This window comes from Salvelinus alpinus, chromosome 4, assembly GCF_045679555.1.
Source record: "Salvelinus alpinus chromosome 4, SLU_Salpinus.1, whole genome shotgun sequence".
In the NCBI taxonomy this organism is placed as follows: Eukaryota; Metazoa; Chordata; class Actinopteri; order Salmoniformes; family Salmonidae; genus Salvelinus; species Salvelinus alpinus.
Window position 1 is genome coordinate 19050833 of NC_092089.1, and position 52996 is coordinate 19103828.

General features: G+C 45.3%; 4 protein-coding genes across 7 annotated transcripts in view; 3 read left to right on the top strand and 1 right to left on the bottom strand.

Annotated features, from left to right (window-relative positions):
* The first annotated feature begins 5224 nt into the window (after window positions 1–5224).
* LOC139572456 (thyroglobulin-like) lies at window positions 5225–8678 on the top strand. The gene is made up of 4 exons (XM_071395204.1): window positions 5225–5329; window positions 5887–6027; window positions 6298–6494; window positions 8370–8678. Exons 1-4 carry the CDS (start codon window positions 5253–5255, stop codon window positions 8504–8506), a joined length of 552 nt encoding a protein of 183 aa, XP_071251305.1. The 5' UTR covers window positions 5225–5252; the 3' UTR covers window positions 8507–8678.
* A 5127-nt stretch (window positions 8679–13805) lies between these two features.
* ccn4b (cellular communication network factor 4b) lies at window positions 13806–24062 on the top strand. The gene is made up of 5 exons (XM_071395812.1): window positions 13806–14006; window positions 16582–16858; window positions 21057–21311; window positions 21572–21765; window positions 22111–24062. The coding sequence occupies exons 1-5, from the start codon at window positions 13959–13961 to the stop codon at window positions 22414–22416; spliced, it is 1080 nt and encodes a 359-aa protein (XP_071251913.1). The 5' UTR covers window positions 13806–13958; the 3' UTR covers window positions 22417–24062.
* On the bottom strand, window positions 23868–38149 carry LOC139572928 (protein NDRG1-like). Of its 3 annotated transcripts, none has more exons than XM_071395809.1 (13): window positions 37952–38148; window positions 36672–36779; window positions 36227–36268; window positions 35610–35715; window positions 35143–35263; window positions 33402–33464; window positions 31858–31918; window positions 31164–31250; window positions 30499–30555; window positions 29940–30106; window positions 28923–29022; window positions 28640–28727; window positions 23868–26460 (listed from the first exon to the last, which is right to left on the bottom strand). In XM_071395809.1, exons 1-13 carry the CDS (start codon window positions 37961–37963, stop codon window positions 26252–26254), a joined length of 1221 nt encoding a protein of 406 aa, XP_071251910.1. In that variant the 5' UTR covers window positions 37964–38148; the 3' UTR covers window positions 23868–26251. The 3 variants fall into 3 exon arrangements, with proteins under 3 accessions (XP_071251910.1, XP_071251911.1, XP_071251912.1); XM_071395810.1 differs by lacking the exon at window positions 37952–38148 and adding an exon at window positions 37634–37877; XM_071395811.1 differs by lacking the exon at window positions 31164–31250 and having other exon boundaries at window positions 37952–38149.
* Window positions 38150–49855: 11706 nt separating this feature from the next.
* Window positions 49856–52996, top strand: part of LOC139572937 (protein tyrosine phosphatase type IVA 3-like) — a 61196-nt gene continuing 58055 nt past the window's right edge. Inside the window, exon 1 of one of the 2 annotated variants that reach the window (XM_071395831.1) lies at window positions 49856–50048. The gene's annotated coding sequence lies outside the window, so the exon portion shown is untranslated. The remainder of the gene's footprint in view (window positions 50049–52996) is intronic. The other variant, XM_071395829.1, reaches the window with a different exon arrangement.

Here is a 52996-nt window from a genome sequence, read left to right on the forward strand (position 1 = left end):
TATACAGTGAGTTCTATACAGTGAGTTCTCTACAGTGAGTTCTATACAGTGAGTTTTATACAGTGAGTTTTATACAGTGAGTTCTATACAGTGAGTTCTATACAGTGAGTTCTATACAGTGAGTTCTATACAGTGAGTTCTCTACAGTGAGTTCTATACAGTGAGTTTTATACAGTGAGTTCTATACAGTGAGTTCTATACAGTGAGTTCTCTACAGTGAGTTCTATACAGTGAGTTCTATACAGTGAGTTCTATACAGTGAGTTCTATACAGTGAGTTCTATACAGTGAGTTCTCTACAGTGAGTTCTATATACAGTGAGTTCTATACAGTGAGTTCTATACAGTGAGTTCTCTACAGTGAGTTCTATACAGTGAGTTTTATACAGTGAGTTCTATACAGTGAGTTCTATACAGTGAGTTCTATACAGTGAGTTCTCTACAGTGAGTTCTATACAGTGAGTTTTATACAGTGAGTTCTATACAGTGAGTTCTCTACAGTGAGTTCTCTACAGTGAGTTCTATACAGTGAGTTCTATACAGTGAGTTCTCTACAGTGAGTTCTCTACAGTGAGTTCTCTACAGTGAGTTCTATACAGTGAGTTAAAGTATCTTCAGAAAGTATTCATATCCCTTGACTTATTCCACATGTTGTGTTACAGCCTGAATTCAAAATGGATTAAATGTATATTTTTCCTCACCCATCTACACACAATACCCCATAATGAAAAATGTATTGAAAATGAAACACAGAAATATCTCATTTACATAAGTATTCACACCTGATACACCTTTGGCGGAGATTAAAGCTTTGAGTCATCTTGTGTATGTCTGTATCGGCTTTGCACGTCTTGATTTAGAGATTTTCTCTCATTCTTCCTTGCTGATTTTCTCAATCTGTTAATTAAATTAGATGGTTGAGAGGCATTCTTCAAGTCTTTCCACAGATGTTCAATGGGATTCAAGTTTGGGCTTTGGCTGGGCCACTCAAATACTTTCACATTCTTCTTCTGAAGCCATTCCAGCATTGCGTTGGCTCTATGCTTGCAGTCATTGTCCTATTGGAATGTAAATGTTCACCCCCAGCCTAAGGTCGTTTGCACTCTGAAACAGGTTCTCATATAGGATCTTCCTATATTTTCCTGTATCCTTACCAGTCTTCCAGTCCCTGCCGCTGAAAAGCATCCCCATAGCATGATGCTGCCACCACCATGCTTCACAGTCGGGATGGTGTTAGACGGGTGATGAGCTGTGCCTGGTTTTCTCCAAACATAGCGCTTTGCATTCAGGCCATAGAGTTACATTTTTGTCTCATCAGAGCACAGAATATTTTGCCTTTTGCTCAGTCTTTCATGTGCCTTTTTGCAAACTCCAGGCGTGCTGTCATGTGCCATTTTCTCAGGAGTGGCTTCCGTCTGACCACTCTTCCATAAAGCCCAGATTGGTGAAGTGCTGTAGAGACTGTTGTCCTTCTGGTAGGTTCTCCCATCTCAGCCAAGGAACTCTGCCGTTCTGCCATAGTGGTCATTGGGTTCTTGGTCTCCTCCCTGACCAAGGTCCTTCTTGCCTGGTTGCTCAGTTCGGTCGGACGGGCAGCTCTAGACAGACTCTGGGTTGTTCCATATTTTTTCAACTTCCCGATGATGAAGACCATTGTGCTCTTGGAAACTTTCAACAGTCTTGAAATTGTTTTATACCCTTCCCCAGATATATGCCTCATCACAATTGAGATCAGAGATCTACGGACAGTTCCTTGGACTTCATGGTATAGTTTCTGCTCTGACATCCACTGTCAACTGTGGGACCTTATATAGTCAGGTGTGTTACTTTCTAAATCATGTCCAAACAATTCAATTGGCCACAGGTGGACTCCAATCAAGTTGTAGTGACATCTCAAAGATGATCAAAGGATATTGGATGCACCTTGAGCTCAATTTGGAATGTCATAGGAAAGGGGTATGAATACATATGTAAATGAGATATTATTATTTATTTTGTTGTTGATAAGTTAGTAACAAATTCTAAAAACATGTTTTTACTTTGTCATTATGGGATATTGTGTGCAGATAAGTTAGAGTATGTTTTACTTAATCCATTTTTAATTCTGGCTCTAATACAACAACATGTGGAATACGTCAAGGGGTATGAATACTTTCTGAAGGCCATACAGTGAGTTCTATACAGTGAGTTCTATGCAGTGAGTTCTATGCAGTGAGTTCTATGCAGTGAGTTCTATGCAGTGAGTTCTATGCAGTGAGTTCTATGCAGTGAGTTCTATACAGTGAGTTCTATGCAGTGAGTTCTATGCAGGGAGTTCTATGCAGGGAGTTTTATGTAGGGAGTTTTATGCAGGGAGTTTTATGCAGGGAGTTTTATGCAGGGAGTTTTATGCAGGGAGTTTTATGCAGGGAGTTTTATGCAGGGAGTTCTACGCAGGGAGTTCTACGCAGGGAGTTCTACGCAGGGAGTTCTACGCAGGGAGTTCTACGCAGGGAGTTCTACGCAGTGAGTTCTACGCAGTGAGTTCTACGCAGTGAGTTCTACGCAGGGAGTTCTACGCAGGGAGTTCTACGCAGGGAGTTCTACGCAGTGAGTTCTACGCAGTGAGTTCTACGCAGTGAGTTCTAAGCAGGGAGTTCTAAGCAGAGGGAGTTCTAAGCAGTGCAGAGTGAGTGGAAACTCATAGCTAGACTATTGACCTCTTTACACTGTTATATGTTGCTTTACTGTGATTGACAAACTGGAACAGAGTGTACATTCCAAATGACACCCTATTCCCTATATAGTGGACTACTTAAGACCAGAGCCCTGTGGGCCCTGTTCAAAGGTAGTGCACTATAAAGGGAATAGGGTGCCATTTGGGACGCAACTATGAAAAACTGGAACAGAGTGTGTTTCATTTGTGGTCTTGAGGAAGGAAACAGCCAGCCGAGTGAAGACTGAAATAACCTGAGGATTTAGAAGGACTGCGTGAACTGTTTAACTGATGGTGTTAGAAGCAGCGTGTTTAGAAAAGAAAGGAATGTAACAATTCAGAAATAGAACTACTAGTGCCGTGGCTCGGCCATTTAACTTGGCCCTGACATGTGGTGCAGACCAAGCTTTTCACCAGGAATGTGCCATAAGGAAACAGTATATGTCAGGGCCCATATTCATAAAGCGTCTTAGAGAAGGAGTCCTGATCTAGGATCAGTTTTGCCTTTTTGGATTATAAAATGAATGGATTGATGGAATCTGATTCTATACTGAACAAAAATATTAGTGCAACATGCAACAATTTCAAAGATTTTACTGAGTTACAGTTCCTATAAGGAAATCAGTCAATTGAAATAAATTCATTAGGCCTTAATCTATGGATTTCACATGACTGGGCAGGGGTGCAGCAATGGGTGGGCCTTGGAGGGCATAGGCCCACCCACTTGGCAGCCAGGCCAAGCCAATCAGAATGAGTTTTTCCCCACAAAAGGGCTTCATTACAGACAGAAATACTCCTCAGCACCCCCCACCCCCTCTCACACGATCCTGCAGATGAAGAAGCTGGATGTGGAGGTACTGGGCTGGTATGGTTACACGTGGTCTGCAGTTGTGAGGCCGGTTGGACGTACTGCCAAATTCTCTAAAACTACGTTGGAGGCGGCTTATGGTAGAGAAATGAACATTCAGTTCTCTGGCAACAGCTCTGGTGGACATTCCTGCAGTCTGCATGCCAATTGTACTCACCCTGACAACTTGAGACTTCTGCGACATTGTGTTGTGTGTCAAAACTGCACATTTTAAAGTGGCCTTTTATTGTCCACGGCACAAGGTGCACCTGTGCAATGATCATGCTGTTTAATCAGCTTCTTGATATGCCACACCTGTCACAGGTGGATGGATTATCTTGGCAACGGAGAAATGCTCACTAACAGGGATGTGAACAATTTATGCGCAAAATTTGAGAGAAATACGCTTTTTGTGCGTTTGGAAAATTTACTAGGATTTTGAATTTCAACTCATGAAACATGGGACCAACACTTTAAATGTTGCCTTTATATTTCTGTTCAGTGTAGATCAGCTCATGAATACGGTCCCAGATTCACTCAAGATCAATCATTTTTTTCTGTAATCTTATATGCAATGAATTCTGTACATGTCTCTGTAGTTCTGCAGTATTGACAGAGATATTCTGCATACAGTATATCTGCAGTATTGACAGAGATATTCTGCATACAGTATATCTGCAGTATTGACAGAGATATTCTGCATACAGTATATCTGCAGTATTGACAGAGATATTCTGCATACAGTATATCTGCGGTATTGACAGAGATATTCTGCATACAGTATATCTGCGGTATTGACAGAGATATTCTGCATACAGTATATCTGCGGAATTGACAGAGATATTCTTGTAATGCCCTTGATCCAGGCTTCGGTAGTGATATGTATGGTTGCTGCTGCCTCTGCTCTTCAGCGTCTACGGCACTGGACTTCACCCACATAATAACTAGTGTCAAATATAGCAGGGAGCAGGGCTGAGGCTGACCCACACAACACACCCATGGACCTGAGGTTAGCTCAGGATAGCAACCGACCGATGCCTTGAAGACAAACAACAGCACATCTCACATTCACAATAACACCATGTCTACATGTATTTTAGTAAAAGACTCCTGACCTGAAACTATCACTATGCTAGGAGTTCTACTAGACATTCTCCAGAGTTCAAAACACCTGTAATTTGAAGGCAGATATGTCCACTGCTTGTTTATCCAGATCCATCAGTGTATTTTGGCTGCAGCAGGAATGGTCCTCACTCAGTAAATACCTGCCCTGCTGTAACACACTGGATATGTCCCAAATGGCACCCTATTCCCTGCATAGTGCACTACACCTATAGGCACTGGTCAAAAGTAGTGCACTATATAGGGAATAGGGTGCCATTTGGAACCTAGTCTTATTTAACTAGCATGGCACTGTGGCAGCCAGACAGACCATCTTTTCTCAAGACACAAACATACACACTCACGGCCCTCAGTCACACATGCAAATGTTTAGTTTGTTAGACAACACTGTGTTTGTGATTGTCAGTGAGCTGCTGTCCTGTCATGTACAGAATAGGTACACCTTGCTTTATCCTTTCTCTGTCTTTGTCCCCAAAGAAAAGGGAAACAATGATGTGAAGTGTGTTAAATTTCTCAACAATCTCTCTCTCTGTCTCTCTATCTCTGTCTCTCTGTGCAGAGATCTCTTCATTGTGTGCCCCACCATAAAGATGGCCAACTTCTGGGCAGCTAACACCAGATCCAATGTGTTCATGTACCACCTGCCTGAGGACACCGCCCAGACCAGGTAATCACTGGGTGTGAGGAGGACTAGGCAGCCAGGAAGCCAGGTCAGGTCAGGGCTCCAGACCATTGACTACTAGTCATGTAGTACTTGCGTTAACTCAGACTACCTTGTTGTGTCCAGCAATACTATTACATTTGTTTTGCTGTGTTGCTATGGAAGTGGCATGATAATCTATTATTTGCTTTGTTTTGTTTTGCTGTGTTGCTAGGGAAGTGGCATGATAATCTATTATTTCTTTGTTTTGTTTCGCTGTGTTGCTAGGGAAGTGGCATGATAATCTATTATTTGTTTTGTTTTGCCGTGTTGCTAGGGAAGTGGCATGATGATGTGTTATTTATTTGTTTTGCTGTGTTGCTAGGGAAGTGGCATGATGATGTATTATTTATTTGTTTTGCTGTGTTGCTAGGGAAGTGGCATGATAATCTATTATTTGTTTTGTTTTGCCGTGTTGCTAGGGAAGTGGCATGATGATGTATTATGTATTTGTTTTGCTGTGTTGCTAGGGAAGTGGCATGATAATGTAGTGTTTATTTGTGTGTGATTTGTTTTCATTTCAGTGCTGACCTGTCAGTACCCCTGGATGTCCACTATGCTTTTGGCCTCCCCCACAGCCCCCTGACCTACGACCTGTTCACCAACACAGAGAGACGCCTCTCCCTACAGATGATGACCTACATGGCCAACTTCATCAAGTCCGGGTAAAAATTGTATTTAAAAAAAATGAAACAGAAATTACTTTAAATAAACGCCAACCATACTTTATAGTATTGCCTTTTCCATCTAAATCAATTGGTTTATTTTGTATTGTTTGTTACATCTAAACCAATCTGCATGACTGGAGAATACTGCCTTATCCATGTGGTGTCAGAATATATAATATCTGTCATTTAGCAGACCCTTTCTTCCGAAGTGACTTACAGTCGTGCGTACATCACGTCTCTTACTGTACGTTTTCTCCTTCTGAACAGAAATCCCAACCAGGCTCACAGTGTGTCCCGCGTGGCCTTCAGCGAGGCGGCGCTGCCCACCTGGCATGCCTTCCAGCCTCACCCTGAGGGGGACAGCTATATGGAGTTGGAGCCAGGCCTCAGCAACCACAGGGGCCTCCGCAGGGCGCAGTGCTCCTTCTGGGCCGACTATGTCCCCGCTCTGACCGCCTCCACTGGTGGGTACAAGTCCAAACTGAAAATAAGATTATGTAAAACATCAGTTTGCCAAACAAACCACATCTTTTCCGAAAAAAAAACAATGACAGTAACACAAAGGCTAAATATAAAACACAGAAAACAAGTATTAATTATTCACTTCCTGTTCTTTCAGTGTCAGAAGGACATACATAGAAACATACAGTGTATTCGGAAAGTATTCAGACACCTTCCTTTTTCCTCATTTTGTTACGTTACAGCATTATTCTAGAATGTATTAAATTATTTCCCCGCCTCATAAATCTATACACAATACCCAATAATGACAAAGAAAACGTTTTTTTTTTTTTTTAGTTTTGCAATTGTATAAAACATTATTTAAAAAAAAATATGTATTTACTAAGTATTCAGACCCTTTGCTATGAGACTCAAAATTGAGCTCAGGTGCATCCTGTTTTCATTGATCATCCTTGATGTTTCTACAACTTGATTGGCATCCACCTGTGGTAAATTCAATTGATTGGACATGATTTGGAAAGGCACACACCTGTCTATGTAAGGTCGAACAGAGCAAAAACCAAGCCATGAGGTCGAAGGAATTGTCCGTAGAGCTCCGAGACAGGATTGTGTCGAGGCACAGATCTGGGGAAGGGTACCAAAACATTTCTGCAGCATTGAAGGTCCCCAAGAACTCAGTGGCCTCCATTCAGTGGCCTCATTCTTAAATGGAAGAAGTTTGGAACCTCCAAGTCTCTTCCTAGAGCTGGCCACCCGGCCAAACTGAGCAATCCGGGCAGAAGGGCCTTGGTCAGGGAAGTGACCATGAACCCGATGGTCACTCTGAGAGAGCGCCAGAGTTCCTCTGTGGAGATGGGAGAACCTTCCAGAAAGACAACCATCTCTGCAGCACTCCATCAATCAGGCCTTTATGGTCGAGTGGCCAGACGGAAGCCACTCCTCAGTAAAAGGCACATGACAGCCAGCTTGGAGTTTGCCAAAAGGCACCTAAAGGACTCTCAAACCATGAGAAACAAGATTCTCTGGTCTGATGAAACCAAGATTGAACTCTTTGGCCTGAATGCCAAGCGTCACGTCTGGAGGAAACCTGGTACCATCCCTATAGTGAAGCATGGTGCTGGCAGCATAATGCTGTGGGGATGGTTTTCAGCGGCAGGGACTGGGAGACTAGTCAGGATCGAGGAAAAGATGAACGGAGCAAAGTACAGAGAGATCCTTGATGAAAACCTGTTCCAGAGCGCTCAGGACCTCAGACTGGGGCGAAGGTTCACCTTCCAACAGGACAAGACCCTAAGCACACAGCTAAGACAACGCAGGAGTGGCTTCGGGACAAGTCTATGAATGTCCTTGAGTGGCCCAGCCAGAGCCCGGACTTGAACCCGATCGAACATCTATGGAGAGACCTGAAAATAGCGACGCTCCCCATCCAACCTGACAGAGCTTGAGAGGATCTGCAGAAAAGAATGGGAGAAACTCCCCAAATACAGGTGTGCCAAGCTTGTAGCGTCGTACCCAAGAAGACTCGAGGCTGTTAATCGCTGCTAAAGGTCCTTCAACAAAGTACTGAGTCCTTATGTAATATTTATAAAAACCTGTTTTTGCTTTGTCTTTATGGGTTTTTGTGTGTAGATTGATGAGAAAATAAACAATGTAATCCATTTTAGAATAAGGCTGTAACGTAACATATTTTGCACTGTATGTAGCCAGTAATTAGAGGTTTGCTACTGTATGTACTTAGATGGTGCCAAACGTCCAGTCTCCGTCTGCAGAGCTTTTCATCTTTAGGAAAAACATCCATATATCACCACTTTAGAGAAGCTACTCTTACTTCACAGGATGACTTGGTGTCACAAGAAATATGTTTCTCTGTTTTTCAGGCAAACTTTCATCTGCTGTGTTGGAAGGGGAATCTGCTGGTTTGGGGGCTCCAACACCAGAAGCCAAGTTATTTGTTGATTTCTTGACAGCTGTCACCCAGAGCAAACCCAAGTCAGAGAAGGATGCTTATAATTAGAAAGAACATCCACACTACGTACCGTCTAATTTGTATTTAGGGTTTATCACTCACACATAGTGAGAAATTACATGTTGTTTCAACTGCCAAAGTAGTCGGTAAATTAAGTCATGTCATTTAACTGCCTGTTAGTTTCCATACAAATTAAATAAAACAATTGCATTACAAAATACTCCTGAAGTCTGTGGTGTTGTTTATACTCCCTTCCCGTCTAGAGTAGTAATCAGGTAATCTCTCGCGATAGCCTGAACATTAAAGTCAACTAGCTCATTTGGGTGTGTGTGCCTTACAGGGATTACTACTGTAGAGACTGACTGAGCTGGCCCTAACCTTACAGGGTTTACTACTGTAGAGACTGACTGAGCTGGCCCTAACCTTACAGGGTTTACTACTGTAGAGACTGACTGAGCTGGCCCTAATCTTACAGGGTTTACTACTGTAGAGACTGACTGAGCTGGCCCTAACCTTACAGGGTTTACTACTGTAGAGACTGACTGAGCTGGCCCTAACCTTACAGGGCTTACTACTGTAGAGACTGACTGAGCTGGCCCTAACCTTACAGGGTTTACTACTGTAGAGACTGACTGAGCTGGCCCTAACCTTACAGGGTTTACTACTGTAGAGACTGACTGAGCTGGCCCTAACCTTACAGGGTTTACTACTGTAGAGACTGACTGAGCTGGCTGTAACCATACAGGGTTTACTACTGTAGAGACTGACTGAGCTGGCCCTAACCTTACAGGGTTTACTACTGTAGAGACTGACTGAGCTGGCCCTAACTTTACAGGGTTTACTACTGTAGAGACTGACTGAGCTGGCCCTAACCTTACAGGGTTTACTACTGTAGAGACTGACTGAGCTGGCCATAACCATACATGACCTTAGCTAAGCTTTGTTCCTGGCGCTCACACACACTACACTGTTCTGTGTATGTTGTACACATTCCACCTCATGGATGCTAAATAGATGAACAGAGAAATAAAAAGGAGTTATGTGATCGAGACAGTTTAATGCTAGGCCTATCACACCACAGCTCTCCATGTCCTCTAGACAGATTAATGCTAGTCCTATCACACCACAGCTCTCCATGTCCTCTAGACAGATTAATGCTAGTCCTATCACACCACAGCTCTCCATGTCCTCTAGACAGATTAATGCTAGGCCTATCACACCACACCTATCCTTGTCCTCTAGACAGATTAATGCTAGGCCTATCACACCACAGCTCTCCATGTCCTCTAGACAGATTAATGCTAGGCCTATCACACCACACCTATCCTTGTCCTCTAGACAGATTAATGCTAGTCCTATCACACCACAGCTCTCCATGTCCTCTAGACAGATTAATGCTAGGCCTATCACACCACAGCTCTCCATGTCCTCTAGACAGATTAATGCTAGTCCTACCACACCTATCCTTGTCCTCTAGACAGATTAATGCTAGTCCTATCACACCTATCCTTGTCCTCTAGACAGATTAATGCTATCTCCTTGTCCTCTAGACAGATTAATGCTAGTCCTACCACACCTCTCCATGTCCTCTAGACAGATTAATGCTAGTCCTACCACACCTCTCCATGTCCTCTAGACAGATTAATGCTAGTCCTACCACACCTCTCCTTGTCCTCTAGACAGATTAATGCTAGTCCTACCACACCTCTCCATGTCCTCTAGACAGATTAATGCTAGGCCTACCACACCTATCATTGTCCTCTAGACAGATTAATGCTAGGCCTACCACACCTATCCTTGTCCTCTAGACAGATTAATGCTAGGCCTACCACATCTCTCCTTGTCCTCCAGACAGTTTAATGCTAGATATATCACACCTCTCCATGTCCTCTAGACAGATTAATGCTAGGCCTATCACACCACAGCTCTCCATGTCCTCTAGACAGATTAATGCTAGGCCTATCACACCTCTCCTTGTCCTCTAGTTCAACTACCAGTTCAAGAGGCCATGCCATGATGCAACTGGTGTTGCAGGCTGGTCTACATACTAAATGGCACCCTATTCCCTATGTAGTGCACTACTTTTGACCAGAGCCATATGGGCCCTGGTCAAAAGTAGTGCACTTAATCAAGTTTTTTTTATTTTTATATAGCCCTTCGTACATCAGCTAATATCTCGAAGTGCTGTACAGAAACCCAGCCTAAAACCCCAAACAGCAAGCAATGCAGGTGTAGAAGCACGGTGGCTAGGAAAAACTCCCTAGAAAGGCCAAAACCTAGGAAGAAACCTAGAGAGGAACCAGGCTATGAGGGGTGGCCAGTCCTCTTCTGGCTGTGCCGGGTGGAGATTATAACAGAACATGGCCAAGATGTTCAAAATGTTCATAAATGACAAGCATGGTCAAATAATAATCAGGAATAAATGTCAGTTGGCTTTTCATAGCCGCAATCCCATTTGGGATGCATCCACGATCTCGTAATCAACAAATATCAGCGCTTGTGATAGTGTTCCTCATCAGAGAGGTCAACAGGTCAGTGTTCCGAAGGTTCACGGTCCTCATCAGAGAGGTCAATAGGGCAATGTTCTGAAGGTTCACGGTCCTCATCAGAGAGGTCAACAGGTCAGTGTTCCGAGGGTTCACGGTCCTCATCAGAGAGGTCAACAGGTCAGTGTTCCGAGGGTTCACGGTCCTCATCAGAGAGGTCAACAGGTCAGTGTTCCGAGGGTTCACGGTCCTCATCAGAGAGGTCAACAGGTCAGTGTTCCGAGGGTTCACGGTCCCATCAGAGGGATCAACAGGTCAGTGTTCCGAGGGTTCACGGTCCTCATCAGAGAGGTCAACAGGTCAGTGTTCTGAGGGTTCACGGTCCTCATCAGAGTGGTCAGCAGGTCAGTGTTCCGAGGGTTCACAGTCCTCATCAGAGAGGTCAACAGGTCAGCTACAGTTAAATGAGGGATTTCCCATCCTCTCTGTCTACGTCCCCAAATGGCAACCTATTCCCTACATACAGTAGTGCACTGCAGGTCAAAAGAGGTGCACTATGTAGGGAATAGAGTACCATTTTGGACACAGTATCTTCTAAACCTGCCAGGATACCAGCCACTCTCTAAACCTTTATTCTCCAAAAAGCAGCGACCCTTTCAGCGTCAATTAGCAACAGCCTACATCCAAGGATAAAGCAATGAGTTAGGATACCAAAACCCACCTGGTCATTTTCTAGAACTGCTATAAGGACAAAGGGTGGATTTTATTTGTGTGTTTTAATTTCTTAAACGCACCCCAAGGTTAAAGTAATTCTCTAGATCAGTGAATCTACTCTGTTGGATACAGAGCTCTGCTAGAGATATCCTGCTGGATGCCCAATCCCCTCCTGAGGTTTGGCCAGTCTGATTATCATAGGATATGATCCTCTAACTGAGGATACATCCTCCGCTTTTAGGATGAATACAGTACTCCTTTTGTACCTTTTAGGATTTATACAATACTCCTTTTGTACCTTTTAGGATTAATACAGTACTCCTCTTGTACCTTTTAGGATTAATACAGTACTCCTCTTGTTCCTTTTAGGATTAATACAGTACTCATCTTGTACCTTTTAGGAGTAATACAGTACTCCTCTTGTACCTTTTAGGATTAATACAGTACTCCTCTTGTACCTTTTAGGATTAATACAGTACTCCTCTTGTACCTTTTAGGATTTATACAATACTCCTTTTGTACCTTTTAGGATTAATACAGTACTCCTCTTGTACCTTTTAGGATTAATACAGTACTCCTCTTGTACCTTTTAGGATGAATACAGTACTCCTCTTGTACCTTTTAGGAGTAATACAGTACTCCTCTTGTACCTTTTAGGATGAATGCAGTACTCCTCGTGTACCTTTTAGGATTTATACAATACTCCTCTTGTACCTTTTAGGAGTAATACAGTACTCCTCTTGTACCTTTTAGGATTAATACAGTACTCCTCTTATACCTTTTAGGATGAATACAATACTCCTCTTGTACCTTTTAGGATGAATACAGTACTCCTCTTGTACCTTTTAGGATGAATACAGTACTCCTCTTGTACCTTTTAGGATGAATACAGTACTCCTCTTGTACCTTTTAGGATGAATACAGTACTCCTCTTGTACCTTTTAGGATGAATACAGTACTCCTCTTGTACCTTTTAGGATGAATACAGTACTCCTCTTGTACCTTTTAGGATGAATACAGTACTCCTTTTGTACCTTTTAGGATGAATACAGTACTCCTCTTGTACCTTTTAGGATGAATACAGTACTCCTCTTGTACCTTTTAGGATGAATACAGTACTCCTCTTGTACCTTTTAGGATGAATACAGTACTCCTCGTGTACCTTTTAGGATGAATACAGTACTCCTCTTGTACCTTTTAGGATGAATACAGTACTCCTCTTGTACCTTTTAGGATGAATACAGTACTCCTCTTGTACCTTTTAGGATGAATACAGTACTCCTCTTGTACCTTTTAGGATGAATACAGTACTCCTCTTGTACCTTTTAGGATGAATACAGTACTCCTCTTGTACCTTTTCTAAGTTCTTAGCTCTTCTCCAGGGCGCCTGTGTGGCTTGTTAACACTCAACGCTGAGCCTCTTCGAGACTACCAGAGCTACTAAGCCCCCCATATCCAAGACTGGAAATAAATAACAATGACTAGCTGATCGCCGCATCAAAATGTATATTCACAAACAAACACAGTAGTCCTTGTGCAAAGTATAACTTTGTTTACCCAGTGCTGTACTGTACACGTTAAAGAAATGAAAGCCTAAATGTGGTTTAGTTAAATCCTATACAACATGTGCTTTTAGCCCTTCGCATCTCATTGAAAACCCAACAACGAGGGTTCACTAAGTATTTGAGCATCTGTTTGTAGGAGTGACTGTTTGAGTGAAGTTTATAGTTGACCTTTGACTGGGATTATTAAAAGCACATATTGTATGTGCAAGGTTATTTTTCAAGTTTATGTGTGAGTTAAATTGGGGTTTTGGACATTTTATTGGGCTATGAAATGAATTTATGATAAACAGAGACAGGCAGGCAGACAGACAGACTGTCAAGCTTGCACCTTATTTGCTGGTTGGTTGATTGATTCATTGTTGATTGGTTTGAATCGGTTTAAAATTGTATGATTAATACATCAACATACAGCGAAGTGTAAGGAAGATGATATTACGTTGTCAACTATTTATTTTTGTTGGTCAGCCCAAGTTTTTTAAATCTTTTTTTTTTGTGGAGGAGGGAGAGGTGGGGACTGAAGAAAAGGAAGGGATTTTAACCACCCAAGCAAAACTACAGGGCTTGTCCCGAAATGTGACGTCAGACAGAAGGACTCACTTGTAGCGAGCGTTGACCGGCGCTGGATATCATTTGCACCGCACCGTTTTGCAATAATCTGAGCTCGTGGAATACGTTCTATTTTTTTTTACAAGAATCTCATTCTGGGTTCAATGAAGTTGATATTGGAATCTCGTAATGAGGTGGCTTCTGCCGTGGATTCTAATAGTAGCCAGCACTCATCAGGTAAACATAAATTATTTGATTTAATTCTAACGTTCATACTAACTGTTGATTTATTTTATTTATGGTTTTCAAGATTACAGGTTATGGATTACAGATCATTAGAATATTAGACATGAACATGATTGCAGGTTGTGCACATATATCCAGATTAGATTATTTAATTGCGTAATAACGCACAGAGACATTTTGTGCGCGGTGCCAATTACCAATAACCCATTATTGGTTTCGCATTGACACTGGGCTATAATCGTGTTGTCAATGTTAATCATACAACAGACCTACTCAGAATCTGTCTCTGTGCTAGCTCTGAAACCTAGACAGTCACGAAACTGTTAGATTGGGCACTCCTCTACTCTCTCCTCCACTCTCTCTTTCCTCTACTCTCTCTTCCTCTCTTAGCTCTACTCTCTCCTCCACTCTCTCTTTCCTCTACTCTCTCTTTCCTCTCTTAGCTCTACTCTCTCCTCCACTCTCTCTTTCCTCTACTCTCTCCTCCACTCTCTCTTTCCTCTACTCTCTCTTCCTCTCTTAGCTCTACTCTCTCCTCCACTCTCTCTTTCCTCTACTCTCTCTTTCCTCTCTTAGCTCTACTCTCTCCTCCACTCTCTCTTTCCTCTACTCTCTCCTCCACTCTCTCTTTCCTCTACTCTCTCTTCCTCTCTTTCCTCTACTCTCTCCTCCACTCTCTCTTTCCTCTACTCTCTCTTCCTCTCTTAGCTCTACTCTCTCCTCCACTCTCTCTTTCCTCTACTCTCTCTTTCCTCTCTTAGCTCTACTCTCTCCTCCACTCTCTCTTTCCTCTACTCTCTCCTCCACTCTCTCTTTCCTCTACTCTCTCTTCCTCTCTTAGCTCTACTCTCCTCCACTCTCTCTTTCCTCTACTCTCTCTTCCTCTCTTAGCTCTACTCTCTCCTCCACTCTCTCTTTCCTCTACTCTCTCTTTCCTCTCTTAGCTCTGCTCTCTCCTCCACTCTCTCTTTCCTCTACTCTCTCTTTCCTCTCTTAGCTCTACTCTCTCCTCCACTCTCTCTTTCCTCTACTCTCTTTTCCACTCTCTCTTTCCTCTACTCTCTCTTTCCTCTCTTAGCTCTACTCTCTCCTCCACTCTCTCTTTCCTCTACTCTCTCCTCCACTCTCTCTTTTCTCTCTTAGCTCTACTCTCTCCTCCACTCTCTCTTTCCTCTACTCTCTCCTCCACTCTCTCTTTTCTCTACTCTCTCTTCCTCTCTTTCTTCTCTACTCTCTCTTCCTCTCTTTCCTCCACTCTCTCTTTCCTCCACTCTCTCTTCCTCTCTTTCCTCTACTCTCTCCTCCACTCTCTCTTTCCTCCACTCTCTCTTCCACTCTCTCTCATTTTAGCTCAGCTAATGACAGGTCAGGTACTACCTCAGTACTCTCTCTGACTAATATCCTTTAAAGTGTGTTATTTGGTAGGTGTGGTTAAATGACCCTGGCCTGAGAGTTATTTATTTCTGTCAGTCATCATAACCTGTCCCATGGATTACTTCATAGGGGGAAACCAAACCACTAGCACCAATGTGGTATTTGTGTCCATGGGGCTGAACTAGATTGAATTCAGTAAATGTAAAGACTAAGGAAGAACAAACGGCTATGTTTTGCGTGTGATCCCTACCCTACATTGATATTCAGTCTACAATACTGCAGCCTCATAAACAACGTTATCTTCATCTTTAGGCTGGTGGGGGAACTCCTGGCCTTAGTTTGGAAATGTGTCAGAGTGTTTCCCTCTGGAATCAAACATAGTTCCCCTTGCTGTGGTCTGATGTCATGTACTACTGTTAGAGATGTTCCTGGAAGAACCACTTCCTTCCACAACAAACTACAGGCCCCATCCCAATATAACCCCTGTCTACTGTATACACTATACTGGCTGGGTGGCCCCATCCCAATATAACCCCTGTCTACTGTATACACTATACTGGCTGGGTGGCCCCATCCCAATATAACCCCTGTCTACTGTATCACTATACTGGCTGGGTGGCCCCATCCCAATATAACCCCTGTCTACTGTATCACTATACTGGCTGGGTGACCCCATCCCAATATAACCCCTGTCTACTGTATACACTGTACTGGCTGGGTGGCCCCATCCCAATGTAACCCCTGTCTACTGTATCACTATACTGGCTGGGTGACCCCATCCCAATATAACCCCTGTCTACTGTATCACTATACTGGCTGGGTGACCCCATCCCAATATAACTCCTGTCTACTGTATCACTATACTGGCTGGGTGACCCCATCCCAATATAACTCCTGTCTATTGTATCACTATACTGGCTGGGTGACCCCATCCCAATATAACCCCTGTCTACTGTATATACTATACTGGCTGGGTGGCCCCATCCCAATTTAACCCCTGTCTACTGTATCACTATACTGGCTGTGTGAGGAGGGAGTGTTAGTTGTTGGTGCACATGACCAATGACATAGGTAGTGATGATGGTCTCCACTCTGTGGGTTTGCAGGAAGAGCACAACAAGACTGACATGCCAAAGACCAACCCACCAGGATGACCCAGTATTTCATAAATGTTGTTCTGTCCATCCTACAGGTCTTTTCCCAATATTCCACAGCCGTGCCTCCCTTGACGGCGACCATAGAGCTGTATAACCGTACAGCGTACTGCAAATGGCCGTGCAAGTGTGCCAAGAGCGCCCCCCTGTGTCCGCCAGGGGTCAGTGTGCTGATGGACGGTTGTGACTGTTGTAAGGCCTGTTCCATGCAGGTGGGGGAGACCTGCAACGAGGCCGACGTCTGTGACTACCATAAGGGACTGTACTGTGACTACAGCGTGGACAAGCCGAGGTACGAAAAAGGAGTATGTGCCTGTAAGTGTCAGATAACTTTCCTCTTTGAGTTGTGTCGTTGTATCATCTCCATCTGTGCTGTGAAGTCAGATAACTTTCCTCTTTGAGTTGTGTCGTTGTACCATCTCCACCTGTGGTGTGAAGTCAGTTTGTAAATATAGATACTGTAATGAGAATGGACGTTGTTCTGATTCGACAACTGAATTGTTGCATGTATTTGCATGTAAACAAAGAAGAAAGGCTTTTGAAAAAGTAACAATTTTTCATAAAATTATACCGTTTTCTTAGCTAGCTAAGTTGTTTACCTGTTGCTAGGCAGTTGCTAGGGACATTCCTGAAAGAAGCTAGCTAGCTAACAAGGAGTGTCTAGTTGGCAGAAGAGAAGAAGGGACAAAGAAGGGACAAAGTGGGACAAAATAAGGACAGAAGAAAAGGGAAAGGGGACATTAAGGTGAAGCAGTCCTCTAAAGACACAAAAGACAATAATACAAGAAACAACACTTCTATTGCCTCTCCCTCTACGATACGCACTTCCGGTTTGGTTTGGAGCGAGTAGTTGCATTCCGCTTTGCTCCACAGGTAGTATTACAGGTAGTATTACATTTCATTTCATTACAGTACAACAGTTTGATTTGTTTGATCTTAGCTGGCTACATAGCCGTCTTTGTATCCAAGATAATTGTGTAGTCTAGAGTAATTGTCGAGGTTACCTAGCCAGTTAGAGGTTACCTAGCCAGCTACACTTTCAAACAAAGTCAACAACGCAGCCACTGCTAGCTAGCCTATTTCACCAGCCAGCAGTACTATATCATTTTAGTCAATAAGATTTTTTGCAACGTAAGCTTAACTTTCTGAACATTCGAGACGTGTAGTCCACTTGTCATTCCAATCTCCTTTGCATTAGCGTAGCCTCTTCTGTAGCCTGTCAACTATGTGTCTGTCTATCCCTGTTCTCTCCTCTCTGCACAGACCATACAAACGCTTCACACCGCGTGGCCGCTGCTACTCTAACCTGGTGGTCCCAGCGCGCACGACCCACGTGGAGTTCCAGGTCTCAGGCAGCCTCTGGAACTGCCGATCTGCGGCCAACAAGGCAGAGTTCATCTCAGCCTATGCTTCCCTCCAGTCCCTCGACTTCTTGGCACTGACGGAAACATGGATTACCACTGATAACACTGCTACTCCTACTGCTCTCTCCTCGTCTGCCCACGTGTTCTCGCACACCCCGAGAGCTTCTGGTCAGCGGGGTGGTGGCACTGGGATCCTCATCTCTCCCAAGTGGACATTCTCTCTTTCTCCCCTGACCCATCTGTCTATCGCCTCCTTTGAATTCCATGCTGTCACAGTTACCAGCCCTTTCAAGCTTAACATCCTTATCATTTATCGCCCTCCAGGTTCCCTTGGAGAGTTCATCAATGAGCTTGACGCCCTGATAAGTTCCTTTCCTGAGGATGGCTCACCTCTCACAGTTCTGGGTGACTTTAACCTCCCCACGTCTACCTTTGACTCATTCCTCTCTGCCTCCTTCTTTCCACTCCTCTCCTCTTTTGACCTCACCCTCTCACCTTCCCCCCCTACTCACAAGGCAGGCAATACGCTTGACCTCATCTTTACTAGATGCTGTTCTTCCACTAATCTCATTGCAACTCCCCTCCAAGTCTCCGACCACTACCTTGTATCCTTTTCCCTCTCGCTCTCATCCAACACTTCCCACACTGCCCCTACTCGGATGGTATCGCGCCGTCCCAACCTTCGCTCTCTCTCCCCCGCTACTCTCTCCTCTTCCATCCTATCATCTCTTCCCTCTGCTCAAACCTTCTCCAACCTATCTCCTGATTCTGCCTCCTCAACCCTCCTCTCCTCCCTTTCTGCATCCTTTGACTCTCTATGTCCCCTATCCTCCAGGCCGGCTCGGTCCTCCCCTCCTGCTCCGTGGCTCGACGACTCATTGCGAGCTCACAGAACAGGGCTCCGGGCAGCCGAGCGGAAATGGAGGAAAACTTGCCTCCCTGCGGACCTGGCATCCTTTCACTCCCTCCTCTCTACATTCTCCTCTTCTGTCTCTGCTGCTAAAGCCAATTTCTACCACTCTAAATTCCAAGCATCTGCCTCTAACCCTAGGAAGCTCTTTGCCACCTTCTCCTCCCTCCTGAATCCTCCTCCCCCTCCTCCCCCTCCTCCCTCTCTGCTGATGACTTCGTCAACCATTTTGAAAAGAAGGTCGACGACATCCGATCCTCGTTTGCTAAGTCAAACGACACCGCTGGTTCTGCTCACACTGCCCTACCCTGTGCTTTGACCTCTTTCTCCCCTCTCTCTCCAGATGAAATCTCGCGTCTTGTGACGGCCGGCCGCCCAACAACCTGCCCGCTTGACCCTATCCCCTCCTCTCTTCTCCAGACCATTTCCGGAGACCTTCTCCCTTACCTCACCTCGCTCATCAACTCATCCTTGACCGCTGGCTACGTCCCTTCCGTCTTCAAGAGAGCGAGAGTTGCACCCCTTCTGAAAAAACCTACACTCGATCCCTCCGATGTCAACAACTACAGACCAGTATCCCTTCTTTCTTTTCTCTCCAAAACTCTTGAACGTGCCGTCCTTGGCCAGCTCTCCTGCTATCTCTCTCAGAATGACCTTCTTGATCCAAATCAGTCAGGTTTCAAGACTAGTCATTCAACTGAGACTGCTCTTCTCTGTGTCACGGAGGCGCTCCGCACTGCTAAAGCTAACTCTCTCTCCTCTGCTCTCATCCTTCTAGACCTATCGGCTGCCTTTGATACTGTGAACCATCAGATCCTCCTCTCCACCCTCTCCGAGCTGGGCATCTCCGGCGCGGCCCACGCTTGGATTGCGTCCTACCTGACAGGTCGCTCCTACCAGGTGGCGTGGCGAGAATCTGTCTCCGCACCACGTGCTCTCACCACTGGTGTCCCCCAGGGCTCTGTTCTAGGCCCTCTCCTATTCTCGCTATACACCAAGTCACTTGGCTCTGTCATATCCTCACATGGTCTCTCCTATCATTGCTATGCAGACGACACACAATTAATCTTCTCCTTTCCCCCCTCTGATAACCAGGTGGTGAATCGCATCTCTGCATGTCTGGCAGACATATCAGTGTGGATGACGGATCACCACCTCAAGCTGAACCTCGGCAAGACGGAGCTGCTCTTCCTCCCGGGGAAGGACTGCCCGTTCCATGATCTCGCCATCACGGTTGACAACTCCATTGTGTCCTCCTCCCAGAGTGCTAAGAACCTTGGCGTGATCCTGGACAACACCCTGTCGTTCTCAACTAACATCAAGGCGGTGACCCGTTCCTGTAGGTTCATGCTCTACAACATTCGCAGAGTACGACCCTGCCTCACGCAGGAAGCGGCGCAGGTCCTAATCCAGGCACTTGTCATCTCCCGTCTGGATTACTGCAACTCGCTGTTGGCTGGGCTCCCTGCCTGTGCCATTAAACCCCTACAACTCATCCAGAACGCCGCAGCCCGTCTGGTGTTCAACTTTCCCAAGTTCTCTCACGTCACCCCGCTCCTCCGCTCTCTCCACTGGCTTCCAGTTGAAGCTCGCATCCGTTACAAGACCATGGTGCTTGCCTACGGAGCTGTGAGGGGAACGGCACCTCCGTACCTTCAGGCTCTGATCAGGCCCTACACCCAAACAAGGGCACTGCGTTCATCCACCTCTGGCCTGCTCGCCTCCCTACCTCTGAGGAAGTACAGTTCCCGCTCAGCCCAGTCAAAACTGTTCGCTGCTCTGGCACCCCAATGGTGGAACAAACTCCCTCACGACGCCAGGTCAGCGGAGTCAATCACCACCTTCCGGAGACACCTGAAACCCCACCTCTTTAAGGAATACCTAGGATAGGATAAAGTAATCCTTCTAACCCCCCCCCCCCCCTTAAAAGAGTTAGATGCACTATTGTAAAGTGGTTGTTCCACTGGATATCATAAGGTGAATGCACCAATTTGTAAGTCGCTCTGGATAAGAGCGTCTGCTAAATGACTTAAATGTAAATGTAAAAATGTAAATGTATTTCTTTGTGTGCCACAGTGCATTGACACGGGTCTTTCTTGAGGAAGGCGTTTAGAGCTGAAATGCCGACATTGAACAGTCTCAACTATAACGCGCTTCTTGTTTTCCTAGGTATACTTATAGGGGATATACTTTACTGTGTAGCGCTGATTCTTATTATGTTACATGATCAATCAAACAGACATGGTGGGCACAGGCTGCGAGTACGACGGAGTGATCTACCGGAACGGCCAGAGCTTCCAACCCAGCTGTAAGTACCGCTGTCTGTGTGTAAACGGCGCCATCGGTTGTGTGCCGCTCTGCACAGACTCCCATCCACCCCGGGTGTGGTGCCAGACGCCCAGGCGGGTCAAACTGCCGGGCCGATGCTGTGAGCAGTGGATCTGTGACGAGCCCAGGAAGACGCGCAAGGCAGCCCCCAGCCATGCGGAGATAGGTACACTACTACATTCTATGGGATGCATCTCAAATGGTACCCTAGGTCCTATGTAGTGCACTACTTTTGACCAGAGCACTATGGGGCCCATTGGTTTCCCAGAAATCCCGTTTGGAAGATTCCTGAAATCAGGAAGGAATCAGCAGGGAATCCAGGAATCTTCCAACCAGGATTTCTGGAAAATCTGGGCGTTATTTGGGTGAAAGTTACCGGAATTTGGCATCCCTAATCAGGAGTCGGTTCCTCTGTTTATTTGGCAGTGCGCGCCAGCCACAATGAGGTCTGGCATAAGAACTGCATTACCCAGACCACCTCCTGGTCCCCGTGTTCCAAGACCTGTGGACGTGGCCTGTCCCTCAGGATCTCCAACGCCAACGACCAGTGTGAGTTGATCAAGGAGTCACGCCTCTGCAACATCCGGCCCTGTGACGTCGACATCACCAAGCACATCAAGGTGAGGACATCTGTCATGGCTTATGCCCTAAATGGCACCCTATTCCCTATAAAGTGTACTACCCATAGGGCTCTGGTCAAAAGTAGTGCACTATATAGGGAATAGGTTGGGCCCTGGTCAAAAGTAGTACATTTTATAGACACACACAATATCTCTCTTAAATGAAACCAGGCCCAACTTCATCAACTCATGTATTGTGCATATGAACATGCTTTTAAAATCATATGGGTGACATGTGTTTTCTCAATACAGTTGAACATCGTTTTGACAGTGTAACAGTATTCTGACCCCATGTCAACCACTCAAATGTTGATTCTGACCCATGTTGACCTATGAACCTCTCAGCCAGGGAAGAAGTGTCTGAACATTTACAGGGAGGAGCAGAGCCAGAACTTCACCATCTCAGGCTGCAACAGCAAGAAGCCCTACCGTCCAAAATACTGTGGTGTCTGCATGGCCACAGACGATCGCTGCTGCATCCCTTACAAGTCCAAGACTATCGAGGTGGAGTTTGAGTGTCCCAACGGAGCCACGCTGACATGGCAGGTGATGTGGATCAACGCCTGCTTCTGTAACCTCAGCTGCAGGAACCCCAACGACATCTTCTCTGAGCTGGAGCACTACTACGACCACAACGAGGTCATCAACTGACAACTGAGCAGCCTTGTCCGAGCCTGAACGTACGGCCCAAAGGGCAGGAGACCATCTCCTGTTTCTGTAGCATGAGGCAGTTTAGTGTACAAGTACAACCCCTGGGTAAGACGCTCGTCTGCCGCAGGGCCTTACCCAAATCCATCTCCTTAATGCTGAATGCCAAGTGTTTTTACAGTCTTTGGTATGATTCGACTGGGGAGAACTGAGCAGAGGACAGGTTCATTTAGGTTATTATTGACTCCAGCTTTACACTCCTTGGAATAAAGGGATTGATGATTTGTTGGTTAGTGAGATGTTCAAGCACCAGGCTGGAACAAAGCCTGCACCCCCTTAAGGTCCGCAGGAGTAGGATTGAAGAACATTGCAGTTGAACACAAACTCTTCATTATGATCTTGATTTAAAAAAAAAAACATTTTTTATGCACAGGGTTTATCAATTATTTAACCTCCATTCAATGAAGGGAAAAGGGATGTAGTTGTTTTTCAAGTTTCTTTTAAACATCTAAATATACACTGAGTGGACAAAACATTAAGGACACCTTCCTAATATTGAGTTGCACCCCCCCCCTTTTGCCCTCAGAACATTCTCAATTTGTCAGAGAATGGACTCCTCAAGGTGTCAAAAGTGTTCCACAGGGATGCTGGCCCATGTTGACTCCAATGCTTCCTACAGTTGTGTCAAATTGGCTGGATGTCCTTTGGGTGATGGACCATTCTTGATACACACGGGAAACTGTTGAGCGTGAAAAACCCAGCAGCGTTGCAGTTCTTGATACAAACCGGTGCACCTGGCACCTACTACCATAACCTGTTCAAAGGCACTGACATCTGTTGTCTTACCCATTCACCCTAAGAATGGCACACATACACAATCCATGTCTCAAGGCTTAAAAATCCTTATTTAACGTGTCTCCTCCCCTTCATCTACACTGATTGAAGTGGATTTAACAAGCGACATCAATAAGGGATCATAGCTTTCACCTGGATTCACCTGGTCAGTCTGTCATGGAATGTTTTGTACACTCAGTATATTAGCGGAAGTTGATCATGTATTTGTGATGATACCATAGTAGGACACAGGGGTCAAACCTATTGTAATTATGCATCATATTCATATGGGGATAATCTTCTACCAAGTTAGGGCATTAACCACTCGAGTGGTCATCCTGTTTTATACTCTTGTTTCACTCTTTTTGTGTCATGTCATTAAGCTTACTATGTATGTACTGTTGTGCTCAAAACATTTAGTCAAGTATTGAAGTATTTTGTAGTTTACTGCAAAGTGTACAGTATATCAGACAAGATTCTCTCACATTTCCTCAGTTTTGCATTGATTTCCATTGACTCTTAGTGAACAATAGTGTTTGCCTCAATGTCTGCATTGTCAAGTCAGTTATTATTTGAGCTCTACGAAGTTAAAAGTCTATCAACTTTTTATTGATTGAAATTTGATTGAGATCAGCTCAATAAGTGTTGTCATTTATTTAATTGGTCAATACTCTCGTAAACCATGTACCATATCCATGTCATCATAAACAACAAACAAACTCATCCAGGAAGTCACATTTGATTGGTTCAAATGAATACAAAGTATTAAGATTTGGGTAGTGACACATCTTGTCAAATAAATGTCGTAAAAATAATTTCTGCATCATTTTTGATCTATTTCTCTAATACAAAGTGGTACTATACATACATTGCATTTATATATAATTTAAATCTTAATATAATCCGTTTTTCATCATTTGAAAGATTAATACATATTCTTATCTCAGGGCTTATTTAAGCGTCATCCTAGGATCACTGATAGCTACAGTCATTATGATTTCTTTATGTATTACAGACATCTCATGTTATAAAAAAAATAAAATAGGGAGTCGTCAATTTGATCCATCATATATAAAAAGCCAGACAATAGCCACACATGTCATTAACATCAGAACTGTCCATTACATGTTTATGGTTGAAACCCCCCCCCGGCATTGTTACATTCTAACAATAAATATCAGAGATACTATTTCCACCAAGGAACATCCATACAGATTACATATCACCGAAATGACATACAGTATGACAACCGTATAAACTATATTACCCACAATGCAGTGAGAACAGAGCATAGATAGAGGACAGTCTATCAAAAGCAGCATGTTGTGGTTTATTGTCAGCAGCAACACAGGCAGTAGGGTAGACAGGACAGGGGTTATGGGGTTTATTGTCAGCAGCAACACAGGCAGTAGGGTAGACAGGACAGGGGTTATGGGGTTTACTGTCAGCAGCAACACAGGCAGTAGGGTAGACAGGATAGGGGTTATGAGGTTTATTGTCAGCAACACAGGCAGTAGGGTAGACAGGACAGGGGTTATGGGGTTTACTGTCAGCAGCAACACAGGCAGTAGGGTAGACAGGACAGTGGTTATGGGGTTTACTGTCAGCAGCAACACAGGCAGTAGGGTAGATAGGACAGGGGTTATGAGGTTTATTGTCAGCAGCAACACAGGCAGTAGGGTAGACAGGACAGGACAGGGGTTATGGGGTTTACTGTCAGCAGCAACACAGGCAGTAGGGTAGACAGGACAGGGGTTATGGGGTTTACTGTCAGCAGCAACACAGGCAGTAGGGAGGACAGGACAGGGGTTATGAGGTTTATTGTCAGCAGCAACACAGGCAGTAGGGTAGACAGGACAGGGGTTATGGGGTTTATTGTCAGCAGCAACACAGGCAGTAGGGTAGACAGGACAGGGGTTATGGGGTTTACTGTCAGCAGCAACACAGGCAGTAGGGTAGACAGGACAGGACAGGGGTTATGAGGTTTGTTGTCAGCAGCAACACAGGCAGTAGGGTAGACAGGACAGGAGTTATGAGGTTTGTTGTCAGCAGCAACACAGGCAGTAGGGTAGACAGGACAGGGGTTATGAGGTTTGTTGTCAGCAGCAACACAGGCAGTAGGGTAGACAGGACAGGACAGGGGTTATGAGGTTTATTGTCAGCAGCAACACAGGCAGTAGGGTAGACAGGACAGGGGTTATGAGGTTTGTTGTCAGCAACACCACAGGCAGTAGGGTAGACAGGACAGGGGTTATGAGGTTTATTGTCAGCAGCAACACAGGCAGTAGGGTAGACAGGACAGGGGTTATGAGGTTTATTGTCAGCAGCAACACAGGCAGTAGGGTAGACAGGACAGGGGTTATGGGGTTTATTGTCAGCAGCAACACAGGCAGTAGGGTAGACAGGACAGGGGTTAGGTGGTTTACTGTCAGCAGCAACACAGGCAGTAGGGTAGACAGGACAGGGGTTATGAGGTTTGTTGTCAGCAGCAACACAGGCAGTAGGGTAGACAGGACAGGGGTTATGAGGTTTGTTGTCAGCAGCAACACAGGCAGTAGGGTAGACAGGACAGGGGTTATGAGGTTTGTTGTCAGCAGCAACACAGGCAGTAGGGTAGACAGGACAGGACAGGGGTTATGAGGTTTATTGTCAGCAGCAACACAGGCAGTAGGGTAGACAGGACAGGGGTTATGAGGTTTATTGTCAGCAGCAACACAGGCAGTAGGGTAGACAGGACAGGGGTTATGAGGTTTGTTGTCAGCAACACCACAGACAGTAGGGTAGACAGGACAGGGGTTATGAGGTTTGTTGTCAGCAACACCACAGGCAGTAGGGTAGACAGGACAGGGGTTATGAGGTCAGGGTTTCGGGACACTGGGGCTGTGTCCCAAATGGCTCCCTATTTCCCACATAGTGCACTACTTTTGACGTCAACAGTAGTGCACTATAAAGGAAATAGGGAGCCATTTAGGAGACAACCTATGACCTTTCAGTGACCAGGGCACTAGCAGGCGTCCTCAGTCTTGCTGCTGGACGTGACAATGGTCTGATCTACGGTGCTGTTGGAGACGTTCTCCATGGACACGTCGGTGTGCTCCCGCGCGGGCTGGTTGTCGTTGCTGTGAGAGCGGCTCCTGCTGCTGTCGCAGGAGGCGATGCTGGAGCCTGAGGCGGTGCGGGACCTCACCAGTCTGGTCATGCTGGCTGAGGACACTAAGAGAAGGAAGGAGATACAGTTACCATAGCTTGGTATATCTAACATAACATAGCATAACTAGCATAGCATAACATAGCATAACTAGCATAGCATAACTAGCATAGCATAACATAGCATACATATTTTTTAATGTTCAGGGGGTAGATCAGCTTTAATATTGTAGATAGATTGTAGCTTCCATCAATGTAATTGTCACTTCCACCTTATTCCCTATATAGTGCATTGCTTTTGACCAGAGCCCAAGGGCTCTATTCTATCCGTATCGTGGAAATTCCGTGTTACAGCATGATTGAAATTTAAAGGCAATGTTTCCGCATTAGCAGAGACTGCATTCACGGTAAATGCTACACACAGTACGTCGCCTCAACTGGAAATGACCTTTACATTTCTAACGCGCAATCTGTAACGGTTCAGCGACACAGTTAGAATAGAGCCCCTAGTCTTAGTGGAGGGCACAACAATGATCAACAGTGGCATAGAAAGTGAATAGTCTCTGGGTACACTAGGAGGCTGGTAGCTACATTTTAGTTCTTGTTCTTCAGTTTTCTCTCAGCGCATGCCGATAACAGCTTCTGTGAAGTGGAAACATTGTGTGTTTGGGTGCGGGGTTAGTGGAACCATTGTGTGTTTGGGTGCAGGGATAATGTGGGAATACATTGGTTGTTTGGGTGCAGGGATAATGTGGGAATACATTGGTTGTTTGGGTGCAGGGATAATGTGGGAATACATTGGTTGTTTGAGTGCGGGGATAATGTGGGAATACATTGGTTGTTTGGGTGCAGGGATAATGTGGGAATACATTGGTTGTTTGGGTGCAGGGATAATGTGGGAATACATTGGTTGTTTGGGTGCAGGGATAATGTGGGAATACATTGGTTGTTTGGGTGCAGGGATAATGTGGGAATACATTGGTTGTTTGGGTGCAGGGATAATGTGGGAATACATTGGTTGTTTGGGTGCAGGGATAATGTGGGAATACATTGGTTGTTTGGGTGCAGGGATAATGTGGGAATACATTGGTTGTTTGGGTGCAGGGATAATGTGGAAATACATTGGTTGTTTGGGTGCAGGGATAATGTGGGAATACATTGGTTGTTTGGGTGCAGGGATAATGTGGGAATACATTGGTTGTTTGGGTGCAGGGATAATGTGGAAACGTGTGTTTGGGTGCAGGGATAATGTGGGAATACATTGGTTGTTTGGGTGCAGGGATAATGTGGGAATACATTGGTTGTTTGGGTGCAGGGATAATGTGGGAATACATTGGTTGTTTGGGTGCAGGGATAATGTGGAAACGTGTGTTTGGGTGCAGGGATAATGTGGGAATACATTGGTTGTTTGGGTGCAGGGATAATGTGGGAATACATTGGTTGTTTGGGTGCAGGGATAATGTGGGAATACATTGGTTGTTTGGGTGCAGGGATAATGTGGGAATACATTGGTTGTTTGGGTGCAGGGATAATGTGGGAATACATTGGTTGTTTGGGTGCAGGGATAATGTGGGAATACATTGGTTGTTTGGGTGCAGGGATAATGTGGGAATACATTGGTTGTTTGGGTGCAGGGATAATGTGGGAATACATTGTGTGTTTGGGTGCAGGGATAATGTGGAAACGTGTGTTTGGGTGCAGGGATAATGTGGAGGAGCAATATTCCATGTCTCTCATTCCTTTACTCTGTAGATGCCACTGACTACAGGTGATACCTTGTTTTTATATATATATATATATATATATATTACATTTATTTAACTAGGCAAGTCATTTAAGAACAAATTCTTATTTATAATGACGGCCTACCGGTTAACTGCCTTGTTCAGGGGCAGAACGACAGATTTTTACCTTGTCAGCTCGGGGATTCGATCCAGAAACCTTTTGGTTACTGGCCCAATGCTCTAACCACTAGGCTATCTGCTGCCCCTTGTTGACATGCACTAAGGTGAATATTATCTTCCAATTAGATCCATTATCCTGAGCTGATACTTACTGTAACCCATGATACTTACTGTACCCATTATACTTACTGAAACCCATGATACTTACTGTAACCCATGATACTTACTGTAACCCATGATACTTACTGTAACCCATGATACTTACTGTAACCCCTGATACTTACTGTAACCCCTGATACTTACTGTAACCCATGATACTTACTGTAACCCATGGTACTTACTGTAACCCATGCCCTGGATGAAGTACTTGAAGGCCTCTGTCAGTTTGCCAGGCTGGCTCACCTGGGGAAGTCCTCCACAGTCAGCCATCTGATTGGACAGAGACAAAAGATCATGGGCCAACCAACCGTCATTTGATCTTAACAAATCAAATCTTTCTCATTATCAATCACATGTACTGTTCTTGGATGGTCAATGACATTGTGGTTCCGGATCTTTACTTATAAAGTACTTTTGACAGTATTATGAATTGCTACATCCGTCGGAGCCACACATGAAACTGACCTTGAGCAGTGTGGTCTGTGTTGGGTTGAGCTTTGCGTTGCTCTCGACCACAGCCTCAACTGCAGGGGAGCTGTCTCCCACCACCAACAGAGCAGGGCACCTGCATGAGACAGCAGATTAATTAGCTAATAATTAGCTAATAATGCTCATAGTCAATATCATAACTAATACTGATGGTCAATATCATAACTAAACCTCGGTCAATATCTGTTACGAGAATTTTGTTCTCAATGTTCATAACCCACTTCAATTAACTACTCAGTCTGCAACCCAGAATGTATAAGATACTGGTTGAAATGAAAACAGACAGAGGCCCAGCCTACAATAGTCAAATGTTTATTCACGAGAGCGCTCTGAAGTCCATTATACAAAGACATCCATTTTATAGCTGCGCACATACTTCCACACAAACAGTAGATATCCTACGCACATACATACACACAAACAGTAGGTGAGTTTTATCCTTCTCTATAGTTCTCACCACTGTGTATCACTACCCAGCCGACAGTTCCATTCCCCCGAGATTAGGGAGACCTTGAGAAGTACTCCCTGTCCTCTCCCAAGTCTCTCAGAGGCCTAGCCAGGTCGGTCCAAACACAGTTTTAATTGTTCTTCGGTATTTTACTAGGCACACACACACACAAGTTCAAATCCTAAGCTACGCCTTGCTCAGACAGTCTGTGTTTTTCCACTATACATTGTTTAACCTAATTCCGACTAAAACTACACACACCATCAGATTATAATTTTATGATTCTAATCAATTTCATACAGTTATAAGGTTTCAGAGTGTAATTATTTTATCATTATCTTTCACATATACATTATTTTATCAATATCATAACTAATACTCAGTCAATACCATAACTAACACTCATAGTCAATATCATAACTAATACTCGTAGTCAATATCATAACTAATACTCAGTCAAAACTCAGCCCTGAGTTTTCCCTAGTCAGGTCATGTGGCCAGGTAAGAGTCAGGGTCCTGATGCTGAGTTGGTCCGTGTGACGTACATCAGAGTTCTGACGTTAATGTTTCCCCCTGGGACAGGCCTCTCCATCTCCAGGCCCCTGCGGCTCTGGTAGGACTTGAAGAACTGGGCCAAGTTGGACTGGTTGACATCATTGGTGATGTGGTTGCGGTATGTGGCGATCAGATCAGGGTTGTTCTGGATCTCCTCCTATTGCGCAAAGAACAAATCTCAATGGTAACGCTTTCCATGATGTACATACTTATAATGCATTATAACATAGTTTATAATGCCTTATAATACACATGTAATGTGTTATGACACTGACTATAAACATCCATAACAAAGGGTTGATGTTTCACAACAATTCATAGCTATTTAAATATAAATGTAATTGTATCATTCATATACTGTAGCTTCCAGACGGGGACAGAAGTCTTATAGTGACAGTTTATTGAACAAAGCTACATCTTTAGGATGTTTCAAAACAATATGTTGCTCTTTCCATACGGACTGTCAGTGGTTGTAGTGTAGTAGATGAAACAGAAATAGCCATTAAGGTGTTAGTGCTACTATAGTCGCTGTTTCTATCTAACCCTTACCTTTCCAAACATGTGGTTTAGAATATGATCAGGCAGTGCTTGGATCCAGCCAGTCATCTGAACAGAGAGAGAGAGTTGGGAGTTTACAGTGGTGTGTGCAGGCTCCTCCAAGCCAGGCTCTGAGCAAACAAACACAAAGGACATTAAAGCATATTTATACATAATCCCCTAAGAATTGAACTCTATCAGAGTAAATCAGCATGTCACCATGCGCTTAACCTGAAAGACCCACCACAATGTGGATTGTTATGTTGGAGGGTCTTAATAATAATACAAGACAAATACAGATCTTGCAAATTCTTTGATTTACATTTTCAAAAGCACTCAACTTTGTTCGCTATGTTAATTATGCTATGTTAAGTAGGCTGAGATAATTATGCTATGTTATGTTAATTATGCTATGGTATGCTTTGCTCTGTTAGTTATGCTGTGCTATGTTATGTTAGTTATGCTATGTTATGTTAGTTATGCTATGTTACTTATGCTATGCTATGTTATGTTACTTATGCTATGCTAGTTATGCTATGCTATGCTATGTTATGTTAGTTATGCTATGCTAATTATGTTATGTTATGCTATGTTATGTTAGTCATGCTATGTTAGTTATGCTATGCTATGTTAATTATGTTATGTTATGCTATGTTAGTAATGCTATGCTATGCTACCTTGTGTGTAAGTGAATCTATCACGCTCTCGGCACGTGCATTGATGTTGATGAGGACAAGTCCCTCAACCTTATCTGGATGGTTCAGCTGTAGACAGGAAGAATAAAGACATGAAGAACATAGCACAACCCATTTGGGACATATTTAGGATTCAGAGAGCAGGAAATGACACAAACAGTGGCTGTACAGTACAGAACAGTGTAGATGTGTACAAACAAAAGAACATTCCAAAAGACACTTTAATAATGCCACTTTAATAATGTTTACATATCTTGCATTACTCATCTCATATGTATATACTGTATTTTATACCATCTATTGCATCTTGCCTATGCGCTCTGTCATTACTCATCCATATATTTATATGTACTGTATATATTCTTATTCCCTTCCTTTACTTAGATTTGTGTGTATTAGGTAGTTGTTGTGGAATTGTCAGATTACATGTTAGATATTGCTGCACGGTCGGAACTAGAAGCACAAGCATTTCGCTAATAACATCTGCTAACCATGTGTATGTGATCAATAAAATTTGATTTGATTTGCTTGGCAATAACAATTATCAAGATGATGTTATCAGTATCAACACTGTGGTATGTTGAAGGACTTTTACTAGGTTTAAATCCTAGTTTAATTATGGCTGCTCAATTTAACAAAAACAAAAGAGTTCAACAACAACAAAAAATCCACTCACAGCAAATTTAGCGAGGATGTAGGCACCAGCACCGCTGCCCAGTCCAATGACACTCTTAAACCTGAAGGGAAACAAGAAGAGGTTTGATGGGAGTTTGAAGCTTCTAATAAGAAGAGGATGTAAACCTCTTCGTGAATGTAATTTAATTTATATTTAGTTATCCACATAATCCACGTAATAAATGTGTTTTTGATCCCGGAGGGTAACACTTGAAAGCATTTATTAAAACAAGTGTTTCTCAATGGTAAAACAAATCAATCATAAGCGAAATCTTGCCTAGTTAAATAAAGGTTAAATATACACTACTGTTAAAAAGTTTGGGGTCGCTTAGAAATGTCCTTGTTTTTGAAAGAAAAGCACATTTTTTTGTCCATTAAAATAACATCAAATTGATCATAAATACGGTATAGACATTGTTAATGTGGTAAATGACTCTTGTAGCTGGAAACGGCAGATTTTTAATAGAATATCTACATAGGCGTACGTCAGCATTTGTGGGTTCGATTACACGTTAAAAATGTCCAGTATCAACGTCAACAGTGAAGAGGCGACTTCCAGGCAGAGAAAAAAGAAAAAGACATATCTCAGACTGGCCAATAAAAAGAAAAGATGAAGATGGGCAAAAGAACACAGACTCTGGACAGAGGAACTCTGCCTAGAAGGCCAGCATCCCGGAGTCGCCTCTTCACTGTGACGTTGAGACTGGTGTTTTGCGGGTACTATTTAATGAAGCTGCCAGTTGAGGACTTGTGAGGCGTCTGTTTCTCAAACTAGACACTCTAATCTAGTTGTCCTCTGGCTCAGTTGTGCACCGGGGCCTCCCATTCCTCTTTCTATTCTGGTTAGGGCCAGTTTGCGCTGTTCTGTGAAGGGAGTAGTACACAGCGTTGTACGATATCTTCAGTTTCTTGGCAATTTCTCGCATGGAATAGCCTTCATTTCTCAGAACAAAAATGTGCAGAATGTTCAGAGTTTCAGAAGAAAGTTCTTTGTTTCTGGCCATTTTGAGCCTGTAATCGAACCCACAAATGCTGATGCTCCAGATACTCAACTAGTCTAAAGGAGGCCAGTTTTATTGCTTCTTTAATAAGCACAACAGTTTTCAGCTGTGCTAACATAACTGCAAAAGGGTTTTCTAATGATCAATTAGCCTTTTAAAATGATAAACTTGTATTTGCTAACACAACGTGCCATTGGAACACAGGAGTGATGGTTGCTGATAATGGGCCTATGTAGATATTCCATAAAAAAATCAGCCATTTCCAGCTACAATAGTCATTTACAACATTAATGTTTACACTGTATTTCTGATCAATTTGATGTTAATTTAATGGACAAAAAAAATTGCTTTTCTTTCAAAAACAAGGAAATGTATAAGTGACCCCAAACCATTGAACGGTAGTGTATATATATATTTTTAAATCATGTTTATGTTGATATTTGTACTGCACTGTTGAGGGAGCTTGCCAGTACACATTTAGCTGCACCGTTTATACCTGCTGTAAACTGTGTATATGACAAATAAACGTTGATTTGTGATTCACCGAAAGTGCTTGAGGACCTGAGGGAGAGTCTCAGAGAGCTGGTCCATAGAGGGGTAGGTGTACCTGCAGCGGAAGACCAGAACACAAGTTACCTCAAGTGCTCCTCATCATCACTAACACAAAACAAGTCATGGATGTGTCCCAAATGGCACCCTATTCCCTATATTGTGCACTACTTACAAGTAGTGCACTATAAAGGGAATAGGGTGCCGTTTAGGATGCAACCAAAATGTTATTGTGCCAAACTTGTCTCTCAAACATGTTGTTGTTGTTGACATGTTTCAAATGAACGTATCATCCATTTGTTATTATCTGTTGGTGCCTTGTCATTGTCTTTCTACCCTGTGAATATCATCTATTCTCTCACTGGATACTTCTACTACCTGAAGATTCAGGTAAAGTGACCTACAGTAGCCTAGCAGTGACCCAGTCCCCGATGTTGACTGTTTAAGAGTCTTGTGGACCAGGTGCCATGTGACAGTGGATTAGCATGGCAGGCAGCTGCTCTTAGTCCTGATGTCCACTAACACTAACAACAGATGGGACTAAAACCCAGTGTCCACTAACAACAGATGGGGCTAGATCCCAGTGTCCACTAACAACAGATGGGACTAGATTCCAGTGTTCACTAACAACAGATGGGACTAGATCCCAGTGTCCACTAACACTGACAACAGATGGGACTAGATCTCAGTCTCCACTCACAACAGATGGGACTAGATCTCAGTCTCCACTAACAACAGATGGGACTAGATCCCAGTGTCCACTAAGACTAACAACAGATGGGACTAGATCCCAGTGTCCACTAACAACAGATGGGACTAGATCCCAGTGTCCACTAAGACTAACAACAGATGGGACTAGATCCCAGTCTCCACTGACAACAGATGGGACTAGATCCCAGTGTCCACTAACACTGGCAACAGATGTGACTAGATCCCAGTGTCCACTAACACTGACAACAGATGGGACTAGATCCCAGTCTCCACTAACAACAGATGGGACTAGATCCCAGTGTCCACTAACACTGACAACAGATGGGACTAGATCCCAGTCTCCACTAACAACAGATGGGACTAGATCCCAGTGTCCACTAACACTGACAACAGATGGGACTAGATCCCAGTGTCCACTAACACTGACAACAGATGGAACTAGATCCCAGTGTCCACTAACAACAGATGGGACTAGATCCCAGTGTCCACTAAGACTAACAACAGATGGGACTAGATCCCAGTGTCCACTAACACTGACAACAGATGGGACTAGATCCCAGTGTCCACTAACAACAGATGGGACTAGATCCCAGTGTCCACTAAGACTAACAACAGATGGGACTAGATCCCAGTGTCCACTAACACTGACAACAGATGGAACTAGATCCCAGTGTCCACTAACAACAGATGGGACTAGATTCCAGTGTTCACTAACAACAGATGGGACTAGATTCCAGTGTTCACTAACAACAGATGGGACTAGATCCCAGTCTCCACTAACAACAGATGGGACTAGATCCCAGTGTCCACTAAGACTAACAACAGATGGAACTAGATCCCAGTGTCCACTAACACTGACAACAGATGGGATCTGTGCCATGTGAAATCATTGGATCTGACTCATTTGTTTCTATTCAATTTCATGGTACACTGAGGACTACAACCACCAGAGAATCTTCAACTCAATAACCCCCCTGCAAAGCACAAATTCATGCTGCTAATTGAGGTTGACACTAGTCACTCACTCAGTGGAGAGAGTGGAGGCACCCTCATGCTGCCCAGGGGCATCAACGTGGCACACGGCAAAGTGCCTCATGATCTCCTGCATGTCCTCGTGGCTGAACAGGGGGTTGAAGCACGACTTGTCTAGACACAAAGGAGAATATAAGACAAGTTCAGCAAAGTGCTCCTAAATGTTTTTTTTCCCTTTCTTGTGCATTGTTGCTTTTGAAATTGACATTGAATTGAATAGAACAACCATATGGGACTGTATACAGATCATGACATGACAGCCTGAATTAACACATTAAAAACAAGTAATCTGTTTTAAGTTCTGTTTGTCATCAAAGCGCTGTGCTCTCACTGGTTTAGATGCATATCAATATGGAATTGAACTTAGCTCTTAGCCAGATGTGCACAATAACAATAAACGAAACTTAAGATCAACTGGATAGCCCAGACAGGGCTCTCTCACAACAACAACAAAACATACAGTTCAGTCCAATATCGTGGAAGGTCATGATGACGGGGCGGCTGCCCTTGGGAACCCCCTTCATGGTGCAGTGGACCTGTCCAAACTGAGTCTCCACGTCATCCTCCTGCCATGGCAAAACAACTTTGGTTACACAAACCCCACAACTATAACTGTTCCCAACCCTTTTCGGTTACTGTACCACCAACTGAATTTAGCTTTGCCCGGAGTACCCTTGATGTACCCTCGTGCATTTTACCAGTAAGATTTTCAAGTAACCCCTGTGGATAGGCCAAGTAGCCCCAGGGGTCCTAGTACCCCTCGTTGGGAACCACTGATGTTAACTGACTTGCCTAGTTAAATATAATAGTAAAATAAAAAATAGGTAACCTACACTAACACACATTAACAAGTTGTTCCTGCTAAAACCAGCACCTGGATCTCAAGACACACTGCTCTGCACAGGGTTTTCTCTTTATGAATTAGACCTACTTTACGTTGTGTGCAATAACCTGTGTATCTACATGGTAGTTACATACTGTAGGTTAGTAACTGGTACATTGTTACAGAGCACCAACCTACTTGCAGCTGTTACTTACCATGATGTAAATACATAGGTTTTAGGTGTTGATACGTACCCTAAAGCCGACCATAAGTCTAGTAACCGCCCCTGTCAGCCCCTGAAGGACAAAACAAAATCAATCTCATTAACCACAGACTACAGCATCATAAATCAACTTGTTGGAGTGAGTTGTTAAACTCTGTTTTATCAAAAAGACCATCAACAGAAAAAGATAGAGAGTCTATCCTAAATGGTAACCTGGAGAGTACAACTTTTGACCAGAGCATTATTGGCCCTGGTCAAAAGTCATGCACTAGAAAGGGAATAGGGTAACATATGAGATATTTGTATAATCTGCAACAGTATGGTTTTAAGAAACTTCAGGCTTAGCCCCAAATGGCACCCTATATAATTGTTCTGAATGTTTTATTCCTGCCTATGTATTTTGAATGACCTGTGCACCATTCAATCCAAACTGATATCCAGAACTTTCCAGGTGTATAAACAACTAAACGACTCACAGGAAGTGGGTTAACGTTGACCTGCGCCTCATTTTCCTCCAGGTCAACCTCATCCAGCTCCATCAAAGAGGGGATCTGCTGAGAAGCCTGTTGATGTTGATGAGCACCCTGTTGAATGAAAAAGAAAAGTTGCACAAGATACTCAAGGTTGCTTCCCAACTGGCACCCTATTCCCTATATAGTGCACTACTTTTGACCAGAGCCAAGTGGTCTCTATTACCTATGTAGTGCACTACTTTTGACCAGAGCCAAATGGTCTCTATTACCTATGTAGTGCACTACTTTTCACCAGGGACAAATGGTCTCTATTACCTATATAGTGCACTACTTTTGACCAGGGCCAAATGGTCTCTGGTCAAAAGGAGTGCACTACATAGGTAATAGGGTGCAGTTTGGGACTAACCCTAAGGAAACCATTAACCAACATATTAAAAAAAAACATCAATTTCACATTTTAAATCGATAGCAAAGCTATTGGATTTGTTATACAGTAGGGATTTAGGTATTACATTGGCTGCATTACCAACGGAAACATCAAGCAGCATCTATACAGGTAACATTTGCCATAACACCCATTTGCCATGATGCTGCGGACCATATGCCTCAGTGTATCAGTGAACAGATTACAGCAAATGTGTTTATTTACACTGGGTTTATTTTATGAATTAGCTAAAAGGGTAGCCTACTACACATCCCGATGTCCATCTACCATTGCGCACGTGTGAGCGCGCAAAAGTTTCCCGCGCGTGAGAGACCGGCATTCAGAGTCTTTTCAGTGAGCGGGTTCATTTGTCTCCGTTCACGTAAAAGAGCAGGTTCACTTGTCTCTCAAACAGCTCTTCGTTCAAAATTCTTCAAAATCGACTTAGAACCATGAAAAAGGTGCGAATATCTAATGTAAAGCCCAAAGGTAGGTTACCATTATGTCAGATCGTGAAATGTGCGTTCAAATACATTTTTACCTGGCCAAATTGTTAGATGGCCTGTAGAAAAATTACCAGATTGACGCGCTCTCCCGAATATGTATTGTTTCTGCAGTGAAGATTCGCCGTCTTTAGATAATTCCTTTGTGACGTATCAGCAGAAAACGTTTTGAACTCAAAAAGCAGTATGCAAATCAGGGAGCCAAAATAACGGCTCTTTCCAATAAGATCCGTTCAAAAAGAGCCGTTCGTTCGCGAAGGACCCATCATCCTTTCTACCTGCCAGTACCACATCATCTCATCATCATCACATACATACGCATACCCGTACTTTATACCTCAGTGACACATACCCACCTTCCTAGACATGACGCTCAGTCGATGGTGGTACGGATGTGTTGGTTGAAAATCGAAAAGGCACCAAGATTCTTAACTTCCTCAATTGTTTCCTTGGCAACTCTGACAGAGACGCATAGCCTAATAAACACATTTCATTCTGATGTCACAAAGAGTTTGGAATATCTGGTTGTCATAATGGTCATCATGGTCTGCCAGTTCAAATGAAAAGCAAATCCCTAGACAATTCCCAAGGTTATTTTGAGCAAGTCTCATCATGATGACCTCGTGTTTTTTAATCATATGACTGGTTTCTAGTTTGGATTGTATAGCCTGCCTTATAGTGTATTTTACTACAAATATGTGGTGCTCAATGCAAGAAAAGAAAAAAAAAGGGGGGGGGGGGGGGGTGTTAAACAACTCAAATATATGTCATGTTTTGTCTTTGATCATCATGTCTTGTCCCTGTGCTTCCCTCTGCTGGTCTTATTAGGTTCTTTCCCTCTTTCTATCCCTCTCTCTCCTCCTCCCTCTCTCCCTCTCCCGCTCTCTCTCTCTATCGTTCCGTTCCTGCTCCCAGCTGTTTCTCATTCTCCTAACGACCTCATTTACTCTTTCACACCTGTCCCCTATTTTGCCCTCTGATTAGAGTCCCTATTTCTCCCTCTGTTTTCCGCTTCTGTCCTTGTCGGATTCTTATTTGATGTTTGCTGTTCTGTGTCCTTGTTCCGCCCTGTCGTGTTTTTGCCTTCTTCAGATGCTGCGTGTGAGCAGGTGTCTATGTCAGCTACGGCCTGTGCCTTCCTGAAGCGACCTGCAGTCTGTGGTCGCGTCTCCAGTCGTTCCTCTCTACTGACGAGAGGATTTCAGTTTCCTGTTTTGGATTTACCTTTAATAATATCCAGGAGAATTATTGTTTGTTTAAGACTGGAATAAAGACTCTGTTTCTATTACGTCGCTTTTGGGTCCTCATTCACCAGCATAACAGAAGAATCCGACCAAGAATGGACCCAGCGACTACGGATTCTCGCAACACTGCCGTCGAGATCCAGGGAGCAATGCTCGGCAGACACGAGCAGGAATTGTCTGCTGCTCGTCATGCCGTTGAGACCCTGTCCGCTCAGGTCTCCGATCTCTCAGGACAGTTTCAGAGTCTTCGTCTCGTGCCACCAGCTACTTCCTGGTCTTCCGAGTCTCCGGAACCTAGGGTTAATAACCCACCATGTTACTCTGGGCAGCCCACTGAGTGTCGCTCCTTTCTCACCCAGTGTGATATTGTGTTCTCTCTCCAGCCCAACACATACTCAAGAGAGAGAGCTCGGATCGCTTACGTCATATCACTCCTTACTGGTCGGGCTCGGGAGTGGGGCACAGCTATCTGGGAGGCAAGGGCTGAGTGTTCTAACGTTTATCAGAACTTTAAAGAGGAGATGATACGGGTTTTTGATCGTTCAGTTTTTGGGAAGGAGGCTTCCAGGGCCCTGGCTTCCCTATGTCAAGGTGATCGATCCATAACGGATTACTCTATAGAGTTTCGCACTCTTGCTGCATCCAGTGACTGGAACGAGCCGGCGTTGCTCGCTCGTTTTCTGGAGGGACTCCACGCTGAGGTTAAGGATGAGATTCTCTCCCGGGAGGTTCCTTCCAGCGTGGACTCTTTGATTGCACTCGCCATCCGCATAGAACGACGGGTAGATCTTCGTCACCGAGCTCGTGGAAGAGAGCTCGCGTTAACGGTGTTTCCCCTCTCCGCATCTCAACCATCTCCTCCCACCGGCTCAGAGACTGAGCCCATGCAGCTGGGAGGTATTCGCATCTCGACTAAGGAGAGGGAACGGAGAATCACCAACCGCCTTTGCCTCTATTGCGGTTCTGCTGGACATTTTGTCATGTCATGTCCAGTAAAAGCCAGAGCTCATCAGTAAGCGGAGGGCTACTGGTGAGCGCTACTACTCAGGTCTCTCCATCAAGATCCTGTACTACCTTGTCGGTCCATCTACGCTGGACCGGTTCGGCTGCTTCCTGCAGTGCCTTGATAGACTCTGGGGCTGAGGGTTGTTTTATGGACGAAGCATGGGCTCGGAAACATGACATTCCTCTCAGACAGTTAGGGAAGCCCACGCCCATGTTCGCCTTAGATGGTAGTCTTCTCCCGATCTCCTGTCTTCGCGCTCCAGGACTCTGTGACGGTCCGGGCGCAGTGCGCGCTACCGGTCGCGGGTGACGGCACTCCCCCCGACATACTCTCTGTCGGCTCCCGAACGTAAGGCTCTCGAGGATTATCTGTCTGTTTCTCTCGACGCCGGTACCGTGGTGCCTTCTTCCTCTCCCGCCGGAGCGGGGTTTTTTTTTGTTAAGAAGAAGGACGGTACTCTGCGCCCCTGCGTGGATTATCGAGGGCTGAATGACATAACGGTTAAGAATCGTTATCCGCTTCCCCTTATGTCGTCAGCCTTCGAGATTTTGCAGGGAGCCAGGTTCTTTACTAAGTTGGACCTTCGTAACGCTTACCATCTCGTGCGCATCAGAGAGGGGGACGAGTGGAAAACGGCGTTTAACACTCCGTTAGGGCATTTTGAATACCGGGTTCTGCCGTTCGGTCTCGCTAATGCTCCAGCTGTCTTTCAGGCATTAGTTAATGATGTACTGAGAGACATGCTGAACATCTTTGTTTTCGTTTACCTTGACGATATCCTGATTTTTTCACCGTCACTCGAGATTCATGTTCAGCACGTTCGACGTGTACTCCAGCGCCTTTTAGAGAATTGTCTCTACGTGAAGGCTGAGAAGTGCGCCTTTCATGTCTCCTCTGTCACATTTCTCGGTTCTGTTATTTCCGCTGAAGGCATTCAGATGGATCCCGCTAAGGTCCAGGCTGTCAGCGATTGGCCCGTTCCTAAGTCACGTGTCGAGTTGCAGCGCTTTCTCGGTTTCGCTAATTTCTATCGGCGTTTCATTCGTAATTTCGGTCAAGTGGCTGCCCCTCTCACAGCTCTGACTTCTGTCAAGACTTGCTTTAAGTGGTCCGGTTCCGCCCAGGGAGCTTTTGATCTCCTCAAGAAGCGTTTTACTTCCGCTCCTATCCTTGTTACTCCTGACGTCACTAAACAATTCATTGTCGAGGTTGACGCTTCAGAGGTGGGCGTGGGAGCCATTCTGTCCCAGCGCTTCCTTTCTGACGATAAGGTCCATCCTTGCGCTTACTTTTCTCATCGCCTGTCGCCATCGGAACGCAACTATGATGTGGGTAACCGCGAACTGCTCGCCATCCGCTTAGCCATAGGCGAATGGCGACAGTGGTTGGAGGGGGCGACCGTCCCTTTTGTCGTTTGGACTGACCATAAGAACCTTGAGTACATCCGTTCTGCCAAACGACTTAATGCACGTCAAGCTCGTTGGGCGTTGTTTTTCGCTCGTTTCGAGTTCGTGATTTCCTATCGCCCGGGAAATAAGAACACCAAGCCTGATGCCTTATCCCGTCTCTTTAGTTCTTCTGTGGCTTCTACCGACCCCGAGGGGATTCTCCCTGAAGGGCGTGTTGTCGGGTTGACTGTCTGGGGAATTGAGAGACAGGTAAAGCAAGCACTCACTCACACTGCGTCGCCGCGCGCTTGTCCTAGTAACCTTCTGTTCGTTCCTGTCTCTACTCGTCTGGCTGTTCTTCAGTGGGCTCACTCTGCCAAGTTAGCTGGCCACCCCGGCGTTCGGGGTACGCTTGCTTCTATTCGCCAGCGGTTTTGGTGGCCTACTCAGGAGCGTGACACGCGCCGTTTCGTGGCTGCTTGTTCGGACTGCGCGCAGACTAAGTCAGGTAACTCTCCTCCTGCCGGTCGTCTCAGACCGCTTCCCATTCCTTCTCGACCATGGTCTCACATCGCCTTAGACTTTATTACCGGTCTGCCTTCGTCTGCGGGGAAGACTGTGATTCTTACGGTTATCGATAGGTTCTCTAAGGCGGCACATTTCATTCCCCTCGCTAAGCTTCCTTCCGCTAAGGAGACGGCACAAATCATCATTGAGAATGTGTTCAGAATTCATGGTCTCCCGTTAGACGCCGTTTCAGACAGAGGCCCGCAATTCACGTCACAGTTTTGGAGGGAGTTCTGTCGTTTGATTGGTGCTTCCGTCAGTCTCTCTTCCGGGTTTCATCCCCAGTCTAACGGTCAAGCAGAAAGGGCCAATCAGTCGATTGGTCGCATATTACGCAGCCTTTCGTTTCGAAACCCTGCGTCTTGGGCAGAACAGCTCCCCTGGGCTGAGTACGCTCACAACTCGCTTCCTTCGTCTGCTACCGGGCTATCTCCGTTTCAGAGTAGTCTTGGGTACCAGCCTCCTCTGTTCTCGTCCCAGCTCGCCGAGTCCAGCGTTCCCTCCGCTCAGGCTTTTGTCCAACGTTGTGAGCGCACCTGGAGGAGGGTCAGGTCTGCACTTTGCCGTTACAGGGCGCAGACTGTGAGAGCCGCCAATAAACGTAGGATTAAGAGTCCTAGGTATTGTCGCGGTCAGAGAGTGTGGCTTTCCACTCGTAACCTTCCCCTTACGACAGCTTCTCGCAAGTTGACTCCGCGGTTCATTGGTCCGTTCCGTGTCTCTCAGGTCGTCAATCCTGTCGCTGTGCGACTGCTTCTTCCGCGACATCTTCGTCGCGTCCACCCTGTCTTCCATGTCTCTTGTGTCAAGCCTTTTCTTCGCGCCCCCGTTCGTCTTCCCTCCCCCCCCCCCGTCCTTGTCGAGGGCGCACCTATTTACAAGGTACGGAAGATCATGGACATGCGTTCTCGGGGACGTGGTCACCAGTACTTAGTGGATTGGGAGGGTTACGGTCCTGAGGAGAGGAGTTGGGTTCCATCTCGGGACGTGCTGGACCGTTCGTTGATTGATGATTTCCTTCGTTGCCGCCAGGGTTCCTCCTCGAGTGCGCCAGGAGGCGCTCGGTGAGTGGGGGGGTACTGTCATGTTTTGTCTTTGATCATCATGTCTTGTCCCTGTGCTTCCCTCTGCTGGTCTTATTAGGTTCTTTCCCTCTTTCTATCCCTCTCTCTCCTCCTCCCTCTCTCCCTCTCCCGCTCTCTCTCTCTATCGTTCCGTTCCTGCTCCCAGCTGTTTCTCATTCTCCTAACGACCTCATTTACTCTTTCACACCTGTCCCCTATTTTGCCCTCTGATTAGAGTCCCTATTTCTCCCTCTGTTTTCCGCTTCTGTCCTTGTCGGATTCTTGTTTGATGTTTGCTGTTCTGTGTCCTTGTTCCGCCCTGTCGTGTTTTTGCCTTCTTCAGATGCTGCGTGTGAGCAGGTGTCTATGTCAGCTACGGCCTGTGCCTTCCTGAAGCGACCTGCAGTCTGTGGTCGCGTCTCCAGTCGTTCCTCTCTACTGACGAGAGGATTTCAGTTTCCTGTTTTGGATTTACCTTTAATAATATCCAGGAGAATTATTGTTTGTTTAAGACTGGAATAAAGACTCTGTTTCTATTACGTCGCTTTTGGGTCCTCATTCACCAGCATAACAATATAAGTGCATAGCCAACAGTAGACGAGATTTTAATACTGTTAAGATTAATACAACTATAGGGGGGTTATGAAAGAAATGGTAAGCCTATGTATGCTAAGCCTCTCCATGGGTATCACTCTAACCCAGATTTACAGGTTGAATACAACATGTGAGAGGGTTACATCACAACAATCACAATCTACTCCTCACCGTTTTAATCATTCACATGTCATAAACTCCTCACAACAAACTGTTTATGTCCCGAGGCAGTGAGACAAATGGCACCCTATTCTCTACATAGTGAATGGCACCCTATTCTCTACATAGTGAATGGCACCCTATTCTCTACATAGTGAATGGCACCCTATTCTCTACATAGTGAATGGCACCCTATTCTCTACATAGCGATGGGCCCTGATCAAATGTCCAAGCACTATCAAGGGAACACACAAAGGGTTCTTCGGTTGTCTCTGTGGAAAGGGTCCTACAGTCCATGGAACCCAAAAGAGTTTTACCTGGAACCAAAAAGGGGTCTTCAAAGGGTTCTATGGGGACAGCCGAAGAACCCTTTTAGGTTCTAGACAGTTTCTTTTTTTCTAAGAGTGTAGGGTACCATTTGGGACACAGCCGTATATCCTGCTGGTTCAGTAATCAGGGGGGTGTGTCGCTGCCTATGGGACACAGCCGTATATCCTGCTGGTTCAGTAATCAGGGGGGTGTGTCGCTGCCTATGGGACACAGCCGTATACCCTGCTGGTTCAGTAATCGGGGGGTGTGTCGCTGCCTATGGAACACAGCCGTATACCCTGCTGGTTCAGTAATCAGGGGGGGTGTGTCGCTGCCTATGGAACACAGCTGTATATCCTGCTGGTTCAGTAATCAGGGGGTGTGTCGCTGCCTATGGGACACAGCCGTATACCCTGCTGGTTCAGTAATCAGGGGGGGTGTGTCGCTGCCTATGGAACACAGCCGTATATCCTGCTGGTTCAGTAATCAGGGGGTGTGTGTCGCTGCCTATGGAACACAGCTGTATATCCTGCTGGTTCAGTAATCAGGGGGTGTGTCGCTGCCTATGGAACACAGCCGTATACCCTGCTGGTTCAGTAATCGGGGGGTGTGTCGCTGCCTATGGAACACAGCCGTATACCCTGCTGGTTCAGTAATCGGGGGGTGTGTCGCTGCCTATGGAACACAGCCGTATACCCTGCTGGTTCAGTAATCAGGGGGTGTGTGTCGCTGCCTATGGGACACAGCCGTATATCCTGCTGGTTCAGTAATCGGGGGGTGTGTCGCTGCCTATGGAACACAGCCGTATACCCTGCTGGTTCAGTAATCGGGGGGTGTGTCGCTGCCTATGGGACACAGCCGTATATCCTGCTGGTTCAGTAATCGGGGGGTGTGTCGCTGCCTATGGGACACAGCCGTATACCCTGCTGGTTCAGTAATCAGGGGGTGTGTGTCGCTGCCTATGGAACACAGCTGTATATCCTGCTGGTTCAGTAATCAGGGGGTGTGTCGCTGCCTATGGGACACAGCCGTATACCCTGCTGGTTCAGTAATCGGGGGGTGTGTCGCTGCCTATGGGACACAGCCGTATATCCTGCTGGTTCAGTAATCGGGGGGTGTGTCGCTGCCTATGGGACACAGCCGTATATCCTGCTGGTTCAGTAATCAGGGGGTGTGTCGCTGCCTATGGGACACAGCCGTATACCCTGCTGGTTCAGTAATCAGGGGGTGTGTCGCTGCCTATGGAACACAGCCGTATACCCTGCTGGTTCAGTAATCGGGGGGTGTGTCGCTGCCTATGGAACACAGCCGTATATCCTGCTGGTTCAGTAATCAGGGGGTGTGTCGCTGCCTATGGAACACAGCCGTATACCCTGCTGGTTCAGTAATCAGGGGGTGTGTCGCTGCCTATGGAACACAGCTGTATATCCTGCTGGTTCAGTAATCGGGGGGTGTGTCGCTGCCTATGGAACACAGCCGTATATCCTGCTGGTTCAGTAATCAGGGGGTGTGTGTCGCTGCCTATGGGACACAGCCGTATATCCTGCTGGTTCAGTAATCGGGGGGTGTGTCGCTGCCTATGGAACACAGCCGTATACCCTGCTGGTTCAGTAATCGGGGGGTGTGTCGCTGCCTATGGGACACAGCCGTATATCCTGCTGGTTCAGTAATCGGGGGGTGTGTCGCTGCCTATGGGACACAGCCGTATACCCTGCTGGTTCAGTAATCAGGGGGTGTGTGTCGCTGCCTATGGAACACAGCTGTATATCCTGCTGGTTCAGTAATCAGGGGGTGTGTCGCTGCCTATGGGACACAGCCGTATACCCTGCTGGTTCAGTAATCGGGGGGTGTGTCGCTGCCTATGGGACACAGCCGTATATCCTGCTGGTTCAGTAATCAGGGGGTGTGTCGCTGCCTATGGGACACAGCCGTATATCCTGCTGGTTCAGTAATCAGGGGGTGTGTCGCTGCCTATGGGACACAGCCGTATACCCTGCTGGTTCAGTAATCAGGGGGTGTGTCGCTGCCTATGGAACACAGCCGTATACCCTGCTGGTTCAGTAATCGGGGGGTGTGTCGCTGCCTATGGAACACAGCCGTATATCCTGCTGGTTCAGTAATCAGGGGGTGTGTCGCTGCCTATGGAACACAGCCATATACCCTGCTGGTTCAGTAATCAGGGGGTGTGTCGCTGCCTATGGAACACAGCTGTATATCCTGCTGGTTCAGTAATCGGGGGGTGTGTCGCTGCCTATGGAACACAGCCGTATATCCTGCTGGTTCAGTAATCAGGGGGTGTGTGTCGCTGCCTATGGGACACAGCCGTATACCCTGCTGGTTCAGTAATCGGGGGGTGTGTCGCTGCCTATGGAACACAGCCGTATATCCTGCTGGTTCAGTAATCAGGGGGTGTGTGTCGCTGCCTATGGAACACAGCCGTATACCCTGCTGGTTCAGTAATCAGGGGGTGTGTGTCGCTGCCTATGGGACACAGCCGTATACCCTGCTGGTTCAGTAATCGGGGGGTGTGTCGCTGCCTATGGGACACAGCCGTATACCCTGCTGGTTCAGTAATCGGGGGGTGTGTCGCTGCCTATGGGACACAGCCGTATATCCTGCTGGTTCAGTAATCAGGGGGGGTGTCGCTGCCTATGGGACACAGCCGTATATCCTGCTGGTTCAGTAATCGGGGGGTGTGTCGCTGCCTATGGGACACAGCCGTATATCCTGCTGGTTCAGTAATCAGGGGGTGTGTCGCTGCCTATGGGACACAGCCGTATACCCTGCTGGTTCAGTAATCGGGGGGTGTGTCGCTGCCTATGGGACACAGCCGTATATCCTGCTGGTTCAGTAATCAGGGGGGGTGTCGCTGCCTATGGGACACAGCCGTATATCCTGCTGGTTCAGTAATCAGGGGGGGTGTGTCGCTGCCTATGGGACACAGCCGTATACCCTGCTGGTTCAGTAATCGGGGGGTGTGTCGCTGCCTATGGAACACAGCCGTATATCCTGCTGGTTCAGTAATCAGGGGGTGTGTGTCGCTGCCTATGCCTGGCGTGCCAAAAAGCACATAAATCTTTTGCAGCAGGTGCAGCTGTTTCAGTCAGTCAATGCCAAAGACTAGAGAGAATATGTATCCCAAATGGCACCCTATTCCCTATATAGTATAGGACCTGGTCAAAAGAAGTACACTATAACGGGAATAGGTTGCAATTTAGGATGTAAGTCTAGAGCAGGCATGGGCAGATATCATATTAAAAACCGCAAACAAAAACCCTACTGCAAAATGTGTAGAATTGCAAAAAATTTGCTGTGAAACTGCAAAAAATGTCTCTCCTCAAATCAAATCAAATGTTATTTGTCACATGCTTCGTAAATAACAGGTGTAAACTAACAGGGAAACACTTACTTACTTCCTCCCCATGGCTAAATGAGTAGAATTACATGAAATGGGTTAGAACATTTCAAAATCTACTTTCTGCGCCCCAAGGCAAAATGTGTAGAATTGAAATGAACTCTAAAACGTAACTTTTTTCTCTCTGCTGTCAAGAGCAGCATACCACCCTGCATAGTAGCATAGCACCCTGCATAGTAGCATACCACCCTGCATAGTAGCATAGCACCCTGCATAGTAGCATAGCACCCTGCATAGTAGCATACCACCCTGCATAGTAGCATAGCACCCTGCATAGTAGCATACCACCCTGCATAGTAGCATAGCACCCTGCATAGTAGCATACCACCCTGCATAGTAGCATAGCACCCTGCATAGTAGAATACCACCCTGCATAGTAGCATACCACCCTGCATAGTAGCATAGCACCCTGCATACCACTGCTGGCTTGCTTCTGAAGCTACGCAGGGTTGGTTCTGGTCAGTCCCTGGATGGGAGACCAGATGCTGCTGGAAGTGGTGTTGGAGGGCCAGTAGGGTGCACTCTTTCCTCTGGTCTAAAAAAATATTCCAATACCCCAGGGCAGTGTAGGATGCTGTCTTTCGGATGGGATGTTCAACAGGTGTCCTGACTCTGAGGTCATTAAAGATCCCATGGCACTTATTGTAAGAGTAGGGGTGTTAACCCTGGTGTCCTGGCTAAATTCCCAATCTGGCCCTCAAACCATCACGGTCACCTAATAATCCCCAGTTTACGCTTGGCGCATTCATCCCCCTCCTCTCCCCTGTTACTATTCCCCAGGTCGTTGCTGTAAATGACAATGTCAGTCAACTTACCTGGTAAAAAAACAAAAAAAGAGGGGTACTGCTAAAATGTGGGTGCCAAAGAAGGCTGAGACTTTTGTCTGCATGTGTGGGAATGCAGACCTGTGTGTGCCACTGTGGGCCCTCATCCCTGGTCTAGAACAGGGGCCTTATCCAGTTTTTTTTAAATTACATTTTGTTGTCGTTTCTCTGTAACATTACTAGCCACCTAGCAATTTTATGAAGTTTGCTTTAGCTAGCTTTGTGTTCCCAATCTCCTAACCTCATAACTAGCTACCAAGAAGCCATTTCAGGTTATCAATTAAGTTAGAGTAATTATCTTAGCTGGTGTGCTTGTTGGAAAGGTTGGTACAAAAGCATGCAATAACTAAATATACTGAAAAAGACCTTTCCTTTCAATCTTTTACCCAGATTCGAGCAGAGATGCAGAGTAGCATATTTAGTTTCTTCGGAAAAAAATAACCACCAGTCAGGAGGATTTGACATAGAATTAAGCATTAATGATTATGTCTCTAGATTGCAGAAAAAAAAGCTGTTTCAGGTGTTCTCCAATTTACGGTCAGGGGCCTAGAACCCCCTCCAGCCATCCTCATATACTTTACGTCACCTCAGATCTTTGGGGTGCATGACACCCCTGGTCTAGAGTCTAGGCCATGGTAATCTCTTCAGAACAGAGTCTGCCACTGCCTGCTGGAGTGACACAGCTGTCAAGCATTCTTATTTCTTACCATGGCTTACACCCATGGCTACATCCTAAATTGCACCCTGTTTCATATATAGTGCACTAATTTTGACCAGGACCCATACAAAAGTAGGGCACTGTATACTGTAGGATTTAAAAAAAGTGTTTTATTTAACTAGGCAAGTCAGTTAAGAACAAATTCTTATTTACAATGACGGCCTACCCCGGCCAAACCCTAACCCAGACGACGCTGGGCCAATTGTGCGCCGTCCTATGGGACTCTCAATCACAGCCAGATGTGATACAGGCTGGATTCAAACCAGGGACTGTAGTGACACCTCGTGCACTGATATGCAGGGCCTTAGATCGCTGCGCCACTCAGGAGCCTGAGGATTAGGATCATATTCCCTATTTAGTGCACAAATGTTGACCAGGGCCCATACATGGCACACCCTATTCCCGATGGGCCCCACCCTATTCCCCTCTCCCATCACAGGCCTTCCTTGTCCTATTTATCAGATAGACAAAGCTATTGCAGATTACTTTCGGATTATTAATATCTTTCTGAGCATTAAATTACAGTGCATTCTGTGTCAGAGCCTGCTTTTATACTTTATTACATAAAGTCACACATGGTTGACTGTGGTCAAGAGGCTTGGATCTATCGTTTGATTGATCTGTCTGTCTGTCTGTCTGTCTGTCTGTCTGTCTGTCTGTCTGTCTGTCTGTCGTACCTGAATAATAGTACTGGTACTGTAGCATCACCACCAAGTAGCTGTTGTGTACACTTTTATCGTACGCTAGATGGCGTACCAGAGCAACCTAAAATATATACGTTTAGAGCATTGTAGACGTATCATGCTATGCAGCTGGATATTAGACAACAAATAATGGGGTTAGGTAGAAAATATATATATATTTTAAAACGTCTGGACAGATGCCATTGTGAATCTGACATAAGTGTGTTCCCGCCAGCTGTTTAAATGGTTCTGAGACCCGCCCCTATTCTCACAGAACGATTGTGACGCTAGGTCCCCATGGAGACAGAGGAGGGAGAAATGTCATTGTCGTTTTAAAATCACATGGACCGAGTTTTGATCGCTCTGTCTGTGTGCAATGAAATAGCTACAAACAATGTGAAATTGCCAAATATTGCTCATAAAAGTATCCAGGAGCTGCTGGCGACCAAGCAGTTTAAGATACCATCGGTAGCTTGGAGACGGTAAGCCTCTATCAAATGAAATATGAATTTGCATGCAAGAGCTAGTCTAACGTTACTGTGGTTTAGTAACGTTACGGATGTAGCTATCTAACGTTAGCTAGCTTAGTGCTAGTTAGCTTGCCCGTAACAACAGTAGCGGTCTGTTTATGATTGTCAGGAGGGTATTTGTAACTAGCTACCATGCAAACTGTAAACTTGCGTTGTGTGCTAACTAGCTAACGATGAACCATGTGAAGATTCTTGAAACAGACTTAGTGTTTTGATGGCAACAGGTTAGCATTTTTAAGGTGGTGCGCAGTCCTTGTGCTTCTTCCTTGAATCAAACAAATTTAGAATATTTCTTACTATTGAGGTTGGCTATACAAATACTGTTACACACGAAAATCGAATCTTATTTCTACCGCAATTCCTCTGAAAAGAAACGATTCGTTTTTCTTGAAAATGTCCGGCTCGCTGAGATGCAAATAAATTCTTGCTCCAGTCCTTTGTTTACTTTAGTTGATGATAGCACACTAACGTTATGCCCATTTTTATGCAACTTGATGGAGGAACTCTCCCTAAAACCTCGAGTCCAGCTTTTATACACTGCAGGGTAAGGGCGCCGCTCCCAGTTTTATTTCAGATCAAGATACTGATGAAATTTAACAGCACCAGACAAGATTATATTTATGCATATAGACAATTGCACATAGTGCTGCTGTTTTCTCATTCTCAAAATGTCCAAAGCTGATTGTAGATTTACTATTGATATTTTAAAAGCAGTTATACAACTATGTACAGCAGCTAAATCCCTTTCACTTCACGAAATGTTCTTTATCCAATCCATGAAATAAATCCTGATTTGGGCCTCCCGAGGGGGGCAGTGGTCTTAAGGCACTGCATCTCAGTGCAAGAGTCGTCACTACAGGCCCTGGTTCGAATCCAGGCTGTATCACATCCGGCCGTGATTGGGAGTCCCATAGGGCGCGCACATTTGGCCCAGCGTCGTCCGGATTTGGCCGGGGTAGACCGTCATTGTAAATAAGAATTTGTTCTTAACTGACTTGCCTAGTTAAATAAAGGTATCATTTAAAACTATCCTTTTAATATCATGGATGGTCAGTCCTTGCGTCCATAGCTCTGGCTATGAGTTTGAGAGTTGTAAAAAATAAAATAAAATAAAAAATAAAATAAAAATCTGTCCCATCCCTTTGCTTTTTTGTGAAACAGTGACGGGGAGAACGCTTTGTTATTGTTTCAACTGCTGAACCTTTTGGCCTTTTGCAAGTAACACAGTTAGATTAGGCTAAATCTGTCGTGAAAAAGTTATTGTGCTGTATTTCAAAATACCCCTGTATAGTTTACTTCACCAGCTGCAAGTGGTTATGGAAAGTGGGTCTGATTGGAATAGCATAGCAGGTAGCTCTAGATTTTTCTGTTAAAGTACTCTGCTCTGTTGTCACAGGTGTGAACAGGTGTGTGTGAAGTAGCAACCTGGTGAGAGGGTGGGCATCTCATCTGCCCTGTTGATTACTTCTCCAGTCTTACCCACATGAAGTTGCTCCGTCACAAAGACTTTCACATAGCATTCTCTCTCTGTTTTAGTGAGGCTGTGGTACTATTGTCCAGACTGACTTCATTACAGGCTACTGCTGTGGTTTGTGGTCCCGGTGGGTCTTCAATATGTTTCTTCTGTCATATAGGCCTAACAGCAGGAAGCGCTGAGGCCTGGGAACAACTCTTCTTTCTTGGTTTTCTGTGTTTCTTCGTAAAGGAAGTCATGCTCAGGACAGGCTCAAACTCAAGCCTCTAGTGTGGCCACATTTTTTTGAGTCACTGACATAATGGGCGTACTTCTCCTTGGAGTGTGTCCCAAATGGCATCCTTTTCCCGATGGGCCTTGGTCCAAAGTAGTGCAATGTATAGAGTATCCCTAAAGGGTGCCATTTGGGGTGTAGCCCCATGTCTAATTATAAAGAACCTGTCCCTCTAGTGTTGAGGTTGATGACGGCAGCTCTTTTTGATATAGGTCCTGAGTAGAGGCTAGGTCACAGTGGAAACTCTCCTTATGCATTAAGCCCTGTTCTAGTCACCCTGCTGCTTTGCACACTGACCTGGCTCAACCTCATTGTTTCCCCCCTTACTGTGACACCGGCTTCTCTCTGCTGGTTGTAAACCAGGAAGGTGTGAGGAGGGAGGCCCACCCCAGTTTGTCACACACCGGCCGGCATCCCAAATGATACCTTATTCCCGACTTCTGACCAGGGCCCTATGGGGGCACTACATAGGGAATAGGGTTCCGTTTTGAGATGTAGCCACAGCCTACCTAATCAACCGCTGGCTCAGGAAGGGGGAGGGAAGGGTGGAGCCCCCGCCCCCCACCGCTGGCTCAGGAAGGGCCAGGGGAGGGAAAGGTGGAGCCCACGCCCACCACCGCTGGGCAGGGGTGTCCTAACAGTTGAATGTGTCAGTCCTCCCTCATGGCATCGGCAACCAATGACGTAAATGGCTGCCATGGGGCAAGGGGTGGCTTCCTCCGCTTAAGTAATCCTGATACGCCCCTTTTATTGGGAAAATATGAGGCCCTGGAAAATGCATCAAGGAGGACTGGTGGGTGGTGGATGTGCTGGCACACACTCTGTGTGGAACTTGTTGGGGGGCACAAGCAAACAGTTTCCCTGATGCTGGAAACAGAGCTACAATTCAATCTATGAAGAAATTATTAGCTCTAAAAGCATGGAAACCTCGCAAATGATCTCGCTTTCCCTTGCAAATGATATCCCTGTACGCACTTGATTTCTAAATTGGATTATTCCGTTGTGTTAGACCCTTTTATTTTTTTTAATGCAGTTAAAGCGGTTGCGTATGGCTGAGTCAAGTGATCCGAACTCATGAGGAGGCCTCTTCTGGGAATTCAGCTTTGTTCTCAAAGCCCCCTGGGATCAGTCACTCTTGACAGTAGTGAGAGC

Excerpts from the sequence above, each read along its gene's own strand:
- LOC139572456 (XM_071395204.1), top strand. The coding sequence starts at position 5,253 with ATGGCCAACTTCTGGGCAGCTAACACCAGATCCAATGTGTTCATGTAC. Across the intron at positions 5,330-5,886 it reads GAGGACACCGCCCAGACCAG|TGCTGACCTGTCAGTACCCC; the intron begins GTAATCACTGGG and ends TTTTCATTTCAG. Across the intron at positions 6,028-6,297 it reads GCCAACTTCATCAAGTCCGG|AAATCCCAACCAGGCTCACA; the intron begins GTAAAAATTGTA and ends CCTTCTGAACAG.
- ccn4b (XM_071395812.1), top strand. The coding sequence starts at position 13,959 with ATGAGGTGGCTTCTGCCGTGGATTCTAATAGTAGCCAGCACTCATCAG. Across the intron at positions 14,007-16,581 it reads TAGTAGCCAGCACTCATCAG|GTCTTTTCCCAATATTCCAC; the intron begins GTAAACATAAAT and ends TCCATCCTACAG. Across the intron at positions 21,312-21,571 it reads CCCCAGCCATGCGGAGATAG|TGCGCGCCAGCCACAATGAG; the intron begins GTACACTACTAC and ends TTTATTTGGCAG.
- LOC139572928 (XM_071395809.1), bottom strand. Across the intron at positions 30,107-30,498 it reads TAAACCACATGTTTGGAAAG|GAGGAGATCCAGAACAACCC; the intron begins GTAAGGGTTAGA and ends TTTGCGCAATAG. Across the intron at positions 28,728-28,922 it reads CACAGACCACACTGCTCAAG|ATGGCTGACTGTGGAGGACT; the intron begins GTCAGTTTCATG and ends CTGTCCAATCAG.